Genomic DNA, 72089 nt, shown 5'->3' on the forward strand with positions numbered 1-72089 from the left:
CAAAGGAAAGGTAAGGAGCAGTAGACATAGGTGGCGAATAGGCTTGGAGTGAAGTGTAATACTGCAGTTAATTAAAGTTAACCGTAGCTACGGGGCATTTGTTGTATGGAGGTTTTTTGTAACCATGTGACCTTTTATTTTACTCTGGCTCATTAAGCAGCCAGTCTGGGCATATTAGCCAGCATTTCTTTGAACCCACTCCTTAGGTTTTTTTCTTTCTGAAGATGTCCACAGCTGACAAGCTGTAACCTTTTTTTGAGGAGGAGGAAAAGGGAGCTGCTGAGCAAGTCTCACATAGAGAGATTCAGCTGATTTCTGTATTTTACAGTAATGCTTCCCTCCCCCATATTTGCCAGTTATTTAAGGTAAAGCCCAACGTTTGCTTGAATAAATCATGTAAGTGAATTTATTTGTCCAGGTGGTCATTTGTTGTGCTCTCATTCTTCTTGTTATGAGGAAGTATTTAAATGGTTTATTTTCCCAAGGAGGGTTGTTTTGTTTTTCCAGTTAGATTATTCTCAACATTTCTTTTAATAGCCTTGTAGCCTATTTTCTAAGAAATGGCTTAGAACATGTGTGTCACTGGATGTTTTTTAAGCACTGGCAGCTCTATGTGAGTTGGAGATGGAAGTGTTTGTGCAGTGAAGGGATGCTATGTCCATTCGAGGGAAATACTACAGTTGCATCAGGAGCTCGAGTTCACCCATGCTAACTGCTGTCATTTAGTAGAAACCTTGTTATATTTTTTAGTCGCTTAGCAATGTTGCGTATATAGCATGCTCCCCCCTCCATCACCCCCCTTCCGCCTTTAATATTTGAGTTCCAAACTAGTCAGGACTAACATTGTTTTGAAACTGCAATCTCTTTGAATGCCAGCATAGCTTTGCAGAGCTGCTGCAGTCACTGGAAAAAGGGGTTGTCTGCTTCTTTATGTGTCTTGTGAGCTGAGTTTTTCTTCCCCTCAAGGGAAAGAGCTTTGTCTCCTCAGAACTCTCAGGTTCCCAGTTTACTATGCAGTAGTCGCTTTGCAGCTTCCCTCTTCCCTAGGTCTTGCCATTTTCTTTTTTTGTGGTATGCAACCATTCTCCATTCATAGCAGGATGGTTTGTGTTGTACATTAGCAGCCTCTTTCTCTGCCAAAGTGACACATCTTGTAGATTCGCAGCAGAATACTGAACTGTCACGGTAATGCTGACTCTTGTAAGGCTATTCTTGAAGCAGAACAGCTTCCCCCTTGGCATTCAGCCATCAGAATCCATTACAGCATGCATTTTCTACCCAAAACATAGCTCTGTACCTACATACTTGTCTTTACAACCACCCCCTGGAACATGCAGAGGGCACAGTTATACTGCGCTGTACAGAAATACGCACTGCTGGGTTTATTTTCAGAGTATCTGAAAACCATGTACTGGGCTTTTGTGGTTTCAGCCCCTGCCTTAAAAACTGTAATGCAGACTGGGAAGGGGAATGCCTTTGCTGATAGGGTGACGTGAAAAGAACTGTAGACAAGGTCTTTTCCCTGGTGTATGTCTTAAAAGAAGGATTAGGTGTGTGTGCAGGGAGTGAGGCTACTACTGGTCTCCTCTGACAAGCCAGCTGAACATCTCCCACTCCACGTGTTCGCCACAGGGCAGCCCAGCCCCATGCTGACGGCCCTGACCGGGAGGCTCTGTGGGAACTCAGCTCTTCTCCCTGGGAACCGGCTCGCCTACCTCCGTGAGAAGAAACACAGGACATTACGTATAATTTCAAGTTTCTGACAGCAAACCCACTCTCTTTCAGCCATTCAGGGAACTGTAGGGTGAAAAGCAGAAGAGAGCAGTTAGACATGTGAATAGGAGGGGGATGATGCTCATCACCAGTCTGTCCGGCCAGTACAGTCTCTGACTGGTTGGACTGGCTGAGCTACTTGGTGCTAGGTAGGTTCAAGATTGCACAGGCTGGCTGCTGTGTTTGGCTCGATGAAATGAACCTTGCTAGTATCAGTGTGTGTTGCTGACAGTGGCTGCGGCTACCCTGAAGTGTCCTTCTCTCTCCCCCCCTCACTGACACAGAGCAACACGTCCCTGCCTGCTGTTGGGCTGCATTCCCCTCGCTGCTGCGTGCCTGGCCTTCCCGATGCGCCCTTGTAAGGTTATTTGGAGGCGGTGGGAGCAGGGGTGGAGGTGAGGAAGGTCAAGCTTCTTAGGTTTCAGCTGATTTGGCATCCATTCACAGCCCTCCCCCATAGCCCTGCATGGCCATATGCACTCGCTGCTGCTTTTACGACTCTTCACAGAGAAACCTCAAAAAAACGATTGCAGTTGAATAGCAACTTATTTTCAGGAAACATCCCCTTCCCACATCGATCAGCTCTAACAGGGAGAAGACACTGTTTTTTCCTTGGCCCCAAAGAGAGACATAAGGGGCACTTACCACCTTCTCTCTGGCTGGCACTGCTCTCCCAGCAGTACTGGGTGTGCCAGGGCAACCAGCTCCCCTGAGCCTGCTTCTCTGGGGTCTTTTCCTCTATTTTTTTGGCTAGTGTGAAGGCCCTTTGCTTTGTTCAGTGCTCTGTGAGTGGAGGCTGAGCCTGGAAACCTCAGTGCAACACGAGCGGCTTGGCACGGCTGCGGCACAGCAGCTCAGGCAGGGACTGGGAGGCAGTGAACTGAACCGAGCTGAACTGAACCGGGCTGAGCCGAACCGGACTGGGTTGGGCTGGGGATGGCGCACCGGACCACCACGGCACGTAGTCGCTGCTGGCCTGGGCCCAGCCTATGCGGCCATGTGATCCCCGCCTGCCTCTGCGCAGGGAACGGGAATGGGGACACGAAACATGTCTGTGCAGTTTCAAGGAGCCGGGCAGAATTCCCCACTGTCATCATCCTCCTCCCCTCCCTCCCTGCAGGCTGCCAGAGGGGAGGGCTGATTACAGCTCCGCTATTGTTCAAGTAACCTACAAATGGATTTGCATGGAGGCAGGTTGGGAGGGGCAGAGGGGTGGGATTTATTAGCAGCAGCTAAATTCGTCGGGATTACTATTAGGCTGAGAGCTTCTCAATGGGAATGATCCCTGGGTGAGCGGTGGGGTGGAGGGGAGGGACTGGAAAGCTCCTTTTCTGCAAATAGGTGAAGGGGTGGCTGGCTCCAGCCGAGGAGGGAAGGCAGGCAGGGTGCAGCTGGCTGGGGATGGCGTTTCACCTCGGTTTAAACTGTAACCCTCTATTCTGAGCACGCAGCTCCTGGCAGCACCGCTCATACCAAAGCCTTGACTCAGGGTTATCTGCATGCTGGGTAATAAGCAGCGTCACCAGAGGAATGTGCAGAGAAAGCAGCCATGCTGCTGCAAGCCTTTGCTCGCTCCTCAGGCAAACCACTGATTTAGTAGCCTACTTCTGCCTCTGGGCTGCCAAACACTGGCTAGGGGTCAGGGGATTCTCCTTGGGGGGGACAGCCCCAAGTCTATTTTGAAGCCAAAATAGCATTTTGCCCTTCGGTAATTAAGTGCTCTTTATGCAAAGCTGGCTGGGATGTTGCTAACCATAATTGAGGGCTGTGTCCAGGAAAGGGTGAAGTTACTCCTCAAGTTGCTACATTAGTTTTTCTGTTTTCCAGAAGGGTAATCTGAAGTATTTTAGCCAAGGTCACACGGCAAACGCCTATCAGAATGAGGGAGACTGTGGCCTTCGGTTACTGCCCCAACTGCTAGTCTCCCTTCTGCTGGGATTAAAAGTATGTTACGACAACTGTGTACAGCTGAACTCCAAAGCACTTGTGCAACACAGGTGTTTGGGAACAACAACATTCAGTGCCAGGCCATTTGCCTGTAGCCTGCGTCCTTCACAGAGATAGCTCCAAGGCTGGAGGCTGTTGCTGCTCCTGCTGATGCAACGTACTGAGGGCTGGGGTGAAGGAGAGTGCAGATCTGTGTGTCAGAGGTAGGAGCTCCCCTTTGGCTATGATGGAAAGCACAGCACATTCAAATCAAAGACAGGAGGGGGGTGCTTTGCATTGCTGTATTCTGGACCTATCTGAGGCAATCTTACTCTTCACTGCATACATCATAGTAACAGGAGACAAGATCACAGCATAGCCCAGGTTTTCATTTGAACATGTACAGGCTGGTACACGGTTGGGGTAAGGACAACGTGCTTTTGTAGGTTTGATTTGTGTCAGAGCTAGGGGCAGAACTAGGGAGGGAGTGGGAAGCCTGAATATCTGGTCTGCTACTGGAAAATATAGGCCACTGACTTGAGGATGTTGCAGGCTTATTTGATCTAGCTTGATATGCTAGACACTTTCTCTAAAAACTCTCTTCCTCAGTGTCTGTAGCTTATTTCTGTAAAATAGAAGGAGGAGGTACAAACATCTAGGATTAAAACAACTGGAAGAGCGCATGTCTTCCTGCAGCAGTAAATTTTGGAGTATTTCTTATTGCTTGCTCCGTGTTGATGTGCTTGACTCCCTGTTACATGTAAAGATAATTCCTCCCTGAAGAACTCAGACTGCATTGATAAGAAAGGCCAGTTGGCACATCTATTTTATCCCACCTCCTTCAGTGAAAGACTATGCCATGTATCTTATCAAAAGGATGCAGCCTTTCAAGAGCTGTACCTTGGTAAGAATACATACTAATTTTTGGCAGACGTTTGCTGTGGTTTTGAGTGGTTGTGTCCCTCTGCTTCCCCCCTCCCTTCCCTGCAGTCAACTCCCCTGTTCATCCAACTGTATACTCATTTAGCTGTGCTCATTGCATCATTTCTGCTGGAGGGGAGGCAGCAAGAAGTGCAGCCATCAGGGATAGTATCAGTTGTGTGATCTGTGGACATGTACTCATGTTGTGCTAACAAGGACCTGCAGCCTACAATAGATTCATTAGTCAGCATCCTTGATAGATGTCTAGTGGCTTGTGTGACAGTTAAATACCAGGGAATGATGCAGAAATTCTCATGCTTTTCTGTACCTGTCTTTCCTCATGCTAGAAGAGATGACAGCATTTCTTGAAAACTGCACTGCACATGGTTAATACAAAAAGCAGCTCCTTTCAGCATTTTGCATGATTAGTTGCAGCTCTCTGCCTAGATCTTCCTTGTTCTGATGGCTGGATTTTTACCGTAGTGTGTTGTACATATTTTGCAAGTTACAGCTTGAAACTTCCTTTTCACAGAAGGTTCTGTCATTTGAAGGAACCCCACCCTGCTCTCCCTTGAAGATGTGCAATGCCAGGCTATGTTTGAGCATGTCTGGGGAGGCAGGTGCAGCCTGGCTGGATCCTCAACATTACCTACAAATAAACACTGTTTAAACAAATTGGACTATTAAGAACATTCAAGATTCAAGTAATAATCAGACCAGGTTTTGCTCTGTAGTCTTCATACTGTGCTTTTCCCATCCCCTCTCCCTCTGAGTTATAAACCATAATATATGGCATGATCAGGTTGCTATGGAAATTAATTACAACATAACTCTATAGAACTGTATAACAATAACAATTGTTAATAGCACCTTTGTTGAAAACAACAACATCAGGTTAAACTCACTTAAACCCCCACATTTCCTTCCTGCTGTTGCAATAAGGAGTTACATAAAAGTAAAGATTTCTTTTATAATATTTTAAGGAAAAAAAATTCTTCCAGCAAAGAGCCTGTAAATACAGTTGTGACTTTCCTCATTTGCCCAGCACTTGTATAGCCATCAGGTCTGTCCTCCAGCCCAGAAAAGATGACAGATGCTTAAGGTCAGTACAAGTTCTTCAAACCTTAGAACCAAGGAACCAGACCAGAGGAAGGTTATTTCTCTGCTCAGAGCAGGCCCTTTGTGCTCCTATTTCTAGTCCAAGTCCCAAGTCCAGTTCCCAAGTGGGAACTGTGGGCTGTCACCTGCTCCACACAGTTTTCCTTCTCAGATGAGCTGTTTGTAGAGTCATCTGATTCTTTCCCAGTGCTCTGAGAGTCACCATATTACTTGCTGCAAGCATTTAAGGGATCAGTCCTTAGCAGCACACACACAATTACCCTCAGGGTCTTGTCCAAGCTAGTTCTATGGTTTGATTGGGACCTGTCTCATTACCACACAGACTTCTCAATTATGTTCCATTTCAGGGTTGTCAAGTCTGCATACTGATACATCAGCTTTCCTTGATGCTTAAAGATTTATGGGCCTGCATTGCTCTTTTTACTAAGCTTCTTAAGCCTTTTTGGCTGCTGTTTCCTAAGGAAGCCTGGCAACGTAGTCATCAGACTTCTCTTGATTTTTCATTTGGGCAACAGTGGAGTTCCCACACAATCTGAGACCGTTTGGTCTCAATTCGACATTTTACCCTTCACTCGCTACTCAGGACTTTCTCTGGCTGCCTGATGCAGGAAGCTGCTGTGCTGAACAGAGCCCTCCACCCATGGCTCAAATGGCATGTGACACATACCTATATATGCTGGACACATAACTATATATGCTCCGGTGAACAATCCCTTCAGGTGCATAAGTTTGTGTGCCAGATACATATTACTGGAGTTGTCCTGCTCTCAGGAGGACCTCCTATAAGCTGATGTAGGACTAATAATTCCTCTAATGCTTTTTGGCAAGCTGCAAGTCTTCCTTGTCTTTTGTAGCAGAATGCTATAGCCTGTCACATGAATTCATTCCCTCCACCTCTATTTCCTCCCTCATGTTACTTGCTGCGAAGTGCCCTGAGTGGCAATCCATTTAAACTCTAGCAGCAGACCCCGTGGATGCCATTCCAAAGTTATAGTTCTCATCTCTGAACATACAGGTAGTGATGTTCCCTGGCTGTTTGATTGCTACAAATGAGCACATTCCCCATGAATGCAGTGCAGCCCAGATGCAAAGACAATATTGCCTCTGGAGCCTGTCTCAGCCTGGCCAGAACAAGAGCCAAATAGCTCAACACTCTGTGCTGTGTGGCCTGCTCTTACTGGGGAGATGCTCTGTAGCTCCTCATTGTTAACCCTCCACACCAGAAGCATTAGGCATTCAGAGATGCAGATACGCATTTGTGGGTAATGTTTCAGCTCCATCAGCACAGAGCTAAGCCAGCCCAAACTACCTTCTGCCTGTCCAGCAGTGCTCCCCAGACCCCATGTCAATTTACATTGCGGCAATCTCTCCTCCTGAGGTGCAAGCTGTAGTTCCTGTTGCATTTGTTGATTCTGCAGGAGGAGTGCCTGGTCTGCTGCTGGCTTTTTCCACAGCAGTTGAACAACATTTCTGTCTTTCCCCCTCACGATAGAAGAATCTGTTGAGATAGATGTACCTATTGGCTTTGCCATTGTCTTTTCTGTAGCTGCTCTGTTTTCCTCTGAGTGATAGAAACCATTTGCCTGTCAGTATGCTTTATGGTGCACGAGCTTCTGGTTTGCTTTTCACAAGGATCATTCTGTCTCAGAGTCTCAAGTCCACTCAGTCAGCAGTTTGTCCCCCTTTGAGCACATAGCTAGAGGGGCTTGTTTGCTACAGCAAGGGAAACCACACAAACTCACCCATTTAATTTGCTCGCACTAGTAAGTCCTTTTTGTGATTCCTCTGGCTCCTTCCCTGCTGGGTCCAATAACCGTATGTAGCTGGTTTGCTTCAGGTCCATGGGTCCTTAGAGAGACAGGTTACACTTAGCAACTTGTTTGCAAGTGCATCAAGGAAGCTCAGTATGTGGTATAAGTACAGCATCTCCTACAAAACGCTTTTTTCCTCTTCGGGAATTTGTGAGGTTGAACAAGATATGTGCAACGAACATGAACGGTGAAAGGCCCTGAGTCCTTTTTAAGTATCCATGTTTTTGGAAGTCTGATAGATATCAGGATTAGAATGAAGTACACCTTGTTTGGGACAGAAGAAATACTGTTGTTTTTTACCTCCATAGCTTGAAATATCTATCACTTACAGATAGGCTTAGGTCCTTGGCCTGCATAGCTTTCCAGTGCCTCATACGAATTCCTGAGCTTACAAAAGCAGCACTAACTTGCTACTGTATTTATTTCCTTATAGAAATGAAATTGCTGAGTGTGGGAAGGGATGGTTGCTGTCATGAAAGATCAAGAAATGGAAATGTACCTCTTTTGGGACATGTGTCAAGGAGATCTGGAGCCCCTTAGCCTGAGATAGAGAGTTAAGTAAGAAAAAGTGCCAGAGGCAAAGGCAAGAAAGGAAAACTAGACAAGCTCTATCCTTCAGCAGCCATGGGTGGAAAAGAAAGGGAGAAACACACAGTTTTCTGGTTTCAGATGCTTGGGAGATGCTCTGAAGCTGTTGTGATGGACATACAAGAGCCAAATGGTTGCATAATAAAGAGCAGCAAAACTTTGTGGAGCAGCAAAGGAAGTGGAAATCAAATAAATAAAATAGTTGACCAATATGTCACAATGTTGAGAGTCCCTCATTACCAGCTTGTCTCTAAATAAGAAACAGTGAGAAGTTCCTGAAATGAGAGGCAACAGATAATCCATGGCAAGGTTGTCACAAGATAAGGCTCTCGAATGTGGATCTTGTCAAATATCTTTGTGGTCTTCATTGTTATGTTCTTGTATCAGCTGAAGATGTACAACATAGTTTTTAGAAGACAAAGACACGCTGTTTTCAGAAATGCTTGCAGTTTCAATACTAAAGGAGAAAGAGCAAGGAGGGGTGTTGAAAGTGCTGCTTGAGCATAAAAAAATCAAGCCAGTAGGACTTGGCACACTTGCGACAGGTGAATGAGCCAGATAGTAGCAGGTGAAATTTGTGGCATATGCAGTTATATACACTTAGAGGAAACCATTTTTCTCAACATTTTGCCTAGTTTTAAAGATACCAGAATACTTGGGGGAAGACCTGATTGCCGCTGGGTAACTGGAAGCCCATCTCTGTAAAATAAGCATATTTGACTGGAAAGCAAATGCCAGGATGCATGAGAAAATAAATGCTGAATGCAATGCAGAGCTTGGTACTGCCGTTACAGGAAGCAAAGATCTGCCCTTATCTGAGTATTGGTGACCCCATCTTAAAAATGCTAATGAACCGCCTAAAGGGCCTTGGAAATAAGCCCATGAGAACAGTTAGAGACATGCAAAAATGTCTCCACACCACAGTGGAAGTGCAGTTATTGTTTGTTTATTCTACAGCTAAAGCCCCTTAGTATGCATAAGACTTTGTAGGCAAATAAGACAGGTCCGTGCCTGAGGAGTTTGCCTTCCGAGCAAGACAGAGCACAGCAAAGGGAAGCAAACCAGGAGAAGGGTGTTGGTACATGTGCAGCAAGGCAGTGGGAGGCAGAGAGAGCCACCGGAGAGGAGAGGTCAGGGTCAAGGGTGTCACCAGAGCCCTCCCAGGGTATGCACTTACCTTCCAGTAAGGCAGGCCCCCCTGGCACTGCTGTGCCGAGTGAAAGCTTCTTGTTTCATTATCTATGAGGTGTGACATGTCTGCTTACAACTGCAGTCCTGAAGGAAATATCCTCCAGAATCCACAGACTCTGTTTTCACTGGCTTATTTTCCTACATATGCAGTTGCTTGTATAGCAGCTCCATATTTGTATGAACAGAGAAGCAGCTGGATTGCACAAACAGAAAAACCAAAACAAAACTAATATTTGAATTCAAAAGCAAATTTGGGGGGCATCTGCATTGCAATGCTATAATATTCATGCACTCAAGATTTATTTGTGCAAATGAATTTTAAGTCAAATTCTAAATGTGAAAAATTCTAAATGTGAAATTTTATTGTAAAATTCATGGTAAGTTACCAAATATGGTACATAATGGGTATCAGCACATCAGTAGACCTAGAAATGCTCATCAAATAGACTAATCATTTTGAGTAACGAAAATCTTGAGTATTTCCTAACCCAGTTGCAGCTAATTTCAGAACAGAAGAAAATAATATTAATAGAATATGGTTTTGTTGCATATTACTTGCTTGGTTCTAGCATTATGTATGCAAATCAGGTAATTTTGTACCTAATTGCCTGATTTGCATGCATAAATGTAGGTTGCACATGTGCAAATGATTTCATTCAAATTTAGTATATGCCTAATATGTAGAGTGGCTAAAAACTTGAATCTCTGTATCTGAATCACTCAGAATTTTCACTTAAGGAAAAAGCAAAATTGGTCACAGGTTTTGGAGGTCAGATGAAGTAGGTGGGCTTTTTTGGGCAATTCTACAGAGGCAGCAACCCTGGAGCTGTGCATTTCTCTTGAAAAATGAGCAATGATGTGAATGCCCAGAGAGATAAGCAAATAAAAGGGACCCTGTTGCTTTAAATGCCATAAGAAAATCTCAGAAAAATGTGACACTTGCCAAGTGGAAAAAGACAGAATCACTCAGAAAAGAATGTGACTTTTGAATTCTAAGATCGTTTAACAGACAATGAAACCTAAGATGAAAAGTGTAAAAGTACAATACTAAAATCTAAGTGCATTAAAAATTATTTCAGGTAATTTCATGGCTGTGAAAGGAATTGGACTGACAGTTCTTGTGAATGAAGCTGTGTGACCTTAGGAGAAGGAGACTATGGGCAAGAGATAGAAAAGCGTCATTTGTTCTGCCATGTCATGCATTTCATCTCTCATCTGGAAGAGGAGGAAGCTCTAGACCTGGAAGATTACTAGAAAAAGAAAAAACCAGATTCAAGAGCCTGTTTCATTATGAGTCTCTGTGAGGAGCTCCCAGTACGGGGATCAGATGTGTTGTCACCAGCAGTTTTCATAATGATGTGTAAGGGCAGGATGTGTCCCTGAGGAAGGGAACTAAAATAACCAACAGCATTTTTTACTGTGGCATCAGCTGTAGTCTAATAAACAGTGGTAGGTTGTTCACTCCCTATTACTCAGAACTCCTCTGCAAGCCTTATTTGCATACACATGGGTGACAAATACTGCTAAAATAAGCATGTAGAAAAATTAGTTGCAATTTGGAGGCACATATGGACTCACAGTTCCAAATTCTCATTCACACTAGCATGAAGTGCAAGCAGGGTCAAAACAGGTATGGTATATGCTACCTCCAAGGTTCCTTCATGCTGGCAAGAACTGAAAGGGTTATGGGTGTAAATTAGAATTTGGCACCCCTTTCTGTCCATCTAAGGGCAGGTTTGTCATAGCCCTGCTGACATGAGTATGAGATTTCTGACCAGCATAGCTTTGCTAGTAAGAATTTCTAGTGTCGATGTGTTTATAATGGCAAACTTATGTTTTTCTTGGAATAGGTTATTTTACTTGAGAAGGGGAGACAAGCTGGAGTAACTTTTACTTTCTGTAAGAAGACAGAGTGGCAGGCAGGGAGGGGAAGGTAAGGAGGGTTGCAAAGCACTTTTGCATGATGTGACTGGAAGCCTGTGGTCTGTGTGGGGATCACTGGGAGAGTGGGGGCCGCAGCTCTCTCAGTCTCTTCACGTAGCAAGCCTACACCTGATACTGCAGGAGCATGGCTTGCCTGTATAAGCTCTGACCACAGTTGTAGTCCTTTCCCAGGTTACCTACCCAGGAGGAGTACTCCTTAATGCAGACTTGACTTTGAGCTTCTTTTTCTTTGCTCCCAGGCGTACAAAACTGTTTTGATGTAAATGAGAATCAAACTCACCTTCTTCCTCCTGTTCTATCAGTGGGGGAGAGGGCACTGCTTGACTAACAGGGTGTCTTGCCTCTTTGTGTGCTAACCTCATCAGAGCATCACATGCAGGGCTCTGTACAAAATAAATAAACCCAAACCTGGGCTGTATTCCCAGCTCACTCTCTTGAGTGTTCAGCTAAAGCACAACTTGTGTTAGATTGGAGAGATGCTCTGTTATTTGACTAAATACTGTTATTTCTACTTATTTTCATTCCATCACAGAGTAAAAAGACACTTTCTATTTTCCAGTTTTTCAGTAGGCATGAAAAGCACTGCCTTGGAGATTGAAGGTTTCGTATTTTCCACAGAATGTGTATAGCTTGGGTAATAGTAACTTCCTCCTCTTGCCAGCTTCCTGTTCCTCCGAAATGTAGTGTTCAGGGTTGATTCCATTCTTTATTTCTTCTCTGAGCCTTTTACTTTGGGTGTTTTCTGCGATTGAGGCAACTGCCGCCTGTTGCAATGCCGAGTTTTGTGGTGGGCAGCAGTTCTGTGAAACTTGAACTGAAACTGCAAGTCTATCTCAGCAGCGCAGAGCATACAGAACAGACACCCTCTTTCAGTGGCCACCAGCCCAGATAGAATTAAGATCTGGAGAAGGCAAAGAGAGTCAGCACATCCCATACCCAGTTACCTGAAGCATCGCTTTCCACAAAGCAAGTCCCCCGTGAAGGGGAGGCAATCACTGCGCTAGGACAGGATGAACTTGTACCAGAATCCCAGAAAGGGAAAAGCATTTGCGTTCTTCATCGTTTTGATGTCGCCTTGGAGATTAATTTAGTTTCTTGACTCAGATCTTACATTGGTTCTTAATGCACTTTTGCAGAAAGATGCAGCTTTCTCCTGGTTGCCTTTATTTTCCCCTTTTTGTAAGCCCTGGTTGGCAGCTAAAGTGGTCTAACATTTCTACATAACTGATAAGATAAATAATTGTCAAGGAGAGAATTGTTTCTTGAGCACATCCCTCCCCTTGGGTTAAATATAGGCTGCAGCATCCCAGTAGAATGAAAAGATTGGAAAGCATTTACGTGCTGGTGTAGTTTATGCTTTGTAGTAAAGCAGTAAAACATTCATATTTGTGAAAATCATACCTGCAAAGACAAGTTTAGTCAGCCTCCACTTTACTGTATTCAGTTCACACACGAAAATATTTCCCGTTTAAACCAAATCCTCTAGCCTTTGTGTTTTATAGCCTTGTGATGTGCTGCTGGCTGCGGTGTACTAGTTTATTATCTTACCATGCGCACTGCAGTACTCACATTGGTTTTGTACTGCAGGATTGCACAGGGTGCTGCACCAGGAATGCCTAGTCCTTTTGATTATAAAATATGAAAGCAAATCTGGAGAGGTTTTACTGCTATGTAAAATTAGATCTGTATTGTATTGTTGTCACCAAAGACATTTGATTTAGAACACATTTGCAGTTGCCATAAACTCTTTGCTTTGTAACCTGAAATCATCTGTGTCGCTAGGGTGAAAATCTTCAGACTCAGAAAGTGCTTAGAATTCAAACTCTAAAATAAAGTCTGAGAAACATTTAGCCTTTCTAATTCAAACACAATCTCCATCTTTCCTGCATATGCACATGTATGCACATTCATTCCCAATCTTGCATATAGATTCACAAGCTCACACATTCGCAAGCTCACACGCACATTCACAGGCACTCTCACACAGAGAATGTGTTCTGCAGTATAGCTGGTACACAGGGTATTTTTGAAGACAGAACAAGACTGTAAATTGACACTTCCACCCACTAATGAAAAAAAGCCAAGAAAACCTCAGTAGAGAATGAGTTTTATAATTAATGCTGAACAATTTTCATTGACAAAGCAAAAAGAAGCAAGTGGATGGCTGATTTAAATGTTGAATGATTAATGCACAGAGAGGTGGCTGAGGAAAAAGGCAAATTCGGGAGCAACTATGGAAATTTATGTATGAGAGAGTCAGCACCATATTCTGATCTCAGTTACACAGTTGTAAATCTGTTATCTTAATGGAAGTATTCAGCTTTTGTATTTGCATAGCATAAGTGAAAATAGAATTTAACCCAGAATGCGTTTGCAATTGTGTATTTGCGTGACTGAAAGGGAAGAGACGTGTATGTTTGCATGTGATAAACTGCAAATGCATGAGACTTTTTGTATCTCTCAGTGAGAAATGTAGAGAATGAATGTGTGTGTGATCGCATACGTGCGTGCCAGTTGTGGGGCTGTCTGACAGCAAGTGGGAGGGTGAGAATGTGTTTGTTCCTAGACTCCCTGGTTGAGTGAAAATGGCTCCTGGAAATGCCATTTCAGATTAGAGAGCAACGGCTGGAGAGGTGGAGATTTCATTACCTTCCTCTTTGTGGCATGTTTTGGAGCTGGTAATGTGAAAGCAGAGCTATAAATAATCCAGTCACAGCTGCGGTGTCCTCGAGATTTATAGTTCCTGGTAATGCCAGAATCTTTGGGGTGTTTCACTATGCAAAGCAAAATGAGGAATAATCTCTCCTCAAACATCAAGGCAGTGCAGACCCCACCTGTCTTTTCTCATATGGCAGGGAAGGAGAAATTCTCCTTCCTACCAGACACCCAGGTTTATTCCTAAATTTGTGTGTAATGCCCATCACCACATATAGTGCTCACTCCCGTCCCTGACTGTAGGGCTGGGGCTGTTCAGCACCTGCCTTGGGTGTGTGTGTTGGGACGGGAGGGTGTGGAGGTCACAGGCAGCAGTTTGCTGTGCGCAGGCTTTTGAGATGCAGGGGCTGTATTTTTAGCTGCTCCAGATTCTCTCCTGGCTGGGATACGATGCTGAGGAGTTTATTGCCGTAAGGATGTGCCTAGAATACCAGGCAGCCTCAGAAATTTACTGTGCCGCAGAGCCCTGACTCAGTGCTGCTCTGTGACTTTCCTGTGTTGTTTCCGTGCTGGAAAGAGAGAAAAAATGGTTCCTTGTGTTCCCGGCTGCTGCTGGCGCTGGAGGGACAGCTGCTGTGATTTAGTGAGAAGCCCTGTTGTAGGGAAGGACAGCAGCTCGAGATGTGCCTAAACTGTTGGTCAGTGAAGCTTCCCTCAGATTTCTCTTTGATATTACAGTAGGAATAAACACATGCTGCCTTTAATTTGTGCATTTCCCAAGCATGTCTATAATGCCCCTGCAAGTAGGTTTTTTTTTTTGCAGCTGTACGCACTAAATACTTCCCAAATGCCAGTGGCATTTCAGAGGTAGTTTCTCTGTGCAGCATTTCAGGGGAGGATGTGGAGACACAACCATGGGCAGATTTCTGTACACCCGGCTGCGAGGGAGGTGGACACAGCCAGCACCCCTGCAGCCAGAGGACTGAGAATTTGCTAGGGACACTCCCTATGGTGAATCCTATAGAAAATGAAATTACATTAATGTTTCTTCTGTCCCACTGGTGCAGGTGCATCTGCAGGTTTTAAATGGTGGTTTCTGCCCCAACACTCACTTGAATTGTGAGAACCAGTACATTTTAGAAGTAAATTTTTGGATATGAAAGATCAGCAACTGACCTCTTGACAATCTAAATCCTGAGGAGCCTAGCTTGTCACTTAGGAGTCTGGTGGAACAGCATAAACTCTAGATGAAGAAAGATTATTTGTACCATCAGATTTTTTTTAGAAACAAGTATGAGAAATAGTGACGGGACCTAGCAGGACATTCCCAGTCCATCTTCTTGGGAAACACAGGAAGACCCTGTGTATTCTCCTGGGGTTTGGCTGTATCCTGCCCCTCAAGGAGTGGGCTTTCCTCCATCACCGCCCGAAGGAAGCTGGAAATAAGGAGCTGAAGCCAGTCTGCTCTTGCTTGATTCTGAGCTCTGCTCGAGGCTCCCTGCTGCCCCCTTGTCGCTGGAAATAACACTGGAAATATGGCAAACTACTATTTTCACATTGTGATGTGAGCTTGACTAATATCCTCACATTTGGGGGAAAATCATAGACTTCACATAAGAATGTCTGTCTCATTGCTGTGGTATCCAGAATAATAAATACAGCAATTGCAGCTGTAATGCCTAGCACTTGTCTGAACTGCTGCATTCTCGGGAGCACAAACATGAATGAGGGATAAGCTACAGAGCGGTGAGCTTTGTAGGCAGAGGCAATATATTTTTTCAACTTTTTAGTCTTGCGGAATACAGACAAGCTTTCAGCTGCACAGGCTCACCCATTACAGGCTTACTTTTCTTGTGTGCTTAGGTCACCACAGCTACAAAAATCTGCTGCTCTAGTAAATGCTAGAGATTGAGGCTGCAGTGACAAGAGGGTTTCCTTTCCAAAGTGGCCCCACCAAATGGCACACACACAAAGTTTAGAGCAGCTCCATGCGGGTACAGGATAGCTTGCATTTTAATTTTGTGTTATTCATTCTTTACTTTTCTTGGGTCACTAGTGCTCAAAAGTTGTTGCCATCTACATTATATGCAGGAAATCTATTCAATATTATTTTAGTGGCTCAAAGCTCAGTTCCTGCTTGGTTTGCTGGTTGGTTTCTCTTCTGAAAAAAATAATAAAATTGGATTCTAAATTGCTTCTTGTTTGCAAAGGCCAGTGGCTATGAATGGGATACGGAGAATGAACTCCACTCTGTCCAGTCATGAATGGTAGGCAGGTCAGGGCTGAGCCGCATTGGCAGGAGGCGGTGATGTGGGAAGCTTGCCCTGCCATTATCTGTTCTATAGACAAGCGGCGGATTTAATTCTCAGAAGATCTAAAGCCTATAATAAAATCTCAACGGGAATAAAAAACCCTGACCCAGAAGGCAGTGGCATGTTCTACTTGTCCTCCACAGTTGTGAGTCTAAGTGTGGCTGTGCATCAAGGGAGCTGTGTGACAATTTTGTGGAGTCTGCGTAGCAGAAGAAACCCATCCCCCAGTGTTCTGCTGGAGTCTCTGCGAGGTACGTATTTATACTGCCAGTGAAAAACAGAAGGAAAAGTCGGAGTGTCTCTAAAACGCAATCTGCACACATCTGCTTGTCTGTTTTAAGCAAGGAATCTTTGCTGCTATGGGAATAGTAGTGTGCATACTTTTTCCCTCTTGCATGCTGTTTGCTGGGCCCACATCCATGAACAAAGCATCGAAAAGTTGGCATTTTTATTAAGCTGGCATTGCTGTGTGACCTCATACACCTACTTGTCATCTCAGCAGTTTCTGCTTCAGTGTTCCTCTGTAGATTCATGAAGAAAACATTTAGCACCCGAAGAAAGGAAGGCACCCTGCGCTCCCCACACTCAGGCCACTAAAAACAGAGCCCCAGGGTATTTTCGGAGGGTTCAAGGGTGATCCTGTCCCCTTGGAAACAGAGAAGTGGCTTACATGGACAGAAAGTGACCAAACCCAAATCATAGTGACCTTCTGCTTTGAGGATGGTTAGGAGGATCTTTGCAAGGTGATTTACTTTTACAAATGCATCGATTTTTAATAAATCACCACTATTAGAGGACTCTGGGCTGCTGACGTAAAAATCTGCTTTCCCTTTAGTTTTGAGATTTGTAGGCTTTTCACCTACAAGTCTTTTTTTAATCACACGTGCACAAGCTTGTTATCAGAAAAGCTGATGAGGACTCCTGAGCCTTTTAGCACTAATGGTTTATGTGCCTGTTTTTTTATAAAGGAAAATGAAATGGAAGCTATTATCTGAAGGGAGCTTTCATGATAGCAGTGAGGCAGAGAGCTGCTTAAATATATTAACACAAAATGCGAGACAAATGTTGCCTCCTCCAAGCCAGCTTCTGACCTCAATAGTGAGAGCTTTCCGCTAAGCTGGCTGCTCACAGCCCCCGCTCCGGCCGCTCCGGTGTCCATCTTGGGGTTTGTGGGATGCGGTTTCCATTCCCGTCCCTCTGTCCGATGGGGCACAAGCAGCATGTGTTCGTCTGCCTTCAACCCCCTCCCCGAGGTATGATGACATCTTGCTTTCCCCACCCCACTTCTTCCAGCCCAGCAAGGAAACTGGAGAATGATTTCCAGAGCAGGAGTCACCCTGCTGCTGTGTGGGGAGAGCTAAATTTGGGAAGTGAGATCTGTGTTGCCAGGCCGGAGTGGGCAGCACCTTCTCTCCATGACTCTGCAAAGCAAATTACGTCAGTAGTGTGAGCTCGCCTGCTCTTCCTCCCCTCTCCCTTCCCTCCCAGGGAAAAAAGCCACCAAGTGCAGCAGCAGGAGCTGATTCAGGCCACAGCGTTCAGCCCTTTCAGAAAATGGGGCTGGGAGGGATGATGGAGGAGGGGCTGCAGAGCGTGCTGCTGACCTGCTGAATTATGACTTTAATGCAGTCACTTTAATAACTTGCTGTAGCTCCAACCACCAGATGCAATTTATGGCAAAGCAGGCGCCCAGGCATTTTTCTTTCTATGAAGACTAAGCAGATCTCTGATTACCACCCCCTCCCCCCAACACATTACCTTCCCCCTCTTGCTCTGCTAATGGAAAAATGTTATGTGTCTGTGTGCTTTTTCCCCAAGCTCCGCTTTCAGGAAATGGTGGAGAATGAGAAACTAACACACACACACACACGCACGCGTGCGCATTTGCAGGAAAGATCGCTTTTATTCTCGTTCTTCAACCACACAAAATTCCTCCTGCTAGAAGAATCGCTGTTTCTTTTTCTAAAACCTTCCAACCTCAGCCTGAAGTATGGCAAATTCCAGGGCTGATTTGTAAGGAAAAAGAAAGATCCTTCCCTCCATCTGACCAAAACAATCTCAGTTTAAGTGATTTCACTGCATAATGCAAACCCCATTGCCTCTCAGATCTCCCTACTGTAAGGAGGGTTTGAATACAAACCCCAAACAAATTGGCTGAACCTTGGAATGATGAACAGGCAAACCAAATTCAAGTTTTAATTTTGTATTTGATGGTTGTATACAATAGATGGGTGCGTTAAAAAGGCAATACACAGATAGGCAGGCAGATGCCCTGCCAGTTCTATGTTAAAGACCTATTCATTTTCCACCTAAGGGATGAATTCTTCCTCCCACACTCCTGCTCTCTCTCCTTTTTTGTGATTTGCATGATCATTAGCTACATATACTATGAGTAACTGTTTATCTTAGTCCACAGCTTCAAAGCAATTTCCCAAATAAATTTCACTGGATCAATAAACTCGGATTCTGTTTTCTTTTCTAAATTGAGGGAAAGAAAAATAGTAAAAATAAGTAAATGTTTTCTTTTTAATCAAATGGAACAAAAATCTGAGTTAAACAGTTGTGCCCATTTCTGAATTCTGAGGGCTCACACAGAAGCGCAGTGATTCAACTGTTTCATATCTTATTTTTGCTTTCCCTTTCTGAAAAAAAAAAAAAGTGTATTTGGAACTGCAAGCCTGAAAAATGGCATGTACTGCTTTGAACCCATTGAAAGGGTGCCCATACAAGGCTTTGCAGATCAGTCCTTCGTGACTGTTAAATATTTATCAGCAAGGCAAATTCCTCCTAGGTTACAGCAAGTACAGTTTGCAATGACCTGTCTCTGTGCCTTCAAAAATGAGTAGCAGACTCCCGCAAAACACCCAGTTTCTCATTCAGCTAGGAAAGTGTTTTCCTCCCAGACTTTGAGATAGCTAGATTAATATGTAGTGTACACTGCACATTTTTTAGTAAAAAAGTAGCAACATATGGGAGCATTCAAGTTCCAGAGAGAAGAGCATAAATTTGATGCTTCCACGTGAATTCGGTCTGATGTGTCTGTCTAGCTGTGTTTACAGTGACCTGCCCTCAGCCTGTACTGGGATCACATTACTGTCTCCAGTACCAGGAGATGCACCTGCATGCACTCGCTCAGCCATGCAGGTATTTCTTTTAGGTGTGATGAGTTGTCTTTGAACAATTGAATTTATTTCTGCTGACTACAGAGGGAGCAGAGACCAGGTTCCTGACTCTTTGAGGGTTAGAGAGGTGAAATGAATCTTTGCTCAAGCATTCAACCACAGCTCCTTGCCCTGTGCCGTTAGCTTCCTGAATTCCCAGATGATCTCCACACCGCAGTTTAGCCAGGCCTGGAGCTGCTTATTTTCTCAGAAGGGATGAGATGAGATGCAGTTAGTTCAGTAAAGCCATTGGCATTTCAAAATTATATGTAAAAGCATACATTTGTACTCTTGTTTTTCAAATGATGTCATAAATGTGCATGATACTTAACAGGCTTAATTAAAGCACTCTCTCCAGTTGTGATAATTTTAAAAAATCCCAATCCAATTTTTTCTAAAGCCATAATGAAAAGCCTCCATACAGTGATCTGTAAGTCGGTGGTACACACACACATCACAAAGCAGATGTTTTGACGCTTGCTGCCCACAAGGCAGTATCCTGTCTGGTATTGCTCTGGAGGGAGCAAGGTGCCTTGAGGCCCCGGAGGGCTGGCTGTGGCAGAGGAGACCTTGCTGTGGCGGTGCAGGCTTTCCAGCCACCTCAGTCTTGCTGATTTAACACCCAGGGTGGCCGTGCAAGAGCTGAATCTGAGGCTAGAAATTCAGGCAGTTATTATGTAGCTGCGAAATTGTGCAGAGGTTATTAATGGTGGCAGGCGTGTGAGTACAGGTATGCTTCGTGACAGTAGAGCTCATTCTGGGAGCTCCTCTGATTCTATGTTTTTCCTTTTTGAACCTGGCCTTTGATTAAAAATGCCTCGCTTCCAGCTCACATTGCCTTTTAAATGGCTCTGCAAAGCCCTCTCGCGGTTCCCAGCTCACATCAGAAGCGGGGCTGGAAGTGTTTCACTGCAGAATAAACATATGGGCTGTAAATCCTGTGATTCAGAAGATTCGCCTGCAATATTCCTCTCCGCTGTTGCCATAGGTAACCAGGCTCTGCAAAACACCATTTACCCTGGAATGCAAGGAGACACAGAGCTCAGCAAGGGCACTCCGGTTAACCCTTTCCTAGCAAAAAAAATCCCTCTGGTGATCCCAGCAGCAACTGCTCCTCGATCTTACGTGTGTGGATTCGCACACAAACCCACACCACAGAAATGAAGGCAAACTACTGAAATGTTCGCACAAGCCCCAGGAATATGCACATCCACTCTGCGGGAATGGCAGGTTTCTTCTCATACGCCCAGAGTAGAGCAGACATTGAACATGTCGGGGTGCCGTGTTTTTGTGACTGCTGACTCGCCAGGGCTGTGTGGCTCACTGTGCTCTGCCCTGCGCCCCAGGGGATGGGTTAAACTCCTCTAGTGGCAGCACATAAAGGAAGGCAACTGAATCAGACTGGCGTGGTCTGCAGTCCAAATCCAAGGTTTGTGGACTGGTATTTGTGGAATTACTTAAGACAGGACCTTAGATAGGAAGACTTTTGAGTTCATAGTCTCTGCAGGGCTTTGTTTTGTAGTTAATGTGGATCCATAAGGTTTACAAGGTTTTGCCAATGCCACCTAATGGAGAATTATGAAATCGGGCACCCAGTGCAAGAATAACACCCTTGTTTCCTGCCTCACATGATTTTGCAGCCAAGACACCCGTAGCATCTCCTAATGCCCTGTATTTTACTCCATCACCTGAGGCACTGAATGTGGACAATCAATAGTTATCCTCATGGGCTGTGCCTTGTACAGTATGTGGAGAGAGGCCATGATGCTGTGCTTCAGCCAGAGGATGTGCAGGCACAAAATCCCTTGTGCTCGAATAGCTGTTGCTAAGAGGGAGACAGTGGGTCCTAGTATAGTGCTGAAGTACCTCCTGCCTTTTGGACCCAGTCACCATCGGAGGCCTTGGAGCTGTCTCATGCACTTGGGGGGTCTGGATGTATCTGTGTTACATATTCAGACTGAAACCATGCTAAATGCACATACATTGTCTATGTGTAAATATCCATTACAAGCATCTGACGTACATCAAACTGTGTTACATAGAACATGTTGGAGTCATTAACTGGAGTCATATAAATGTCGCTCTACAACAAATTAAATAGATGGGAACAGGTTCAAGATGAGCTGTATTTGCATTTGCTGCATCTTAGGAGAACAGGGGCAGAAAGTAGCCCCCAAATTACTTTTTTACTCCTCTAATTCTGACCTGCCTGTGGGGTAATGTGGATCCCAACAGAGTGGAAGGAGCCAAAGTGGACGTCTGAACAGTGCTTGTTGCCACAGTCTCAGCAGCAATACTGCCCAGAGGGCAGGTAGCAGCATATCCTCTGCTTTTGCCCATCTTCCTACCTGGAGCTGAGGAGGATGTGTGTGTGAAGAGTAAATGCACAGCCCTGAGTTCAGGCAGTGGTCAGTTAATACTGCAGAGGAGCTGCAGGTGAGACTGCACACCTGTCTCACTTCCCATTTTCACAAATCCTGTTACAAAACCCCTAAATATGCTGTATTTCAAACCACTGTTATCTTCTTCTTTATACTCCCTTATGCAGTTCAATGCACACACACATACACACCACCAAATTATTACTTCTTTTATAACACAGGGCCATCTACAGATAGGTTAAAATGCAAAATTCCTGCTCTGAACATTTAATCATGTTGGTTACTTTTACATCAAAAGTCTGATGGAAATACAGAGAAGTCAGGAAATGTGGATAAGACTGAAATTACACTCATAAAAGATCTTGCAGGGTTTGGGAATCACAGCCCATGCATGGACAAGCCTGTGTTGAGACTGCTGTAATCCCTGGGCAGAACAGGGGGGAGTGAAGGAGAGGTCAGTGTGCTATGTGGGATTCTCTGGCATTACTGGGGCAAGAAGCTAGTCTCTCTCTGTTATTTGAACAGAGAGCAAGTATTTTTTTAAGGATTTTTTTAATGTTGCTAGAATAAAAAGGAATAGGCAAGAGAAAACGACCCCAAATCATTAGAGGATTGCTGCCTGTAGAAAAGTACAAATACAGAATCAAATGGTTTTCCTGCAAAATCCTTTTTTTTCATGGCTTGTTTCCACACCAATACAGAACAGAATGGTGAAGAAAAGGGTGAGGTACAAGGAAAAGGTGTTCTAAAGATTCACAAGAGCTACCGAATGGGTTCAAATTCTTCAAATTGCTGTTACATCAGTCTGGATGGTGGAGATAAACTGTCAGAGAGCCTAAAAGCCATGGAGCAATGCATGGAAGCACAGTGATATTTATGTGTGCTCTGACTTTTTGGATTTACAGGACCTATTTTGCATACTCCTTTGGCATTGCCAGAGCCTCTCTGCAGATGTAACACTTGATCCCCTGTTGTGCTGAGTCCTCCGGGAGCCGTTGCTTTCTAACTCCTGTGACATTGTGGGTACCTGCTGAGGTGTCAGGGACAGGCTGTGTGGCTGGGGAACGGGAAGTATGAGGAGGTCAGAAACAGGGGTGCCTGTGGGGCAGAGCAGGGTGATAAGTGGGCTGGTTGTACCTAAAGGTCCAAAAACCACTAGAAGTGCTGAAGATGCAGAGGCTGGAGCCTGGGCTTATACAGTTGCCTTGAGTCAAGTTTTTATGCAGTTCCTAAATTTACTTAGGTTTCAGTGTTTACAGCAGAAGGTTTATGTCCTTGTGCACTCCTATTTGTGTATTTGAAGGATAAATGCCAAGGTTTTCTTTTGGGGCTTGTGTTTTTCCACAGCTGAGGTGACACACTCCCATTATGTTTAAGCTACTGCCTCAAGAGCTGATAAAATTTATTTCTTTTGGAAGGGAAATATCAGAGCCTAAGCCGACCTGAAGAGATTTTCTTTGAACGCTGCGTTGTTGGGGGCTGCAGAAGCTGACAAAGAGGAGATTGTGGCGGAGCTGCTGGCTGGGCGCTCAGGCAGGAAAGGGTTACTGCCTGCACAGCTTTCTCTGTCTGCAGCTCCAGGCAAAACCCAGAGAGAGACAATGATGTCAGCACTACCTCCAGGCCCAGGGCCCCTTGCCTGACAATGTGGGCAATCCAACACATTCCCATCTGCCACAACAGGAGCATTCATGCTCCTATTTCCTGACCTCTTTGGATTAAAACATGTGGAGTTAAATATACATCCAGCCCCGTGCTCATGCACTTGCATTGCACCAGAAATAGACTTACGGGAAACTGGCTGCAGCTTTTGCCACCCGACACTTGGGATCTGTGTCAACGTTGTCATCGAGAAAAGCACACGTTGCTCTGTTTGGGAGATTGTACAGTCATGTACACATAGCTAAAATACAGCTTGCTTTTGTGCCTTGCAATGCTGCATGTAATCAGCGTGCAATCAGAAAGGCTGGGGGGAGGGGAGCTTAAAAAGAAAATGAAGATTAGTCAGAGGCAGTGATTCCAGCCTTTTAACCATATGAAACGCTGAGTTTTTTAGTACTGCATAAAAAGTTCTGACAGACCTTGACTGAGCTGTGTGTCTGCGCTCAGGGCTGGTGGAAGAGGGAGAGCGTGCCGCAGCCTTTGCGCGCTGCCATGCTGGGCTGGCAGGCACAGGGACTGCAGCTCTGACAAGGAGAAGCTTTCTGTTTGTTTTACAGTGAAGCTGGTCTGGTAGTGCAAAATGCTAGTAATAGAAGGGTTTCATTGCTGCCTTTATTTACGATGCCTGGGGTGGGTCCGTTGCCTGCACATGGGTATTGTGTTGTTTCTTTTTTATGCCTGTGTGCACTGTGTGTCTCTGGCTGTATGCCCATATGTATCTGTGTGTCTCCATATTTATCTGTCATTCTGTATCTGCATTGCTCAGTCTTTTTCCTTCTAAGTGTAGGAGTTGCATTTCTTTCGGTGTACAGATGTATTTTCCATTACCATACACTAAGGGGAAAGGAAATGTAGGGATAGCTCATATTTCATTTATGTTTTGCTCAACAAAGGGCGTCACAATTCAGAAATACAAATGAGGAAGAAAATGGGACTTTTCCTTCCTCGCTCTTTTGTCTACAGTCTTGTCTTCCCAGTAATTTCTTTCATTTTCTCTACTTTTCCCCCCATCAGAATGCAAACTCTTGCTCCCATAACAAATGTTTTAAATGTAATCTATCCTGCCTGCACAAACAGTCAGGCCCCCTTTCATATCATGTTTCTCATACAGAATTCTCCCTTTTTTTTTTTTTTTTTTTTACTCATAATGGGCCTCAACATAGCAAATTCCTGTGGGCAGTTTGGTTTAACATCTCTCCCCTTCGTTTGTCCCGTGCCTATAGTACTCACAATCTCAGAGAACACAACACAGGGAAGCAGAACAAAAATAAGCTCCCCAAAATCTGTAGTTCCCCAATGGCTCACAGGGGTCTTGGAAGAAGGTTTATCTGATAAAATCCTAATTGGGTGCTTGGAGGGGCGAGGCCAAATGGTTAATGTAGGATAAAAACTGCAAACCTCTTAATTCTCTTAGTGTTTGGCTTAACCTTGCCTTGACTCTGAAGAGATGGCAGTAAGTAAGGATGAGCTTGTATTAGAAATAGGATTCTCTCTTTCTGCCCAGCCCCTGCCATGCCAGTTCCAGTATTACAGAGCATCAGTGGCACAAACTTCTCTATCGGTTTCTGTTGATGGACATTTGGAACCGCCTTACTCCTCAATTAGTGTAATCAAGGCCAAGACCCTGGCATCTTTCCCAAGAGCTTCCTCCCCCTGTGAAACAGAGAATACTGAAAACCAGTCAGAAAAAGTGGAGCCAGACTCAAGCAAGCATTGGATTTCACCAGTGGCACAATAAAGAAGCTGCCTCTAATGTCAGCTACTCTAAATGATGCATACAGACAAATTAAAGTGGTAATATGCATAATGTCTGTCATCCAGATATTTCTGAGCATATAATAAGCTGTGATTAAATCATTAAACTAAATAACTTCAAAGGGATCTGTCTGTGCAGACTGAGGATATACATGCAAGCAATCTCCAGCCCTTTTTCCACCTTCGTACCTGATTTGCTACTGGTTTGTATGCTTTAAACTAGTCATTTCACACTAATCTCTAATTTTCCCATCAGTAACACCAGGGGTTAATAACACTTAAGCAAAGCAGTGCTTCTTACGGAGTTGTTTTGAAGGAAATGGAGACTCTTATTGAAGGAGTCTCTGTGTGAAGACTCATTTGATAGGAACTTGTGTGCCAGTTTGATGTTCTTTGGGAGCAAAGTGGAGGAAGCATGTTCAGCATGAGATCAGCACTGAGCTCCTCAGCGCCACAAGGCATGAGCGTCTGCAAGCACCAGCGAAAGTAAAATGTTAAGGAAAAGAGTCCTGCATAGTTTTCAGGGACCCTAAATTAGGCTGCGAAACCTAAGAAGAGTTACATTTGCAGTTCTGGACTGAGACACATGCAATGCGTACAATCCATTCGTGGTGGCTGGTGGATCTCTGCTTTTGTTAATTGTCCCAACTTCACACACAAAGTCAATAGGTGAGAGAAGAATCTCTATGTCCTGACACCCCATCTCTTGCCATGAGTACCAGATCAGGCACCAAAAATGTGGAGAATATGTCTCCAAGTTGCCCTGCTTTGATTATGATGGTTATTTTGATGGGGGGCTTTAATTTTTCCACAGAAATTAAGCTGTTTTGCTGTGTTTCTGGCTACGCATGCGTCTAACATGGCTCTCTTAGTCCAGATATGAGCAACCTTGTGAGAAGTGCTCAGCAGCTGATTTGAAGCAGGGCAGAGGAAGAGAGGAAACCTGCAAGTCGCATCCTCCTGACCGCCTTCCCCTTCAGTCACAAGGCCCAAAGGAGCCATTCGGGGAGATCTGAGAGTGCATGGAGCAAGTGTTCCTTTTCATTTGTGATCAAGATAAACAAGGGTGTCAGCTGAAGCAAAGCTGCTGAGGTGTTCTGTGTACTTCAGTGCCAGGCAGTAGTGACTGCTGCTTAGGAGATGGATTTATTAAGATTATTAGTAAGTGTTATTTGGAGGTGACCGAAATCGCTGGGTGAACTCCAAAGGATTAGCTTTCCAAAGATAGCAAATGCAAAAAAAAAAAAAAAGCAACCCCAAACAAACAAGCCACCAGTACCAGTTGTGTTTATTTAATAAAGTCTCTGCACAGGATTAGCTCACAAGCCTTTGCTTGTTTTTGTGGCTGGAGATGTGGGGGATGGGAAGGAGAAACCATTCTGAGCATGTAATTCCCCAAGTAAAAGCAAAGCTGCAGCACAGCGTCTGGCCCAGTTCATGGAGTAGGTGACAACCTGCTGTGAGCAGGGCAGGCAGAGGAGGAATCACCTCCTCCAGGATTGCACCGGATTTAGGGAGCCTAGCATGCAGCAGCTCTGGGACAGAAATAACCTGGGGAAGAAGAGTCTGCTCAGGAACCATCATGTCCCCATATAAAGGGCACAAGAGCCTTAGGCAGGGTGTCACGCTGACCCGAGCCTGAGAAGTGGCCTGTGGAAGAGAGAGCAGGAATCAGAACAGTCATCTCCTCTTCTCTAGCAAGGCCGTAAGAGGACCTCAAAGTGCTTGTAGACATGAATTCACCAAATATCACCCCCACAAGCCCATCTTTGTGAGATGGAGGTTGGTCTTAGTAACCCCAAGTGGCAAACTGGAGGCAGTGAGAGGGTGTCCAGGGTCACACAGAGAGGGCTGCAAGAAGGGGAGACAAAATCAGGAGGAAAAAGCCATCCATCAGAGAAAACTGAGGGGGAAGGGGGCTTTAAGGACCAATGTACCCTGTGTTTTAATGTTGTTTTGGTGCCTAGATACTGCTCCTAGATGAGTTCCTCCAAAATGCTGCTTGTTGGTGGTGTAGAACGAACAAGTCAGTTCTGCAGTACAGCTTGGCTGTCCCCTCTTCAGTGCTGCTGCCCGCAAGTGGGGCCATATGTGAGCTTCCCACTGACCCTTCCGCCTTCCTCAGCATTGCACTTCCAGAAGCACAGTCACTGAAAGGAGAAGTATCTTGTGTTGCTCTTTAGTGATGCATTGGGGCTCTTGGAGAAATGGCAGCAGAGACTGAGGGATTCTCTGTTAAGTCAAGGTACTGAAAAAGGGACTGTGAAGGTTGGTGCCCTTGCAGTTTCCAGTGAAAGTGCTTGTTTTCTTTCATGAGAAGCTGCTTGCTTGTTTCCTAAACCTGCAGGAGTTGCATTGGCTCCTTTTCCCTGCATCAGACAAGTCCCTAATGCAGAGCTGCACCTGGTTTGCTGTTGCCTGTGCTTCCAAAGATTTTCCTAGGCATTGTGGCAGCAGCAGCAGAACTCTCAGATTTTGTAAACCTATTCAGACAGCAAAGGCCTTCAATTTTACACAGTTGCAGAGTAGAAGGGGACCTATGAATACAATTTGGCAGCCGGGGGAAGGGGACAATGCACTACTTACGTTTTTTGGGATAAGTTGTCACAAGTGGAAAAAGCAGAAGGGAAAGGCTGCAACTCGCTCGAGTGGAAGAAGAGGGATGGGAACCCAGTGACACAGCTTTGTACTGAATGGGCAGAATTGTCTGGTAACCTGTGTGCTTAATCCGTGTCGGGATTGAAGGATATGTCACCAGTAACTAAAATAGAAGCTAAGTGGGAGGAATAGAGCCCTGGAGCAATAGAGCCCTGGATACAAACTCCCCAGCTTTTACAGGAGATGTCTTTGGTACTAAAATTTGTGCTAACTGAAATCCTTGATTAGAGAATATTGGACTAAGAGGCAGAGAAAAAGGGAAGAAAAAAAAAGAGAGGGCAAAGGAGAAACAGACTAGCGTTTCAGGGTTGTGTTCTCATCTCTTTCTGTTGGGTTCCAAAGTTTTGATAGCAATCGTAATTTCCATGTGAGAAGCTGATGGTTGAAGAAGCTGTTTTCTTTTATAGATAAAATGAAAGTACTCTCATTAAAACAGAAGAGGCAGGGATTTTCTTTTCCATGAGTTCTTCATGCATTAAAGAAACATCTTCTGTTTTCAGGAAAGGAAACTAAAGCTAACATTTATCTGGAAAACTGGAACATGTGTTGCAGTAGGAAGAAAAGATAGTCCAGGTCTGGTCTGCTGTAACCCTTGATTTACAGAGGAGGCCAAGGAAGTTATTGCTGTCACCTTCTGAAGCTGCTCAAGCAGGTGCAGGTTGCAATGCTGTGGTGATGAACACGAGTCCCTAGCCTAGACCAACTTACTGCCAGGCTATGCGAACCATCCAATGAGAAGGGATTTGACTCTATGCCTGTGTGTGTATGATGCACGATATCTCTGGAAAAAGTCAAGCTCCTTTAGTGAGATTCATTGGCATGCTCTAATTTACATCAGAGAACCCAGCACCCCACGAATGGTGACCAGAGGTGGTTTAAGACCACCTCTGTCCTTGGGCTTAATCCATACGTAGAGTATAGCCAAGACTAAGAGCCTGTCTCTCTCTGTGATAAATACTTACTTTTATGGGACTGTGGCTATGAGTCTAATTTAACATTATAAATGACAATCCAGATCCAAACTTCATCACTCTCATCTTTCTATCCGATATATTTTAGTGTTTGGTATTATGCCTAATATGGAGAGATTGCAATGAACTGGATGAGACATTTAATAAAGGAGATGTCTGGAAGGTGAGAAGGTTTTTATCTCTGAAAAAGTCTTCCAGTGATTTGTTGGAACATCTTATTTCAAAATGAGTTTGGCTCAGAAGGGCCATACTTGTGTGATTTGTCCTCAATAGAAATTAGAGCCGCTCAGTATTTTTATGCAGTGGAATTATTATTTTTTCGCGTTATTCATTATAGATTTCTGAACCTCGCAGGAGCCCATGAGCTCTTCGTGAGCCATATAAAAGAATGCAGACTCACTACCAGAACAGAAATTCCCAGGTCAAAAGAGATTTGTAACTAAACTGAGATGGACAGAAAGAGGTGGAGAAGGTAAGCTTCAGAAAGCCTGGAATAATAGCAAATTCTTTAACAGCCTAACAATGATCTAGGCTCCTGCAAGTCAGGAACAGAGCAGGCTGTACTGAGGATGTTTAGAAGAAAGCACAGGACTGTCCTGCAAAGTTTTGTTTCAGAGCTGGTTTGGCAACAGGTGGAAGAAGACAGTTTGTTTTCTAGGGCTTTCTCAAAACAATAACCCTGAAAGAAACATGCCTGCTGTCTTCAAAGGAACCACTCATGTTACTGACATGCAGAATACTCTCCAAAAGAAGAGTAATTTGTCCAAAATAGCCTGTTTACAACCAGCACACGACATGCAGGTCTAAGTGAAAAAGACCAAGATAGCTATTTCTGAGAAGCTACAAACCAAAGAATTTAAAGAAAATGCACAGATGGAAGTTGTACATACTGCAAATGCCTAGCTCTCTTAATAAACACCTTTATAATGCCCAGACTGGTTAGAAAAGCATTGCATAGCAAAGCTCTTTCTTACAAAGAGGTTATTAGATAAATGCCACCTGCTGATTGCGAAACTGGAATCCACATGTCTTACAGGATTCAGCTCATTTTCCTACCTGGGAGCAAAGTTGGATAGAGTTGCATATTAAATGGAATGGGACAGAGCCAAAGCTGGCTAAATAATGGAAACATATTTGTGAATATTTATTCAGTTAAAATATTGCCAGAATTCACAATATTATTGATAATTAATTATTCAGTTGCCTCTAGACGCAACTCCAACAGTATCCCTGGCTGTACCATTCTTCCAACAAGTATTATGCACACACAGCACTCCCTCCGCAGTGACTGCAGAAACGTACTCTGCTTGCCAGTCTCTGAGAAGGGATTTGGATCTGCTGCTATCAGCTGACTCAAAGTTTCACAGTACTGATAGAACTACTCAGTCAGGGCTGGACTGAGTCAGGCCCGGGGGCAGAGCTGGCCACACTAATAGGTGTGCTCATGACAGAGTTACACCACACCAGTATGCCCATACAGAAGCGCCATGTACAAATAAATGGGTGTATATGGGATATCTGTTAGTGTGTGGCAGCATTTCTCCCTCTATGCATATGTGTGCTCTGTAGAACTGTGCATGCACTCATGCAGCTGTGGTGCAGTGAGGGGACATACATGTTTTTGGCAGGTCTGTGTTGGGATAGACATGTGTATGCTATATGGGCTGTCCCACCTGTGTCCTTTGGGGCATGGTTTTCCATGAACCGTCTGGGGAAAAGGGAATTCCACAGGGGCCTGTCTTTCGTCTCTTCCTCTGCTTTCTCTAATTTTCAGGTAACCCTTTCCACAAACGTTTCCTTACACTGCCCAGGTGTGGGATGTCTGTTACACCACTGTACAAAACTGCACCTTGCTGTGTGGAGCAGCTCCAGGTCTCTGTCCTCCTGCCTGCGGCATTGGCCAGGGAATGCCTGCACCTCTTCCCCTGTCATCTGCAGTTCACCAAAAGCAGCTTTGTCCTTTGGCCAGAGGACATTTGCCTGGGCTCATGCCCAGATCTGCTGTTTAAGCAAAGGGCAGAGTCACGACTGGGTGAGGAAGTCCTGCACATTTCAGGCAGGTTTAGGGATGTTTGTTCCAGACAGCACCTAGCTTGTTGATCTCACTTGTCTTTATCCCACACAAGACACATAATTCGGGTCAGCCTTCTCCTCTCTGCCCTAGCCTGCTCGTGCACATGCTATTTCCAGATCAGGTCACACGTTCCCCCGTCTCTCTCCTGCCACAACTGAGCCTGTTCTTTCCATTAGGGTTTAATGAGAGGCCCACCAGCCATGGCAATCCCAGCCCTCCAGTCACTGCTGCAGCCAAGGTCAAGCCCAGGGCAGGAATTGTCCACAAATACAGACACCGGAGTGAAGGGAAGGAAAGAACAATAAGAGCCATTTACTTCCCAATGCACTTGAGGTCCCTCCAGATTGCTGAGTCAGCAGCGGCTGACAAATTAGTCAACAGGATGGTTGGGCCTCAGCTCCTGGCAATTAGCATCGACAAAGCTTTGTGTGTGCCTGTGTGTTTTCCCATTAGCTGTGGCTTGCACGCCTGCAGAGGGAGGAGGGACTGGGGAAGGAAATGGCTTGCTTTGACTTCGCAAACACATGGAATTTGCATTCCCAAGGTCGCACAGCAGTCATTTGGCTTCCTGTTTCAGCATCTTTGCAGGCTGTAACCGTTATGAATAAAGTATGTTGAGGGCCTCTTAGGAGGGAGGTGCATCAACACAGCTGGAGGAAGGACGAGCCCTGAATTGCAGTAGCAGAGGCACTTTAGATGGGAGGGGTCTAGTCTGACTGATCAGTGTGGCTAACAAAACCAGGCATTGTCAGGCTTGAGGAGTGTTGAAATGGTCAGACAGAGGAGTTTACTAGTGAGAACGGTATTGCTAATACTTAGTATTGGAATAAGAAGGGTGTCACAGATCCAGAGTGAGCAGCTTTGGTAGAGATCAGAGTGATGAAATGATAGATAGAGACAGAAGGGGATAAGGACTGGAATAAAAGGGGATTCTGTGGGTCAGGAGTTCAGTGTCTTGTCAAAGCGATTTGGGAAGCCGGGGGCTAAAAGGTGAAGCTGCAGGTCAGGATTAAGCTGAACCTAAGAGCTGAGTTCTGTCACCGTTTGGCAGAGGTCACTGCCTCCAAAGCAGGCTGCAGGGGTCATGGCCCATACTGTGAACAATGACATTTCCCGGATTCAGCTCTAGTGGAACTGCAAACACACTTTGTTGTTAAAATCCTGTGCATCTCCTCTTGCCTTCCGATCTTTGAGGCCAGGTCACCAGTGCTCTCAGACGGGGTGTGAGCTGAATGTACTCAGAGGACCCTGGAAGAGAGGTCAAGTATATTTTTAGCCTCACCTCCATCCACTGCATATCCATCTCCTTGGTAAGTCAGACACTACCATATTACCATCCTCATTCCCCATCAGCTGGTCAGTTCGATTTAGCCAAAGTTCAGTGGTGCCCCCAGCTCTGAAAGGCATAGCTGTGACCCATGAAGGTTTAGCGGGCTTTGTTCTGGCTGCTTATGGGCTTTCACAAAGGTTGAGCTCAACTGAGAGCAGCAGAAGCATTCAAGCTATGAGTCTTCCTGTTTGCGAGGGCGGGGGTGAGAGACATGGTCTTTGTATCCAGGCACCACAACACACTCCTTTGCTAAGCATAACTGGAATCCCTGGACTTCAAATCCTGCTGCTGAGAGCCTAGCAACAAGTGAATGTATCTACTTAGCTTTTAAGGAAGGAGTAGGTTAATGGAGGTGAAAGTAGGTCAGAATGTTTTATTTTCTGAGTTTGTTGAGTTTCTTTCTAGGAACTGTAATGCTCCGCTTGTAAGTTGTCTTTGTATCCAGAGACTAACAGCGCCATATCCATTTACACTCCTTTATGCCACACTAAACCTGAGACAGTTCATTTGCCTTTCATTGATGGACAAGCTGCCTCACACTACCTCATGTTTCCCAAAGGACAGGAGCACACATAGAGGTGCTTCCTATGGAGCAGCTGACACCCAGCAGTTTGCTGTTCCTGTGGTGACCTCTCCTCATCTTCAACCCCTGCGGTTTTCTGCTTGGTTGTAGGCTGATTTAGGGCAGATTTTTACCAATCTCCTAGCTGCCGAACAGTGTTTTCTGAAAATAGCAGCTGGCATCTGTCTGCATCATTAGATGTCTAAATAGCTTTTGAATCTGTGTCTCTCTTCCTCCATGCTTCAATTCATCTAATAAAATAGTTTGGGCTTGGGTCAGGGTTGTACTCCTGCACGTGAATGTGGCTGTGGAGGAGCTGTGGCTATCCAGGTGCCCCAGTGCTCCTGTTGAGGAGTGTGGCTGGGCCCTTCCTTCTGCCTCTTCTGACACGGTGGTGGTTGGACAGCACTTTGGTTATGTCTGACTATTGCTGCTGTGCCTGAGCTTGAAAACATTATCTTGTGAATTTTGCCATCCTGTCAGCCTACAAGGAGTAAATCCATTTCATCCAGGACTCAAACAATTACAGATGCAAGAAAATAGTAAGTCCTGAATTGCTTGGGTTTGAACTTCTGCAGTGTCAAGAAACTTCAGAGAGGCCTTGCTGCTGTGGTCTTAGACCTCGCAGAAAAAAGCAGGGTTGTCTACCCACAAAACACACATCATTTATCAGACACGGGTCCCATAAAGAGCCCTGGACAAAGATCGGCAGAGTTTTCTCTCTGTTCACTCATTTAACCTCTCTAGGGAATGTCAGAAACTGGGTTATAACTTCATTACAAGTGATAAAGTTCAAGGCAGCTTCACTGCAAATTCAGGCCCCCAGTTTTATTTCCATCATTTTGCAACACTTACCTTTGTTCTCTTTCAGTAACAGATCTCAGTGATCCCCTTGTCTGGTGGTAGGTTGTAACAGGAGGAGAAAGAGGCCAGACCGTGTGCTTGTAGGACATGCCACTACTCAAATTCTTGGTTCATGGGAAGTCTACTCACCTTCTCTCAGCATTATGCTTTGATGTAGCTGCCGGGGCCAATTCCACCTTTGGAAGAGAAGTATCCCAATCTCTGAGTGATACCAGCAGTAGTGCTTTTTTGCATTGTTCTGAGCCAGTCCTGCATTCCCATCAGAAACAGAAGACGTGGTGACATACCCTATGGTAACTGTTGTTATTTGATATATTATACTTCACATGGGCCTTGTGACTGTATTGGCACAACTGCAAGCTAACACAGCCACCGAACTATGAGGGAACAGAAAGTTTCAGCTGCTCTGTCTTTTCTCCCCAGTTTCAGAGTACCAGAACCACATGGTTCATGCACAGCCCTGCCAAACATGCTTAAAAAATCCAGGCTTGTTAACACAGTGGTACATGTGCAACTGCAGCAAGACCCACGCTGACTGCAGCATTTGAAAGGACATCCCAAGAAATACCTCATCAGAGTGTCATGAGGAAAAATATGCCAATGACAAGGTAGTTGCCCAGGTGTCATGGGGAGGACACAAGGGTGTCTAAGATACTGTATATTTGAGAATCAGCTTCCTCTGTCTAGCCATGTTTTATTCCAAATGAGCTATCCTTCATGCAGCAAACAAACTAGGGATGGACACAGTGCTGGGGTGCAGAAGTATTTAAGTAACACTGAGTTATGACAGATTGTTACTGGAGGTAACACTGAGGCATAGTCCTAAAAGCAGCGCCTTTCAGGAAACTGCCCGCAAATAACTCTCCCTGCCTGGCTGATACCCACTGTCTCTCCTCTGCTCTTTAAAGTGGGTATTTTTCTGATGGAAAACAGTCAGTTGATTTTGGAGTCTAAGAGTTACATGCAGGACTGGGCAAGTTTCTTTTACATGGCCCTGACATTATTCCTCCTGCCCGCCTGGAAGTAATGTGTCCAAGAAATGCAATGGCCTCTTTTCTGACCTGGCAAGCAGTGCCATTTGTAGTGTTGATACTTGTCCCAGTGGGACTCAGGCTGAGATTTTTCCATCCTTCCCTTGCCCAGTTCATTTTGTTCAGAGTGCCAAAAACCTGTCAAATGGCATTTTTGCAACTATCAATCTAGACTGGGCTGGACCTGGTGACATGGAGGTGAAAGGATTTGGACTCTGTTTTCCTGTGCTGCTAAGCTAGCCAATATCTCCTTGTGCTTATTCAGAGGGTTACCTCTGATAATGTCAGTATGAATATTTTGCTGTCATTTAGCTAATAGCTACATTTTTCTTTGCAAAAACATGTAAATAAGGAAAAAAGAACTGCTGAGGCAGGAGACAAAGTCACAATTCAGTGGCTGGTTTAAGGTGTGCTCGTGCCATAGCCTGATTTCTATATAATGGCAGGTCTGACATAATCTTGTTCAACTGCATTGAGCAAATATCCCTGAAAATATGTTTTTACAAACCAAATTGCTGAGATTATAATTGCACTATTTCTTTCTGGCTGTTCTTCAGTCTCAGATACCATATACAGAGTAGATTGAACTCAAAAAGAACAAAAGGACTATAGTATCACAATACAATATCACAATACAAAGCAGTTACATCCCCTCCCCACCAATATCAGTAAAAATAATTAAGTCTTTCTACTTCTCTAGTGTCTTCCATCTGAGGGTCTCAAAGCATTTTACAAGCATTAATTAATTAAACTTCTCATCTCCTCCCTGAGGCTTTTTCTGTGCTGGAGGTTCTTCAGTCCAGTTTGGTAGATGTGGCTGTGGAAATCACAGCTGATTCTCAATCCAGCAGTTAAAAACTGCCTCCAGAAATCTTCAGTTCTTACAACTGCCGCTCTTTCATCCCACAACTGTGCTTCTCAGTCTTAGCTTGGTGGATGATTTCTCTTCCTCTGGCCCATGCAGGCTCAGATCTGTAGGTCCCATCTCCAGGCTCTCCCTTGTCCCGGGTGAGTGACACCACTGGCACAATGCCCAGGAGCTAAACTGATCTCCACTAACTCCAGATACACTGAAGTGTTCAAGTAGCTTAAAGCCACTTTTGGGTTCCATAAGCCTCCCTCCCAGTTAGACCAGGGGATCTGGACTAGAAAGAAAAGAGAATGGATAAAGATCACTAAGTGCAAATACTCAAAAAGTAACTCTTTAGGTAAACATTTTAATTTGAAATATGCCAAGTGTTTATGAGTAAAATACATAAGTTGCTTATCCTGTTGCTGAATTCAGACATTCTTAGGGCTGAATGTGAGAATTATTTAATAGTATATAGCAGCACTTGCATTGTCTTTTAAGGTAGGGAGGAATCAGATTATATCCAGCTGAAACTGGAGAGGAAGTGCAAGAAGGTAGAAATTAACTACCCAAACTGGGAGGTAGTCATTTGGATTTCATTCCCATTTTAAAGGAAATATATCAGAGAATCTGTAATAATAATTAATATGTTGTAGTGACTTTTTAAAAACAGTGATAATGAAAATAGGAGAAGTAATAAGCAACTGTGTTAAGTATGCAGCAAGCCTTGGGGCTTTTGTTGGTGAGACAAACTGTTGAAATACTTCTGCATTGGTATTTATGTAACATCTTTTGTCTAGGGGATCCCAAACAATATCACCAACTGCAGCACTGAAAAGCCTGTGAACAAGGCAAACCATATGTTGTTTTGTTAACAATATCATTTTGGAAATCATCTGTAGCGTTTCTAATTAGAAGTACGTAGTGTAAAGTATTTGATTTCATAAATTTCAATACAGTTGAATACTGTGCATTCCTCACCTAGAAACCAAAGCAACTGACACACTATAAATACGCTGGCATATAGAATAGTAGAATGAATTAATAGTTTAATAATGTATACTGCTGTGTGTCATATGTTTCTTTCCAGGCAACTGAAGTGCTTTACATAGGCTGATGGTAATAAAGAATGATCCTTTCAGTTAATTAGAAATGTATACTTTGTTCCTGAGATACACAATTCTCAATTCATTGAATTCTGCAGTTTCCTTGTGTTTAGTGCATTTTACTGCTTGCATTTTACAGGTGAAGTAATAGAAAGGATACATGAAACCCTACACAGCCAGTGGCAAGGCAGGGCCAAATTCAAATCTCTTGATCCTCTCAACATTGAAAACACTGCTCCTGGCTCGGTTTCACTGGGTAAAGAACACAGGACTGGAAGAAAGACTCTTCCAGGATGACCTTCTGGGTCATCCTCTGCTGTCTCCTGCCATCAGAGGCAACATGCCCTATCGTGCCTTTTATGACTGTGACAAAGAAAGAATGAGTCACACTTCCCTGCTGGACACCAGACTGCTCATTGATACAGTTCAGGTTGCCCTTCGGACAAAAGGCAAGAGCGGTATCTTAATGGAGTTTAGAGTGGGAAAAGGCTGCGCTCTGGCATTAGAGGAGAATGGCAGCCTTCCAGTTTCAGGTGCTAGGAATTGAAAATAAAGTTGCTGCTGAGCAGGGTTTTTCTCACAGGCTTGGCTTCTGCTCTGCACTTCCCTAGCCATGTCAAACAGTACTTTCTTAAGGCTAAAAGACTCTTTAAAACACAAGAGAAAATAAATTCAGAAAACATCTTGTAAGAGTGTCCTGCAGACTGCCTTTTAAACTGGTGCCTGAGTTTAGTTAGGTTGGTCAAAGGACTGGAAGGTAGAATTAGAAGATCATTCAATTCATTCCCTTGTTCCCAGCAGGATAGCATTCCTGACAAATGTTAGCTGACCAGTTCCTCAGACTTTCTGATGAAAGACTCCACATCCTTGTCTTAGGTCTTCTCTAGGCCTCTTCACCCTAGCAGCCTATCATCTCCCTCACCATGGTTATTGGGCCGTTTTTCCCTTCTCCATGCTCTGTACAGCCTAGCCCTGCCTGAAAAGGTGTACTAGGTGGGTTATCTGTCCACAGGTCCCTACATGTATTTGGCCCAGTTTCCCTCACCTTTACATCATATCAGGGGATGTGCACAGGCGTCAGCAGGGTCCTTAGGGAAGAGTTCAGGGAAAACAGTGGGAATGTCCTCGCTGGCAGAGCTGGGAAGTCTCAGTTTGTCTTAACTTCCTGCGCAGAGACTGTTTTCCTCTGTGACTGTTCAGTGTTTGGCAGGCTGACGACACACGGGAAGTAGCCAATTCTGTAGCCAATTTTATTCTCTCTTGTTTTACTGTTAAAGGGAGGGGAATTCACAAAAATTGTGAGGATCTCACCCACTTCCCCTCCCCACTGCAGAGCTGCTAATCTGTTTTTGTTTCATAATATGAATAGTTAAAGAAACAAAGCTCCTCTAACCTTGAAGTGAATCCCAGCATGTATCACCATAGATTGCAAATACATGTGATCATGCTTCTCATCACTGTTGCCTCCATCCTCCCCACCTGGCTAATATCCTTCAGCTCCTGTCTTAAGCTCTTTTTGTAAGGTTTCAGAGCATGAGAGGAGCACCAGATGGATGGCAGGGACAGGCAAGAAGACAGTGTAGAAGATAGCAGGAGGGATGGCGAAGTAGGTGAGTGACAGCAGGAAGGATGGGGAAGTAGAAGAGTGACAGCAGAAGGGTCACAGGAACACTGATGAAGCTGGGAAAAGCATATGTAATCACAGAAGCACTCTTCCATGGAATCTGGATCAGAATTCATTAATCTGCATGATGACACTTCTCATCTGTCAGCTTACAGCTGTGAAATCCACTGGCAAGGTGTGTATCACTGTCTTTAGTAGCACATGTATTTGAAAAAAGCCTTCTAATGGTACTAAATCTCTTGTGCATAAACTCAGGCTGTAGAAAGACTGGAGAGAGAAACTACACGTTGAAATCTGAGTTTGGTTCAATTTCCTGGACTGGAGGGAAGGTTGATGATGTCCTCGTTCACAGAACACTTCAGGACAGCTGGTGTACTGAATAGGCAGGGGTCTGAGGGGAGGGAAATGAGGAAAAGAGTAGATTTCTATACATGCATTTTTCACCTCTGTTTTTGAGTGCTGGCCTCTGCAATCTTTACACTTACATGTAGTTTTTTAAAATACTATTTGTAGCATGTTTAAATTAGTAGTACTACTGTCATTTCCTCAGTCGCTTTAGAAACACCTACCTCTGCTTTGTGTTTCTTACTCTTTCTTAATGCTTATGCAAGCTGGTGAAACTGTCACTCTTGCAAGTCATAAGTTAGGACAATCAAAATATATTGAGTCTTTATCTTTCTTTTTATTTCCTTAGTTGGATCCTACCAAACACCAGATGTATGTCATGATGCTTTGTTATCTTCATCACTTCATCCCTATATGCCATTCCAAATCAGACCTGGATGGATCCCTGAAGGAGAGACAGACCTCACTGCTACTGTGTTCCAAGTAGAGGCTGTTGAGAGCTGTGTCTCTGTCTATTTGGTCAAAGGAGAATTTCCTATCCAATATGCTTGACTGAAAAAGGCTGGAGGTGATCATCTGGCACTAACCTCTTCTTCTCCAACCCCCCTGGTTGGAGAGTCGATGGGAACTAATAGGTCTTTTCCTGCCTCACATCTCCCGATTCACAAAACTTTCTGCGGCTGACGTGGTGCCAGGAGGCAGAGGGGTTATTTTGGGGCAGATTCCTTTTCATTTGTTTTGTTTTGCTCTTTCTATAGCAGTGTGGCAATCCCCATCCTGGCAGCAGGAATGCCCTGAGGGAAGGGAGAGGAGCTGCTGCTGAAGACAGAGCAAATTCTTCATGGCTGCTTGTCCTCTCTTTGACTGCAGCATCAGCTGGGGGCTGGGGGAGGAGAAGTGCCTCAGGCTCATTCAGAGTTGACCATGATTATTTTTAGCTCATTAATGCTCTTTCCAAGCCCCCCCACCCCCACCCCAGAGCTTGTTTCTCTCCCCTTAGCAAATGGCACTTTGTGAGCTACTCAGTCACAGGTTAGAAAGCACTGGAAAAAGTCAAAGGGCAGGCAACTGAGGTACTCCTCTGAGAGGGGCACTTGAAAGATCAGGAAATGCCTGGGCCATGGGTAGGAGCCCCTCTTAGCCTAGCTCTGTGTATTAAGCAGGCGTGCCAGCCCATACAGACAGAGTGATGGGGCTCAGATCCGAAAGAGCATTTGAAGGAGGCAGAGGAAGAAATAGGAGAGGGTAGAGGAAGAGTAGGAAAAGAGATGGGGAGATACGATAAGGAAAGTTGTGGCGTACAAAGGGGACTAAGCAAGGTGAAGGAGGATATGCACTGTTGGAGCATGACTGAGAAAAAGAGGAAACAGGAACGTAGAGCAATTCTGCTTCCTTCAAATTGCAAGCCCGGAGGATCTCTCACCAAAGGACCCTGGGCTTCCTCTTCCCCTGGGTAGTCCATACACATCAAAGTCAGGCCCATGTCCTACAGGGTCTGGGAGAAGGTATGTAGGCAGTTTGCATTAGAGGACACACCTCTTACCTTCCTATAGGATGGGAGTTGCCAGTGAAGGGTGAACAGCTGACCAATGGGAGGGTGCTGTGTCCTGGTGGAAGACAGGTCTTAGTCTTTAGGGCGAGAATCAAAACAGCCACTGTGGAGAGGCTTTTCCTGTGCTTTGCAGAGCTGCCGGCAGCCTGCCCTGGCTCCTGGCTGGTAAAGCATCAGGTGAGGTCTGAAGCTGGGCCTAAATTCTAGGACCTTGATCAAAGCGGGAGTGGAGAATCTAAAACTCACCTGCACCTGGTGCTGGTAGAAAGTGATGCAGCTGTCACCCGGGCAACAAATAAAGTACTAACTCCTGAGGTGTTCTACTAGGGAAGACCTGAGCATGGGTTGCTCCAAGGGCTCATGGCATCTCTGCCTGCTTGTGCTGGTGTGTCTGTCCATACATTTATGGGTTTGGCCCTTATTATGTGCAGGATTTAAGCTTTCCAGACAATACAGGATTTCTCCTCACTGTGCCCTGGGAGGCAGGATTCCAGTACACTCTTCTCCTCCTGCAGGAGCTGGTGAACATCTCCCGCAAGTGGCAGGCCAAGCCTTTCCCCATCCCAGCCCCGTGGGAAGATAAACAAGCCGCCTCCCTTCCATTCTCTCAATGGGGACCCAGAACGGAGCAGCTGGGTGGCTCCATTGGCTACTGTAGTGGGCCCAGCGTCACATTGATGCCAGGGCAGAAATAACCTGCCGAAAATAACATGGCTCCCCGCCTGCTCCATATCACCTGCTCCTCCTCCCTGTAGCCTGCTCTTTACAGTAGCTTCTTCTTAGTTTTCCAAAGTCCCAGCTGTGTGTGTTTGTCTCAAGCAGGGGAAGTGGGTTGCCTGGATACAGTCCCTTTGATGAGCAGTGCAGTCCCCCTGGAAATCGTGCTGCAGTCCCTCCTCCCCCCTTCCCAGCATAGCTGCTCAGTGTGAAAGATGGATTTGGATCCCCAGAGAGCTTCTGAATGCAAAAAAGGGACGGAGCGGGGAAGGTAAAGCATCACAAATGTCAGCAGCCCCCTCATCCCAATGGAACAGCCAGGTGTAGGGATCACAGAGACACGCAGGGCCAGGAAACCATTCCACCCATTGCTGGTTCTAACCTGGTAAAAGAAGATCCCACACCTGTGCTGAGCCAAGGAGCCACTTGGAAATGTGCATCATAAGCAATGGAGATTAGGACTAATTGATATAGTCCAGCAAGGGCAAGCCCAAGTGAGCTTACCCAGCCATCAGGATAATCATCACTTTGAAAATGAAGTTGCACAGAATGGGGCAGCACTGGGAGGGGATAAAACAATTCCCATTGCTCTTGGTGTGTCTTGCTTCACAGGTTTGCAATTACACAGCTTCCTTCGCACCCAACAGCTTCCTTTGACTGATGCTGCTAGAAAAATTGGCTAATGCACCATGATGTGTTTACAGGTGTCTAAGCTCTAAAGACCACAAGGAAATGTTCAGATTGTTTCAAAAGGCTTTGACCAGGAAGAATATGAGAAAGATGGAAGAGCATTTACTATCAATATCAGAATTTTAGATATTCACATATATTTGAATCAGTCTTTTTTGTTTGCTTTATTCCCTAATTTTCTCAATGCAAAAGGCCACACCTGCTCCATTTCTAGATAACAAGGACATATACTGAAAATCCTTGCAAAGGATAATTTCTCAGCAATGTTACAAAGTCTCCATAAAACAAAATTCTGTAATTGAAAACTACTATTTATATTACCAAAAGCATTCTTGTACTTAAACCATCTATCTTCAGTGGTACAATGGTATGTCTCCACCTTCCCCGTAAGCCTCTGACATGAGCCAATTTCAGACAAAAGGTAACAGAATAATCGGACTAAACTGGCTGGTGCCAGCAGGACAGCTCCTGCTCTAGAAATGTAGTAAAGTAAGTGGCTTGTGAGGCAGAGCCTACAAAACAAGAGATTAAATGTGAACTACAAATATATTCCAGGACCAGAAGGAGAAAAAAATCCCTAAATTAAGACTCTTTTCTGGGGGTTGCCCTGCCAGGAGCACTCTGCCCCCTGTACTGGCAGAGCATCAGCAGAAGTTCCTCTGCTGACTATGGCACTGCAGGATCTGGGTGGGAGGTAGGTATCTCTCAGTTACACAGGTCTCACTCAGGGCTCTATCAAACCAAACAAACATTTCACATTCCCCAAGAAAAGCAATGGCCACCCACTGCAGTTTGGCAAGCACTGGTAGTTCCCAGTAAAAAAGTCTATTTAGCTGGCAGTCATCTGCATTCTGAAGTAGTTTCAGTTTCTTAGTGCATTTAGAGTACATCCCCTGATGCCGTGCTTTAGAGCGTGTTCAGCATGACATAATTCATAGATAGCAGTAGGGATTTCTGCTCTGAGAGGAATGGTTGCAACCTTTTAGCCACATTAAGATAGAAAAATGCAGTCTTGGACACGGGCATGTATGGTAATCTAAAATCATCCTGGGCTCTGATAGCTTCCCTGTGGGGCAAACAGATGTGCCAGTGAAGACAGGCTGAAGCAATCAAAGAGACTCACGCCAGCTCCGCCATTTACCTCAATTGCTTCCTTCAGCCTGTCATCAGCGCCTCAGTCCTCTCTTAATGTAATGTTGGAGAGTTATAGTCAGGCAAGTGTGGGTTAAGGCATTCCACTGCATCATATGCAAGTTGAGAAAGACGAACCACAAAGCTGGGATTCATCCCTGTATACAGAATGCCACAAGTCATGCCTTCTTGCTGGCCCTTCTGTTAATCCCCTATGAATATCAAATAATAAAAGTAGCAAGACAGAACTGCACAGCACCCAGCAAGTGAAAAGCCCTGGAGCAATTGCCACTGATATCCTTGGGATGCTCCCAAGATAGGTGTGGAAGCTTCTCAGGACAAATGTCCCGAGGGCAGGGTGGGGCAGGGACAGGAGAAAGAGAAGATAGTACAGATCTCTGGAGGGGGAAAGATGAAACACAGAGGGGGCACTTTATTTAATCTCAGAAATTAGGATTAGTAAGTGCATATACTGATGAGACTTTTTAACAATGATGGCTGCTCTACGCCATTCTCTTCTGCATCAGACACACTGAAATCAAGAGACCAGATATAGATGTCATTGGGAACTGGGGTCTGACTGAGGAGGGAAGAAGGAAAAAGGCAGAGAGAAGTCTAATCACAAGTTCTTTTTTTACATTTTTTTCTCTCATTCCCATTTCAAAGACAGAGAAAAAGACATATATAGAGAAAGAGAGCGTGAATCATTTAGCATGAATTTTGCCAGAATGAGGACTGACATAAGTGTGTGAAACAGGAAGGAAATGTATGAATAATGCAGAGCAAGGGTCTGTGCAGAGAGAAGACTGTTATTGTGTCCCTGTTTACAGCTTCTGAAAGCAAAATCAAATAGATATGGAAAGAGTGCAAAAAGCCTGCATGGTCATCTCATGTTGTAAAGGTGTTAAAATACATTGTGGATCACAAAATAACACCTCTCAATCAGTGCACCTAACTTGCTCATCTGCTCACAACAAGACGAAGAGGAATTGGCGTTGCTTTATGTTAGTGAGTGGGATTACTTTTGTGCAGGTTAGGCTTGCTCTAAGCTGTGCCCAAGCCGTGGTGGTTGCTACGGTAGATGAAGGCAAGAACACAGGGGCAGAATATACCCTGAGCAGCTCTGCCATGCAGCCTTCACCACACACACCTGGGAGAAGGGTTGGTAGAACTACGGAAAGCAGATTTTTTTATGAAGGTGATTCTTGAAGGAATTCACACCTGCCCTTCTGCATATTTACAGTTGGTGCATGCAAGAAGCTGAACTAATTTCTTATTCCTTTTATGGGAGAAAGTATGGCTAGAAACTAGCACACTCTCCCAGGACGCTTGGGACAGCTGGTTTCCATTTGTGGTCCTGCCACTGGCTGGTTTTGGCCAAGCATCGTCATTTTTGTGCCACTGGTGAAGCACTTTGAAATCTTCTAACAAAAAGCAGCATGTAAGAGCTGGATATTAATTCTGATTATTCTAAGCAGCCCATCATCATGCCGTGTGGTCTCTTGCATTCTGTAATTAAGGCACACTTCTGCCCTAAGGAGGGTATTCTTATTCCCTCCCTTGCTTTATACCACTTCTGGATGGAATTTGCAATAATTTCCGAGGTAGCCTGTTGGATCCCCTCCACATGTTTGGTGCTTTTCCAAATCACAGTCCGTGAGTTCATCTAAACTGTGATGGGTGACTCTGGCTCTATTGTGTGCCTCGAGAATTCAGTAGCTGCAGAACTCACACAGTCATCCATGGCTGCTGAAGATTTCTCAGAAAGCCTTAAGAAAAAAGGCTGACCTACTGAAGGACTTTTTCTCTAATTTATTGATATATGAGACAAGCAAGAGATATAATACAGTGTTACATAGGTTTATGGAGGTGACTGGAGGATATTCATATTTTTTGACTATATAATACACAGAAGCTTACCTGGAGGTCTAAGGAAGGGCATCTTAAAGAAAGGCTCCAGGGAAAAACAGATGGAAGGTAGGGGACAAAGCCAGGACACTAGGGCATAAAGCAAGGGAGATTCAGAAACACTGATGTCAAATTTTGGATCAAAAAGAAACAAAAAGAGGGAGTACACAGGGTCTTTGAGGACAACACTGTAGGAGACATGAGAGCCTTGAAAGAAAAGGAAACTCTTTGTGGAATTATCCTCCTTGTAATAGAAATAGTCTTTGAGTGCAAATAGGCATTCTCATATCCAGTCTGTCTACGTAGCTAACCCAGTATCATGTAACAGGGCAGACTGTGAAAAGCCCTATTGCACATAGAGACATGCATCGTTTTAAGTACAGCACTACGAGCAGCCAGCATGGAGAAGCAGTGATGCTGATGTAATGCAGCGATGAAAATAAACATGCCTGCTACTTCAGGGATGGAAAAGGCACATTGCACCTTCTGCTCCCTAGAAAAATCTGCTGCAGCCTTTCATCAGCCAAAAGAAGCAGCGGGCCTGAGTCAAATCCAGTCTGCTTTTAGTTCCTCACCTCACACTTGCCCATTTCCCCTTGGTGCCTGAGAAAAAGGAGAGGCCAGCAGGGATTGTTATGTTTCCAATACGCTGTATTTCTATAGTGATATTAAAGTGCCCTCTATTCACTTTTTATCTTTTCTCCTTGAAATGGGAGCTGCAGGTGCTTGTATGCCATGTAGCTATAGCACGTTATGAGAAGTGACAGTGCAGTTCAGTCTCTGGGGTCCTTTCAGTCCATGGGCTCCCTGCTGGGAAACCCAGCAAGGTGGGCTCTTGGGTTGCTATTTTTTCCTAAGTTGTTCTGACATATCTCGCCCAGGAATGGTACTGATGCCCCCTAACTTATATCATGCAACCCCCCTGGCTGCATCAACTAGCATTTAGTTCTGGTCACTGATAATCTGAGCTCCCATCAAATCAGTAGCCTAAATATGAAAGGCTCCCTGCTGTGGTGTCCACAGCACTGCAAATAGTTCTGGGGAGCTAATGTTTAATAGGTGATTAGAGGACAGGTTGCACTCTTTTCAGCTGGGCTTTGAGCTCTTTTGAGGGAGGATGATATGAAGGATGGTGACTAGTCTCTTTTGGACACAAAGACAACAAGCTTTAGGCTTGAATTAGCAGCTCTAAAATGCAGTGAGATCAGCTATTTCTGTGGACTGTGCAATGCTGCAAAGAAAAATCATGCCAGTAGCAGATCTGGGGTAGAAGTTGCTTGGGATCTCATGCCTTCTTTCCCTTTCTTCACAGCAATATACCCACTGCCCCAGCTTCACCGTGCTCTGAGGAGCTATAAAGAAGCACTTCCTTCTCAGACATTCAGATAGGCTGCCACAATGTTGTGCTCCTGGAATACATTATACCCTTTACTCCTACAATTAATTTACAGTTTATATTAGCTTCCTGTAAAGCATGATGAGGAACAGTGAATCCAGCTTTTGTAAATGAGGGAGAACACCAGCAAATCTGCCTCTGCATAAATGAATAACTGCCTTGAGACTGTCTCCTGTAAAAGAAGGTGTATTACACTGAATCCAGGGGCTTCCACACACTTAACGGCAAATTGAATCTGTGCCTCTCGTAAATGGGAAAGCACAGACAGCCTTCTGAGTGCGGAAGGTCTACCCTGCCCAGTCCACAATCCCTACATATTCAACCTGCCCCTGTCTTTCCAGACCTAATGTTGAGCTGAACTGCATGCATCCCTATGTGAGCTGGTGAACCATATGGTGCCCAAGCCTTATTTATATGAAGGCCATGCTGAATCATCTCCACATACAATGAGAGCCATATTCTGTCAATTTGCTCTAAAAACAGATGAACCTTATTCAGACCAACATACCACCCACTGTAATGAAGGTTGAGATATTGATCTCCCCAGTAAATCTAGGTGAGATCTATAGATACCTCCCAATAAATGATGGTGGCTATATTGATTCTCTCCTTCCCACCCCCCATAAGTGAAAGCAAGACATATTAGTTCCTCCCCATTAAATGGAAGCAAGCTGTATTGAGGCCACCCCCATAAATAAAGGGTGGGCCATGCTGAGTTAGACCTTAACCACATAAATGGAGGTGAAATGTATTGATTCCATCTTCTGTAATTGAAGGAGCACTGTATTATGGTCCTCCTTCCAACATAAATGATGGCAAAGAACACTGATTCCATCATTCTTGAAATGAAAGGTGAGTTTTGTTGAATATCCCTAAAACAAGGAAGGAAAGCCTCACAGAATTTAGCATCTTGTCCAGAAATTTATTTTGATCTGTTATTTACACATTGAGGCTTTTATTTCATTTGGATTGCAGAGGTGTGCTATTGCTTAAAAGCTCTGAGCACAAAATGAAGTGATAAGGCAGCGGAGTTTCAGCAAAGGGCTGTGATGGCTAAGGAGAAGGCCTCCTGAGTTCTAGTCCTGGTGTTCATGTAGACCACTTGTATTTAGGTAAGTTTCCTGGCTTTCATGTCTCATCTACCTAGTAAAGATAGTGATCTTCCTCTGACATTAGGTGGTAGAGTAAATTTGTTTATGACTGTCTACAATGTTTCGTTGGCTAATGGGACCAAGTAAGTTCTGGAGACAACAGTGGAAGTGGATGGAATGTTCTAGGGCAAAATGGTTAAAAAGTAAGGTATACCATATATGCCCTGTCCCTTAAGAAAGGCTCGGTCTGTACACTGCAGATAAATAATTAGCAGCAGCTGCCTGGAGTCTGTGGTAATTTTTGCTTGTTAATTATTCCCACTCCTTCCTATTAGTTTCTACTAACAGCACTGGTTTTAAACACCCTTTACTGGTGGGAAAGGTACCAAAGGTACCTCACCTCAAAGTCATGCATGAGTTCAGGAATTGCGTCTGACTGTGACTGTTGCAAGCAAGGCAGCCAGGACAGAGCCCATCTGCAAGGCAAGACATTCAGATTCAACTGCCCCGCTCCAGGAGAACACATTGAGCCCAGCAGCACACCAAAACCCAGGACAGTGCAGGGACAGCTGCTGGTGCTGTAAAAGAGAAGTGCCAATTCCTTGCTTCCCCAAGGAAATATACTCAGTGCGCCGTTTCACAGTTGTTGTCTTACGTTACCTGTTACGAACATCATAATCCTTAGGGAAGCAATGGAAGACTAGTGAAGAGGACAGCACCAGTGGAGCCTTGTGGGGAAGCTTCTTCCCAATTTGTCTCAGCAGGAGCAACAACATAGAAAAAAAGGAAAAAACAAGCAAAAAGACAAAGAACAAAGCGAAGTCAGGCACATGCAGATGACACAAAGTTAAAGACCAGAATAAAGCCCTTAAACATCCTGCACAATAAATCACGCCATTATCACTTTTTGTGCAAAATGTCACAGAAAAGAAACATACCTCTGGTACCATGTCTTGTGATAGGCAGGCAGAGTTATGGTGTCTTGTGGTTTGTTGCCATGCATCTGCATGGCACCCCCTCCATGATCTATGGGGGATACGCATGCAGAGTGGAGGGTATGCGATGGACAATAAAAAGAAAGTGTGATTCTTCTGTGAATCTGTAGCAGTGTACAGCTAAGAGGGACACAGGCACCTTTCATTGGCCATATCCTAGGATACAGTCATGAGTAATGAAATCTTTAATGTTTTCTTTAGGATGAAAGACCGAGGCATATTTTACCATAAGTTTCTTAACACACACTAATTTATCTTACAATCTTACAGAAAACAAGATGTGATAACTGTTACGTGAATTAGCTGTTCCTGGTAAATCTTGTGTTCTTCCCATGGGGGTATTTCCAAGCATATTGTTTTGCCCAGAACAGACTTTAAAAATGCCAGTCAAGTGCCAGTCCCCCCCTAAACACATGAATGGAAAAGCCCAATTTCTTTGCAATTCTCTCATATCACCAGCTGTCTAAAACCCTCTCCGAGAGGATTTAAATTGGATTTTGTGCTGATTTTATACAGTTGTCTTATGTTTTCCCCAAGAGTGGTGAAAGAGATTTGTTCCATACAGCATTGGGGATGCAAATATCATTCCTGTCTCACTGCATGGTTTGAAAGGAGGACCACACGGTTGCCATGCCAACAGCACATCTGAGCCAGCTGTAGTTGCCATGGAAACAGAAACGATGAGAGCCAGGAAAAATAGTCCCAGAGGACAAGCCATTTTAAAACACACACAAAAATTCCCTTAAACTAAAATAAAATCTTGCTTTGAAATTCTAGGGCCCCAGAAACCAGGGGCAAACCAGAGGAGAATGCAAACACAATCTCATGATTTTGGTGCTCTCTTTTTTTACATTTTTGAGAGACAAGGGAGAAGTCGTTGGAAGTGATCCAGTGACTGCTAGAAAGGAGGTGAACGTAAACTCCACCACACCTTTGGCTGAGTCTGCTGACCCTGTGGGAATGTGAATGTTCTGCTCTGACAACTCGGCACCACGGAGGCACACATCAGTACTCTGGTCAGGCATCCCTCTCGTTCACAGCAGGCTCTCCTTCTATAAAGCTAACCATTCTCCATACAAGTGCTTACAAATAATGAGATTATATCTTTTAGACTCTTTACTGCCTGCAAGAGGCAGTTTTATCATTAAATAGGAGGCAATGTCCACAGTTTGAGATGTCCAAGGCTTTAGTCTTGAGCACTGCCTGGCAGCACTGGGACCTGTGCTCTGGCCTTCAGGGATGGGCCAGTCTGATAGGTACTAAAGACAGGAATCATCCACAAAATCCTACATCTCATCAGGGTGTTCTGTTACTGTTTATCTGCACCTCTTTTTTTTTAGCTTTAGTGTTACAGTTAATCAGAGAGAATGACTGAAATCAGAAATTAATTATGCTGTAGAAGAGAGGAAGGCAAATAGCTTCAGCATCCACACAGAGATGTGTGGATCTGGGGTCTCCTGAGAACGTAAACACAAGGGCTGAGACCGGGAGGGTGGGAATAGAGGAGAGCGGATGGAGGGAGAAGCTGATGGGAACAGATGGAGTAATAGTGGAAGGTGAGGCAGGAGAGCCTCAAATTGGGAAATGATAGGGAAGAGGGCGGATGCTGGAGCTGAGTGTGTGTGTTAGAATGAAAAGCAGCGAGAAGGTGGACAGGAGAGCAGGTAAAGCCTGAGTCAGAGGACAAGGATGGAAGGAGGCACAGATGAGAGGGGAGCAGGGTGGCAGACTACATGATATGAAGGTGGACAAAGCTGGGGGCAACACAGCTGGCAGCACAGTATGGGACAGGAGGTGATGAAGCCTGGCTCAGTAAGTACGGGGGCAAGGAAAGGCAAAGGAGAAGCAGGAGGTGTGGAGGCCAGATAGGGGACAAGGTGGTTTGTAGGGTAACCCACATTCTGTTGTTTGTAATATTGCCATAGTTCAGCAGATTTCCCTGGCTTTTCTAGAATCACTGCATGTGTAAATACTTTTGTTAGCTCTTTTCACTCATCACACTGCGGTGAGGGCTGATTAATGCAATGTAGCAATGTACTTAAATTTCCAAGTATTTCTTTCCAAGTATTTCTTTCCTTGCTCTGTATCAACAGTTAATGTTATCAAACCTTTCCATGCTTTCAAGGTGCAGACTTTCATTATTTTCTTACTGCAAGCAGATTTAGAAAAGAGTTCAGCATCTCAGATGCCTTTGACTTGTCACTGTATTTTCCGCCTTCTCATTTTTTGATCACAGTTCCTGCCCTTTTGTTTCAGTCTCACTCCTCTCTGTCTGTAAAAAAGGGAGAAGGATGCTGCAATCTGCACACACCTGTAATTTCTGTTAAAGCCAAGGGAATGGGTACGCATGTAACTAACGGGACTGGAGGACTTGGCTAAGGATTCCTGTTTAAAGGAATAATAAACTGCTCACGTTTACTGAGAAGGAGAAAGAAAAAAGTCTTTATTCAAAATGTAAATCTCTTCCTGCTGAGGAGCAAACCCAAAAGTCAGCCTTCAGGATATAAATATTTATGCCTTTTGCATAAACAGCAGATGTAACATTTCCAATTAACTGTCGATCTTTCAATTTCTCTGGCTGCTGCTGCTTTCTCTCACAATATTGGAATGAGCAGTCCGCTTGATTTGCCTGAGCTCAGATCTGTCACACATTTCTACAGTCAGTAAGATGAAATTGCTCCTGAAAATGTTTATTTATCAGAGCCTAACAATTTATCTGTATTTTCTATTCCTTATATTCAATGTGAGATGAATTCTATTCTGCTGAAAGATGTAAGATTCACAGCCCAGATAAGAGGACAACAGAGAAGGAGCAGAAGCAGGCATCGGGGAGAGCGTGCACTCAGCCATTGCAGCATGCTTCAGCCCAGCCCTAGAGGAAGCCCGCATGACATGAGAGATGCCAGACTCTGACCCATTTGGCCCCTGGCCTTTCTACCAAGGCTGCCAGCCTGGGGCTGGGTAGCATCGAGTGTAAGAGGTTTTATGATGTAGCCACCTGTTCATGAGGAACTACCTCCATCACCTCTTTAGTGTCAGCTTTCTCAGGTGTCTGATATTCCATCCTGTTCATGGCAGGCTCCCACTTCCACAACTTCTTTCTCTCCAGGAGAAAGTGTGAACTGTGCAAGCAAAAAAACAAACCCTACTAGAGCTGGTAAACATCAGTTTTCATTGGCATAATGCCTACAAAGCAGCAGATTTTGCTGGAGCACTGAAAGGATGGTAAGAACAAAAAACAAAAGCAGAAAAGCAGTAGTAGGTAAAGAAACAAACAAGCCAGAAGGCAGGTTCAGGGGGAAGGAAAAACACTGGTCTGGTGACATGTCAGAAAGTGAGGATCCCTCTGTTCCCTTCTGATGAGGATGCTTTTGTGTGTTGTCCTGTCCTCTGACCTGCTCCACAAGACCGTGAGATTGAGCTCAGTATCCCTTTATTTCCTGGGAATCCAAAAATAAGCTATGGCATTGCTTCACACCAGGAGCTGCTGTTCAGCTGGTCCAGCTTTCACTGTGGGCGCAGGTGAAGAGCTCTTGGCCTTCCCATCTGTAGGGAAAGCACTGGCCTGGGAGCTGCACAGCTAGTCGGGGACGGGGCTTTGTGCTGCTGCCTGCGTTAGCGTGGGCGGTCAGCCTTGCTCTTTACCTTCCCAGGAGCTGCATCCTGAGGGCTGGCAGCTCTGGCAGGTGCTGTTGCTATGGGAACTGTCTCTGCTTTAAAACCATCCATGTGGCAGTGCAGGGATGGAAGCACCTGCAGTCCTGACTGCTCAGGGATGCACTCTCCTCACACACTCTTGCTACCTGCCATTTGCTTTCCTCCAGGTTCCCGGCACTTTGAGCTGCATTTTAGCCCTCTCCCCAGGCTCTTCTGTCTGCCACATCCTCCCTGGCTCTGGATTCTCACTGGTGTGAACAACCGGCCTTTTGCATAGCATGAGAAGTCATAAAACACTAACCCAGAAAAAAGGGTCAAAATTCACAAGTAACTGGAAGTTCAACTGCTTAATAAGCACAGTTTTCATCTAGTTCTGTGCTGCACCCAAAAGGCATATATAGTAGGTTCTTGTCTGTATTCAAGCATAGTCTTGACTCAATCATCTGTGACCAGTTATTAGGTTATCTGCATTGTAAAGCCCCAAATAATCACCAACATTTGCTTCAGGTGAGCTAACTGACTTTGATTACAAGTAGAATGTGACTTTGCTTGGCTCACCCACTGCAAATCATCACGTGTAGGATTCCATCAGTAGTGGAGTGAGTGTACTAACATAACTGAAGTTGTTACTGGTTGTATGCTGTCTTTCCCTTCTTTGTAACAACCTCTCTGTTTGATCAGTTACACCTAAAAGAACCTGAGGTAGTGTTGGCAGAATGTCCAGGCTTTGCTTCCCCACCAGGAACAGGACTCCGGGTAGCACAAGTGTTGACTGGCTCCTCTGTTATGCCCTGTCCTTGCTGGGACTCACACTGTTCCTGCTGCCCGGGGAGCTGCACCGGCACGATGCAGCCCTACCAACTTTCTCAAAGTGGACTGATGTGGATTAACAATTCAGAATGGAACGATCTCAAAAGGAGACTGAAAGTCAGTTTTCTTAAAACACAAGCATTTGTTTCTTTGTTTCTTTTCTTTTCTTTTGGTTCAGCCCCCTTGACTGTGCCTGACTGTCTGGTATTTCTCTTGAGTTTTCACTGCTGGCTGAAGAGGCTCTCTGGTTTAATGGTACTCATTAATCATACAACAATGCATCTCTGCAGCACCAGAGCTTAGAATTCAAGTTACATTACCAATGGGCGTTGGCTCAGCTTCTCAGGTTGATGGTGCTCTAAGGTCAAGTCAGAAACTTCAGGCTTTGTGCGCCTTTTGGGTGTAATGTGGGACACCCAGAATTTAGGCAGCTGCTTGTTCTGGCACAGGAAGAGCCTTTCAGCTGAGTGTGCCAAGTGCTCCAGGTCACAAGTCACTCTTAGGGCTGAGGCAAAACGTATTAAGCTGCTGTCACACTTCCCGGATTTGAAGGGGATCTGAGAGCTGCAATGACCCTCCCAAGAACTGTCCTGATCTATATCAGTTATAGCGGGTCCTTACAAAGCCCAGGATCTCAGTCTCTCATGCCCACTGGCTGTTCTTCTAAAAGCAGATGATTCTCCTATGCACGCTTTGTTTTCTATGTTTTCCCTAGAACAGTTGGTCAGGTTGTTGCCAAGGTATCCAGTTTTTCCAGTGCTGAAGGACCCAATGTCGGTATTGTTTTTTCTCACATGCCTTGTGGATGCTATGATGACCTGCAGGCACAGTCAGAAGCAACCTCCCAGTCTATCCTCCCCCTCCTAGCTGGACACAAAAGCAATTGCAGAGCCTGTGGCTAGAGTCTGCAAAAATGCACTAACAAATGGCCTTCAAGGGCTTCCTTAATCACCTTTCCCTCGTTCTGTTGCCAAGATGGTATTCAAAGGAAAATGTCAAGGCCTGATCCCAGACCACAGACTGCCAGACAGACAACTAACTCAGTGCTAGACACTCCCAGATTTGCTTTATGATCCTTGTTTCAAGGCCTCGGGTAAGCACCACAGAACAGCAGCCCTGATACCTTTCATGTAGTGTGGGACTACAGTCCTTTTTCTGACTTTTTAGGACACAGAATCCTTTGTGTTATCATAATCCTCTGCTTTACCATTGACAGAGCTTGACTTAGCCCCAACTGCTCTTGCTGTGGGGAGAAGTCAGTTCCCTGTCAAAAAGGCTCCTGTGCAAATTCCTAGAAAGTGGCATTTTATTAAGTGACCAGAATTTTGACCGGACACTGTCGTTAAGGCCCCTGATACAACTATGAAACTGCACTAGTGCAGAAGCAGGTGAGATATGCCCTTTTACAGCTCCAGTGTAGCTTCAGACGTCTTTAAGGAAGGTCCCTTTTAAGAAAGACATAGGCTGTTTGTGCATTACATCACTCCCCTTGCACATATGCTCACAGAGAATTTGGATTACCTCATTCTTCCCAGAATTTAGACTGTTTCAGTAGCCAGGCCCTTGAATTTGCACATTAAACAGCAAGACTCACTGAACTGATTCTCTGGAGCCCTACTGATGTGTAAGAGATCTGTGCTGCCTTTCTCATCTCTTCCACGTACCCTGTTACTTTCCCCATCTGTGTCAGGTGTAATGATTTGGCAAATAGATATGCTTCTTGTTGGTAGGTAGTCCAGGCATTTAGCTTGGTAGCAATGTTGAATATTGTATGTCTTTTTATTTATTTTGCCTGAGTGCAAATTTGACTACAGGCTGCTCTATTGTCTATTTAATATTTTGTCCAACCTTCTGACTTCTTCCTAGAGAGGAAGCAGCCTGCAGCTGCTGCAAACACTTTGTTCCTTATGACTAGAAGAAACTACTCTATTCCTCTAAGGCTTTGAGTCTGACTTGATTCTGGCTCGCCCACCTGCCTGCTTTCTCTGGAGAACTAGCAGGTGAATATTTTCAATAATTTACTTTAGAGCTGTTCTATCATCCTGCTATTTATTTCTGCCATAAATTATGCCCAGAGGTTAGAAAGCTCTTATCTTCCCACTCACAAAGGAACCAAAGGAAAATATTCAGCAGGGCACCGAGGCATCTTTGGGTGGTTTGTAAATATTTCCGGAGGCAGATATACTGGGGATTGAAAAGAGCCATAGTCCCTACCCTGCTAGTATCACCTAATAAAACCTGCATCTTCTAGGTTATGCAACAGGGAGCAGTTGTGTTCACACAGCCCCTCTTCCTACTGTGATTTACATACAGCGTCTGTGAGATACACCTGCTAGTGCTTCAAAGCATGAAAAGGAAATAATAAAAAAAGGCCTTGAGAGATGATAGCTTACTCCTCACACAGTGGTTTGACTCATTAAAATCAGCGGAGCGATTTTCAGTGACTTTACTGGGATTTGGATCAGACCCTAAAAGCACAAGCCCCGAGAGCTGGACTGCAGCCAAATAACTTAAGAGAAACAGAATTCCAAGCAAATGAGTTTTCATTTTTAATTCAGAAGCTAAATAAAATTGAACTGCAGCACATTTGGATGGGATAGCTCCAAGAAAAATCCAGAGAACTGAAGGAAGTGATACTTCTGGTGTTTGCCTCTTCTTAGCCGTACCCTAAGGGGCTAGTTGCTCCACAAAGCAACATCAATTATCCAGCACTGGACGCCACTGCTCTTATTATCACTATATGCCTAAGTACTCATTGTAGACCAGGACCCCAGCAAGCTGGACAATAGACAAGTATAGAGCAAACAGATGGTTCTTGCCTCCCAGAGCATCTCAGAGTCCAGATTTACCATTTTATGCTCAGAGTTTGCTGACGGTTGTTGCACCACACTGAGTGGGATTGTTTTTTCCCTGTTGAAGTCAATTAGGTTCTTAGTCCCCCAGGGAGGTGATAGGGAGGTTGGTGCTGCTTGTTTTGATGGAAGATAGAAAATGTAAGTTCTGGTTTTGCCACCCAAATTCCGCTATGTTTTGTTGGATAATGCCCGCAGAAGCTTATTCAGTATGAGGGTGAATTTGATTGTATTGTACAAGCTTGTTTACAAAATGTAGCATTGCCAGCCTGAAGGTCAAGCGGGTACCTTGTGCCAGGGCTTCCTGCCCAGGTCCAGGGAGAAATGGAGAATTAGCCTACGCAATTTCAGTGCTTCATGAGTACGTGCTTTACTCAGAAAGATCTCTTTTTTTCTGCATCTTCCTCTTTTTTTTTCTTTTTCCTCAGCATGCCCTGGTTTTCTGCCCTTTCGTCTGCTCTTATTTTTTTTTGTCGTTCCTGATAGCATCACCTGGTCACCCTTTGCAGATAACTCCTCTGGAGAACAGCAGACTTATAAAAATAACAGTTGTAAATCTCTCCCTGTAATTCACTTGGTTTGTGAGGTGCAAAAATAGACTTAACTATTTAATGGGCGGGGGGGCTACTCTGCTCCTTGCATTCAGATGAGCTGTACTTACGTTCTTACAGACCCAGCCAGAAAAGGAAGCTCTAGAAATCCCATACAAAAAGGCTGTCCTTGTTTCCAGCTTCCCCTGTCAAAACCTCTGCCAGTGTGAGATAAAAAAACCCAATTATGGCCAAAGAAAGGAGAGGAGAGGAGAGGAGAGGAGAGGAGAGGAGAGGAGAGGAGAGGAGAGGAGAGGAGAGGAGAGGAGAGGAGAGGAGAGGAGAGGAGAGGAGAGGAGAGGAGAGGAGAGGAGAGGGAAAGCAACTCAGAAAGTTGAGGGCAGTCTTGGCTCTGCTCCAGCAGCTGCTGCTCGTCTTTGACAGGTACAGGGAGAAATCGGACTGAAGAGGGGATCTCAAGCAAGCAAACAATCAACTAAATGAACAAACTGTGTGATAAAGTAGAGCTGAGAATCAGTAGCTAACGAACACATCTCTGTCGCTGCATCGCTTTCTCCTGGGTAGAAGGGGAGTCAATTATGCACCTTCCAACAAGCTATTGATCGAGTTGCTGCCATGTATCGAATCGGAGCCCCGGCCACCCTGCGTGTGGCTCTTTGATTTTCTCTCCCTCTGTAGCAGCACGTGGATGGAAGCCAGATGAACCAGCACAGGACCATCGATCAATCCACCTCCCTCCTCCTCCTCCTCTTCTTCACCCCAGTCACCATGACAACCACGGCTGCTGCAGCAGCAGCAGCAGAACTGTTTACCTGGCCCATTTATTTTCCTTTTCACTATCTTCCCCTTCCCCCCGCTGCTCTCACCTTGGCATGATATTGGCAAAGCACTCAGAAGTTGTAAAAGGGATGAGTTTTTATAACTCCGAGGAGGACAATGCAGTTCTCAGCTATACTTCATCATCCAGTTTGTTCATTTAGTTGATTTGTTTGTGAAGAATCATTGCCTACAAACAACAGATATCTCAGTCACCAACTAGGTCGTGCTCCAGTCATGGAGATGGATCTGTCATTACAAAATACAGGTCTCTTTTATATGGTTTAAATGTGCCTGTAGTAAGACCCCCATTTTCTTCTTATATATTGCAACAGAAAACCTATTCCAGGCATGACATCATTTACCAGATATTAGTGTCATATGACCCCAGGACAGTATAATACAACCATCGAGTGCACTAGACTTTCTTCCAGGTCTTCAGCTACTCTCATAACTTGTGTTGAGGGCACTGCATCCAAAGGGGCCAGCTCCTGTGAAAGGAGCAGCAGACCAGGCAAGGGGCACCTCCCAGTTGAAGGCCTTTGCAGTATGTTCACCATGGCTTCCAGCTGCACATGCTAAGTGGTCCAGTTCCTGGCTTGGCCCAGCTCTCCATCATCCCTGCAATCTTCCCAAGTGCCAGCACAGCCTCGTCCCATCTTTTCCTCATACTGCTCCCACTGCCTGAAATTGCTTTGCCGTCCCTCGGCAGGATAACAGTCATGCTACAAAGATCAAACTGTACATAAATGAACAATGTTTAAGGACTAGCCTGTTTCCCCCCTCCTGAATATTTTATTGCTTGTGCTGAATCATCCATCTGCAGCTTCTCAGTGTAGGATTCTCCACTGAAATGTAAGACAAAGAGGCTTTGTGCTGCAGTATGGAATGTAAGATATATAAATAAAAAATCTCTCTTAAAATATAATACAGGTGTCCACCTTGCCTCAAAGGTCTTCCTGGCTTCCTTTTAATTTAAATTCTTCACCCAAGTCTCACATTCCTGATTCTTTCCACAGTAAAGCCATCAAACCTTTCCAAGAGACCCTGAGTTTTCCTTATAATTCAATATAATTGATACAGGATGTAACAGATCACTTGATGCTATGAAGTACAGGTTATCCCTCCTTGAAGAAGAAAGCTACAGGATAAACGGTGGAATTTGCTACTGTGGAATATTAGAGAAGCAAATACTATATTCTGAAGAGGAAACAGACCTCTCAGAAAGGCACTGGCAATTGGGTGCAGGAATGTTTCTACCCCCAATGCTGGGAGGCACAGGAGGACTGGGGTCAGTGAGGAATCCTGCTTCACCCTTCTATTTTGCCTATCTAGAACAGGGCCAGGCTGGGAGTATTGCAGAGCCATGATCCCTTCCTCTGAGCAGTTGGGCAAGTCTCACTCCATCAGATACATCACCAAGCTCAATTAGCCAGTACTGTCTCTTTATACAGCAGGAGCTTGGATCCAAGATTGGCTGGGTGACGGATTCATTCAGAACAAGCAAACCTTGGACAGACTCTGCAAAATGAGACAGGAGCTGGGGACCCAACCACCACCAGACTTGACTTCCTGGCCTCGCTGGAAGACAATTAATTCAGGGCATCACGAGAAACATGGATGTGTTTGACTGGCTGGAGCAGTGGTCTGATGTGACATGGAAAGAAGCATGATACTAATGCAAATTGTTGGTACTTATTAACTAATTAAATTTTTGTTATGCCCATAAGGCACTTAACACTTTCCAGGCACAGAAGAGAGCCCAGTCCCTGCCCTCAGGAGTAGAACGTCTAAAAAGGCAAACACAGAGGAAGGGTGAAATAAAAACAATTAACGTAGAGCAGAAGGGGTATAATGAGAAGCAGCACATGGTTTTGCCGTTACAATTTATGTCTGGTTTTGCAAAGAAAGAAGGTTTATGTGATCACAAGATCTTTGGTGGGGGAGCATGTATGACATCATTTGTCTGTCAAACGCAAGTATAATTTTTGATGCATTGGTCAACTAAAAGCAGCTTGGATGGATGAGAAGCTGACTCAGATATACTTAATTTCATTAAAATAAAAAGCCGAGAGAAGACCCTTTTCTTCAGCTCAGAAGGTTGCAATAGGAGTTGATATTTTCTCAGACTTCAGAAAATTTCCCTGGGCTGCAGCTCTTAGAAACACACAGAAGAAAAGGTTTAAATTGGTGCTTATAGTCAATGAAACACAAACCTGCAGGAAATCAGACTACCTCAGTTGCAGAGAGATGACCTGGGTAGAAATGCTGCTGCAAAAGGTGGAGCAAAAAGAGGTATGTGTTTGGGAGAGGGCAGGAGAGAGTGTGAGGAGACTGGCAGCGCTGACAAGAGTTCACATTATTAGTGGAGGAGACAGGGAGAAACAGGCTGGAAAAGATGGACAAGCCACCTTGCACAGGTGACTTTCACTAGAACAAGTTCCTTAAACTCATTGTTTAACAGGAAGTAGCAGATAAATGCAAGGCAGGAACGAGATGTTACGGTGCTGCAGAGATGACCTTTGTAGCTCCATTTGCTGTGTACTGCAGGGAGGAGAGGTGCACATCAGGCCTGGGATCTGAATGTTATAGCAGTAAAGCTGAAAGATGCAGAGCCCTTGATGTGATGGCTATAGGAGAAGATCTTGTGAATACTGAGTGTGAATAAAAATTAAAGTCTGTCCACAGATGGGATGGGTGGAATAGACTCAGGAATTGTAATGTCTGAGCCACACAGAAGCTGGCTGTGAAGTCTACTCTGAGTAGAAGATGAGTGGAGAAAAGCAAGTGTAAAAGAAGATTAGGATTTCATTTTCATCCAGAATTTTAATTAATGGCAAGATGTGCAAGAGGGAGCATGCATTCAGGATAACCAAATGACAGTCTGACCCAGCCAAGCCTGTCTATTCCTCAAAGCATTACAGTTTCAATAAAAACACATTGCTCTGTTGTTTCATCAGACACGCCGCTCTGGTGTGTATCATATGATATGGCAGCCGTTCAGCCAGGCGGGGAGCAGCTCAGGCTATAATTTCCTGGTCATATGTAACCGGGTGGGGAAGCGCCTGATCCTTGGGGTGAGTAATGCTGGAATCGCACCATGTGGCACCCTGCTTTCCACTGTTCAAGGCATTGGAGGTGTTGCTCTTGCTATTCAGGCAGACATTCCCCAGGGCATCTGTATGCTCTTACACTCTCCTACGCTCAAAACACCCCGCTGTAACCTGTTTTGCTGCACACCCGGATCACCTTCTCATGTTCCCAGCGTTTTGCCGGGGTTCGCCCCTCCAAAGACGGCGGATGTGAGCGAGGCACATTCGCTTCCCTCTGGCAGGAGGCCACGGCCCCGCATGGCGCTGAGCTTGCGGCCCGGGCGGGCAGCAGCCCCCCGCCGCCGCTGGCCATGACGGGTCCCTGCCCCCCTCGCCCCCGGCCTCAAGCGACGCACGGGCCTTGCCGCATGTTTTTGGGAAACGCTCCGGGCTAGTTCCCGAGGAGGGCAGGCTCGCCCGGGCAGCGCTGCCTGTCTGCGCGGGGGCACCGCCGCGCTGCTCCCCGCCCGCTCCCTCCCCCGGCCGGGCCCCGGCGGCCGCCAGCCCCGCCTGCCCGAGCCGCGGAGCAGAGGCGGCCGCCAGGCTCCCCACCGGGCCGGCCCGCACCGGCCGGCTCCGGCCCTCCCGCAAACCACGCCGAGCCAGGGTTGTGGTGTTTTTTCTCTTTCCTGCCCCGAGACATTTTCCTACGTGTATTTTTCTCCTCCCGAGCTGATTTACGAGCTGGGTTTGGCGAGGGATGGGGCTGCCGGCCCCAGCTCGGGGGCGGGGGCGCGGGCTGAGGGGCTCCCGCTGGGCTCTCCAGCCGGGGAAACGCGCGTCCCCCCGCCCGACATGAGCTGTAATTTCCGGCAGACATTTGAGGTCCCCGACATCTGCATAAGGCGCGGCAGGCTCCCAGCAGTCCCCGCCGCTGCACGGCGAGGCGGCCATGGCCGGCGAGCGGGGCGGCCCCTCCTGCGTCGTCCCAACTCATTTATGTTTTACTCATTTCCTGCTCCCATTAATGAGGCCAGCGATGCCGGGGTGGCGGCGCTGCTGCTGAGAAGGCAGATTGTTACACACACATGTATGTTTTTGTTTCAGGGTGAATTTTTAGTGCTCGCGAAAGGGAGGGACTAAGTGGAGCTCGCCGGAGCCTGGCACAGGACCAGCAAGCTTTCCTGCAGCCCTTTGCCAAAAAAATCCAGACATACAGCCCCCCCGGCCCTCGCTGGTTCCTGCGGCCCCTCCTTGGCCGCGCTCTCCCCGCTGAGTTGTTCAGGGGCCTCGCTCCTGGCTGCAGCGCTGCCCTTGTACCCTGCAGCCCCCCTGCCCATCCATGCTGGAGCCCCTTTGCCACCCCTTCACTGTCCCCTTGCCGCCCCAGTGTGAGGTTCCTCCTGCCGTGCACAGACATGCCGCAGTGCTGACCCATGACTCCTTAATACCAATTTCTCACTCATCTGTGGAATTACTGCAGGAGGGTGGGGAGACTCTGTGATATAAACATATTCTCCTCCAAGGCAAAACCAGCTCGAGACCAAACAGATTCATTGCACTAGTGACTTAAACTAGGTGAAATGTCGATGGTTACTCAACATCACATTCCCAAACTCTTGTTACATATAATAAACAAACCTTCTAGTGATGTTTTGTATAGTCTCCAGCCCAGCCCCAAACTCACTGAACTGCTTCATTCCCCAAGGGATCACAGGTACGTGGGTCTCGGGGGTTGCGAACATCTTCACCTACACATCCGCCACAGATGAACTCTGTTATTTGTTTCCTCTTTTACAGTGTACTAACAGGATTCTGTAGGTTTTGTTCTTTTTTTTTTGTTGTTGTTGAGTTGTTTTGTTTTGTTTTGTTTTTCTAATATGTTGTTAAAGAAATGAGAACAAAAACTTTTTTGGCTGCAGCTATCAGTTCATTTTTGGTTGCTTTCTAATGCCAAGGCCAGCAGGATCCAGGAATTCATCTATTGGTGCCAGCAAGAAAGCACTGACCCAAACAAGGGAGCCAGAACTTGGACTACAGTCCTTGCCAGGGATCAGCAAGAGGCCAGAGAGCCCATGCTGCTGAGTCATCACCGCTCCAGCTGCTACAAGCCTTTTCTGGGGACGCGGCTGTTGCTAAGATTCCTGGGAGCTGACTGATTGCTCCTTCTATAGTCATGTAACACACACATACACGTCAAAGCAGCGAGGAACAGCAGCTGGGGCCAGCTCAGAGCGAGCACACAGCCTGCTGGCCAGGAGCAGCCAGGCTGCCTGGCTGTGCCCACAGAAGCTCCTGAACAGATCTCTGGGCTCCTTCTACAGGGCTAGAGCTACCTCGCTCCCAGGGAGCTTCTCCTGCCACCCACTCATGGAGGCGTTTCAAAAGGCAAGCAGTTCATGCAGTGTTTCTGTACAAAGTTTTCTGTTTGTACTTGCGTGTTTCATCACGTTTGCTTTAGATCAGAGCGCCAGAGACATTAAGAGATAGGAACATGCTTAAAGTCTATGCATTGCATTCCTTGCAGGGCCTGTGTTGGGTCATTTCCTTCATACGATAAATAAATATGTTCAGTCAGCAGGCAAGTAAAGTGAGCACTTCCCAGTTGTGGGGCCCAGAACTGAAATAAATGACATTTCTCATTAAGCCCTGTCAAGTTTGAGAGTATTCTGGAGCCTCACACATCGAACAGGGAGGGAGCGCTTCTTCATGTGCATCCTACATTTTCCTTCACACAATTTAATCTTTTAAATCTCTTTATTCTCCTGCCTTTTATCTGCCTCAGGTACTCACCTCCCTCAGATGCTGCAGTTACCCTTGTTTCCTGCTCCACATTTGACACTCAACAAGCTAAATGTACTCAGGCTTTTAGATCTCTCCACTCACATCTAGATTGTTAGAGCCTTAGGGTATGGGGCCTGTCTTCTCTTTCTGATGTTAGACTCATTACTGATACCAAAGGACTAATTAAACATACTGACATTTAATAATAAAACTAATAATTCTAGAGCCCAGTCTCCCTGCTCCTCTTTATCAAGTGTCTATTGAGGTGACAAGTTCAGAATTACAAATTGCGAAATGACGTTGTGAAGCACTTGAGTTTCACGGTCGTTTTTTTCCAATAGAACCTCAGAGTCCTAGCCATAGACCAAGACCACTGTATACCATAATACTGAAAAAGGGTCTCTGCCCCCAAATATTCACAGTTTAAGTATGAGAGAAGAGATAAGCAATGGGCAGAGATAGACAGGGGAGGCCCAGCAGGCAGTGAATTGGTTTTGGCCAGCATGGCAGGAGGTAGTCTTCACAGACAAGCAAACCAACTGAAATTTAAGGCAGATTCAGGTCAGGAAGGAGTGATTCTCTGAGATCCTCAAAAAGACAGTTTTCAACTCAATAACTCCTCTTTGCCGGAGGGAATCGGCACCTGTGGCCATTTCCCAAAAGGAGCTTAAATATTGTATAAGGTCAGTAACACATTTAAATCTGCTTCTGGCCAAATCAACACAGAGATGGTCTCTTGGCACATCAGCTGTGTTTATGTAGACAAATGTAGGTACAGAAAAATGTAGACATGGGTAAACTTCTCTGTTCAGTGTTGTGAGCAAGCCAATAAGAAATCCTATGCATACCAATATAGGAATAAGTAAATTCTAAATTGCTCAAAATGGATGTGGGTAGACTCTATCACACCACGTGTGGAAAAAAAGCCCGAGGGACACAGCAAAAGTGCTTGCGAAAAAGTGCTTTGGGACTTCACTGCAAAAAGCCACTCTGTGCTGACTGTAAAGCGACAGATTAGATGGGATCAGATAAGATTTTTCTAACTTTAAGTTCAACAGTGGTTTAGGTATTGTAGAAAATGGGGGAAAAGCACTACACACAATTGAGTTTATAACTCCTTGCATATGCAGAATTGGGAGCTGCATTTGGCTTGTAGTAGGACATGATAGTGCCCTGACAGTGTGCCTGAATGGATGGTAAAAGCCACGTGTGGTGAGGCTCATCCCTGCCACTCCATGCAGCTACAGGCATGCTGTCCTTAAAAAGTTCTTCAGTTACAACTTCTGAATCATGCTTTTTTGTTAACCAGGAGTGGTTTTATGCCCCTAGAGTGACTTGATCTTCATAGCATAGTACGGGGAAATGTTGGGTATTGCTTGCAGAAGCTCACCATCAATAGAACTGTGAAAAAAGTACGCCATGAACTAAAGATGTTATACAGCATCTCCCATTCTCCAATTTAGGGTATTTTGGTATGGGGAGACCCGTTAAGTGTGTTGTAAAGCATCACTCACCACTTGTATTCAGACCCAAGCCTGCTATGGCTGGGACAGCTGGTAAAGGATGCCTGGAAGCAGCTTAGGCTGCAGCTGACAGGAAATGTTAACACTGCCTTTGAAGAAGAGGTCTCTCTCTCTGCTTTGGGCCACTCTGTTGTTCAGCCAGTCCTCCAAATACCACCTCTGGAGCAATCACATCTTCCAAACTACTGCTTGGTGTCAAACCTCCTGTATTCGAACAAGTTAGTAGATGAAGAGTTGCTGCCTGTGCGCCCATGCGTCACTGAAATCTTGGTCAGTGCTCAGCAGAGGTTCAGGCTTGGTCGTGGCATGTAGGGTGCTGGCAGCATGGACAGATGATCTCCTTCAAACAAACAAATAGGAGAGGACTTCTATTCATTCTTCTGTGTCTGCCTGCCTGCCAGCTAGCCTCAGCAAGGCTTTCGTAGCCCAGACACTACTGGTATTTAGAGAGGCTGTGAAATGGATCCTTTCTGTTTGTAAGAATGTTTGTTTGCATGAGATGGTCACGGATAGCTGCTTCCTCTGCCTTCAAAGAAGTCATGTGAAGAGCCCCAGAAGGCTTCAGTCTTCCCCCCAATACTTTCTACATCAATTCTAGGTCTTGACATTTATTTTCAAGGCCTTCTGTGAAACTATCCATGAAATCTTAGAAAAGCCTCTTTCTTTTCTCGTTGATAGCACTGTTCCTCTGAACCCTGGGATAATGAAAGACAAGGCGTTCTCTACAGCAGGGTCATAGCTTTACAGATCACTCTGCTTGAAGATATAAATCTCCTTTTTTTGGCTTTACTGAAGACAGATCTGAAAACAGCAAAGAAAAAACAAGAAGGTGAAAGAAAAAAGAGATAAAAAGAAAGCATGAGTGAAAAGAGCTAAAGCAATGAGAGAGAGGGAGTGAGGAAAGAAACAGCTTGAAAATTACAATTTAATCAGTTATAATGAAGAAAGAGATTTTACCTTTCCTGAGATGTGGGAAAGAAAATCGGCCCAGTGGGATGCCATGCATTGCTCTGCTCTCAGGTACTCTAAACAGAGAGCTTATGAGCACATGGAGAAACGAATTCCATGCAGTACAAAAATGCTTATATAGGTGATGTCCTTGCTTATACAGCTTAGGCCAGTCTAGCTCTGTGCGGACTTTCAGTCCAATACATAAACAAAATAAAGCTCTGTGCCACAGGGTTCCCAGCTGTGTTCTAATGTCATTCACAAGAGCATTTGACTTGATGGCAGCAGGGACCCACGTGGCATTGCACCCCAAATCACTGGACTTATATGTCATGCAATTTGTAGCCTTTCTCATGTTTCCATCCTGCAGCTTTAAAATTCTCTTTTCTCCAGTGCACTCTTTCCAAGGTCATGCCACAGCTCTCAACGTACCGATGCTTAACAACTCCAGTATCTACAGATACTGGGCAGACCTCAGGTACACTGTGAGATTATATTAATGGCAGCGCAAGGAGTCTGGCAGCCAAGAGGCCACCCGTGTCCTGGGTGCATCCAGCACAGCATTGCCAGCCAGGCAGTGAGGTGATTGTCCTGCTCTGCTCTGCACTGGTGCGGCCTCACCTGGAGCGCTGTGTGCAGATCTGGGAGCCACAGGATAACAAAAGATATTAAGCTACTAGAGAGTGTCCAGGAGAGGGCTACAACGTTGCTGGAGGGTTTGGAGAAGTTGTTGTATGAGGAGTAGCTAAAATCACCTGGTTTGTTCAGCCTGGAGGAGACTGAGAGGAGGCCTCATCATGGTCTACAGCTTACTCACAAGGGGAGAATGGGCAGGCGCTGAACTCTTCTCTTTAGTGACCAATAACAGAACCCAAGGGAATGGCAGGAAGATGTGTTGGGAAAGTCTAGACTGGACATTAGGAAAAGGTTCTTCACCCAGAGGGTGGTGGAGCGCTGGAACAGGCTCCCCAGGGAGGTGTCACAGCCCCAAGCCTGACAGTGTTCAAGAACAGGCTGGACAATGCCCTCAGACACATGGGGTGAACTGTGGGGTTGTGATATACAGGGACAGGATTTGGACTTGATCCTAGTGGGTCCCTTCCAACTCAGGATACTCTATGATTCTATGTGGAGAGACATCTCCACTCCCATGCACATCCTTTTGAAGGCCCACAAACCTTTAGTCCAAGAGACCTAATAGGATTGTAATTCTTGGAAGTGTCATGGCACTGCTTTAATGTCAGTGTCATAAAGGTTTTAAAAAGAGTGGTTAATTGGTTCATGATACTAGAAGACACTATTGATTAATATTAAAACATGAAAATCTAAATAAAACACACATATCCACCAGCATTTTACAGTACCAATCATTAAACGAATCATAGCTCAGTGGCTGCTGCAGTCTCTTGTCCCATCTTCTGATACAGTGCAAGCCTGAGAGTGGTGTTCGTAGCACTTTAGCCTTACCAACAGAAAAAATACTTTTCCAGATTTTTTTTGCATAAACTATTAGCAGTTTTAACTTCCCCTATGGTAGGACCATCTCTTTTTATTTTTTCTATACTATATTATAATCCACCTAAAACTTTCCCTCTTCCACATATAAAGTAGTCCCCTTGCAAAATCATGGTGTATCCCCATTCCTCAGCAAGGATTCAATTGCAAAGTTCTTAGGTGAATTTTAATGATAACAAGATCTAGTTTTACAGACCATATTGCACTACACTTGGCGAGAAATTTGAACCTTAACTGTTGTTCTGAAATAAATGAGCAAAAGATGTTTCTGAAGGCATAGCAACTCACAAGGTTCAGTAATACACAACAAGGCTCTAAGTCAGGAATGTATTAACAAGTAATGCCTCACAGTGGAGCGTGAGATAGTTTGATCACAGCGTCGCTGCTCAGCAGAGTACTTAACCACTTGCTCAACATTAAAATATGTATGAAGAGGTTGAAGAGAATTAACAGAGGCCAGGGAAGCACCCAGCTTAAAAAGGGGCAAAACCAGACTTTGACATTGTAAGCACGTCAGCTAGCTTCCATATCTGAAAGAACACCAGAATAAATTATCAAATAATCAATTCATAAGCACCTAGAGGATATCAAGGTAATCTAGGACAACCTGGGTTCATTTGTAAAGAACAAATAATGTCAAAGCAATCGAAATCCCTTTTTGACAGTGTAACTACCTAACAGTGAATGGCGAAATAATAGGTATTTATGCCTGGATTTCGGTAAGGATTTCAACAATGTCTCATTTGACCTTTGTCTAAGCATATGGCAGAAATGTGATATAAATTAAATCATCATTAAATTGGAACACAATTCACGGAGATACATTTTTAAGGAAGAGTTCTCAGTAAGTAGTTTGCTTTCAAATGGGTGCCTGGCATTTAAAAAGGAGCCTCCGTACAGGTCTGTGCTGGTGCTAGTCAAAGATCAGGATTTGTAAGATTCTGGCTAATGGAGAAGTGGCCAAAACCTGATTCAGTAGAGGCAAGTGGCATCCCTTTCTTTCTGTCAGCATGGATTAGACAGAGCTCTGTGAGCACTTCTGAAGATATCCTGACTTAGAACATGAGTGATCTCTGAGAGCCCTCCAGTCCTACAGTCTTTACTTTCTATTTACTTAAGTATTTGACTGAAACAAGACTTTTCTGCTTGATGTTTTTATTAAATGGCAATTTTGTAAGGCTGTTTTCTTTTCAATAGCCCTATATAACTTCTCTTATAACCTCAGAGTAGAAACACATGAAGAGGTTAAGCTGAGGTTGTTGATTTGGCTCTCAAAATGGTATAGCCCCTCTACTGGTTTGACCAGAGGGCACCTCATGCTGTTGCACACGTGGGGGCCAGGACAGAGCCTGCGCAGGCATCTAAATGGCAGCACTGCCTGCTTCTGCACAGCTACTCTGGCAAGGTTTATGCCTCGAGCTTTGCCTTTCCAACTCTGTGTCTCTAGCCCAAGAAAATGTTTAATAAATTGTATATGTGAATTGATTTTGGTATACAAACACTATATCTATGGAAGAGAGAAAATATTTTTGTCTATGGCACTAGATTTTTAATCTTATCTTTGTGTATAGCACAACCATAAGGCAGGAGTTTTGGCAGCTGAAGGGAAGATGGGTCAAGAAAATTTTCAGGGGTAAAGGGATTAAGTACATGTGAATGAGCAGCTATCAAGTTTTCTGCCACAGTCAGTCTAGGGATGGAATACTGATTCTTGCCTTGATGTGTGTCCCATATTCTTGTTGGCAAAACCTGTAGCCACACACTTATAATTTTGAATGTCATATGTCACACAGAGAGTGGAGACTAAACTGAAGTATGTGCACTCGAGCTTGACGGCAGTAGCAATGACAACTAAAAAAAACCCAGCCCACATTAAATCCCAGAATCAGAAGGATACAAAGATTAATTCATTTCAAAGGGCCATGCGGTGTCTGACTCAGGGTCATTTCAAATCAGCAATCACAGCTGTCATAGTCAGGTTCTATAAAACATAAGAGGAGCAGAAGAAATCCCTGCAAGTATGCACATGTACACACACTTCATGTCACGCTCACATTAGGTATTCGGAGAGCTACATGAGTATATGCAAATGTTCTCCCCTGGACACAAGTAAAGAACTGCTAACACCCTTAGCCACTCTCCCTGCTCCCCCATACAGAGTTATTTTCAAGTGTTTAAATAATTTCCATATAGAAATTTCATTATTTCCCACCTCTCCATAGCTCCTCTGTGACTCTACAGTTGCAGCTCTCACTGTGTTATCCTCCCAGTGAATAAGGGCACAAGTCCTAGCTGTGGAAAAGCTACAAGTCAAAGGCTTTGCAGTTCAGTCACCTTCTTCCCCAGCCAAATTGTGCAGCCTCATGGGCACGCAAGCACAGGTGCTTCAAGTAGATGGGAACTATGGGTTTTTTTATTGGTGGTGGTTTATTAAAGTATGAAAAAATCCATATCTCAGATAACTATGGTCAATATAAGTGATCTAACACGAGGTTGTAGATTAATGGGAAAACAAAATCCAGGAGTCCAGCACAGGCTGGGTTCTGCTCAGCTGAGGAGCAGCTCTGTGGAAAGGGACCTGAGGGTCTTAGTGGACAAGCAGCTTAATATGAGTGATCAGCATGCTGCTGCAGCAAAGAAAACCAACAGGATGCTGGGCTGCATCAACAAGGGCATCTCCAGCCGAGACAAAGAAGGACAAAGAAGTCATCCCATTCTACTCAGCGCTTGCCAGGCCACACCTGGAATACTGTGTTTAGTTTTGGTCCCTGCTACACAAAAAAATATGTGGACAGGCTGGAGAGGATCCAAAGAAAGGCCACAAAGATGATCAAAGGACTGGGAAGTCACCATATGAGGAAAGGCTGAGAGAACTGGGCTTGTTCAGCCTTGAGAAAAGAAGGCTAAGGGGAGACCTTGTCACCATGTTCCAGCATTTAAAGGGTGTCTGCAAAGAAGATGGAGACTCGCTTTTTACAAGGAGTCACATGGAAAAGAAGAGGGGTAATGGGTACAAGTTACTCCTGGGGAGATTCCAATTGGACACAAGAGGGAAATTTTTTGTGATGAGAACAGTCATTGGAATAATCACTCCAGGGAAGTGGTGGATTCCCCAACATTGGACACTTTTAAGATTCAGCTGGACAGGGTGCTGGGTCACCTTGTATAGACTGTACTTTTGCCAAGAAAGGTTGGACCAGGTAATCCTTGTGGTCCCTTCTAACCTGGTATTCTATGATTTATGTTTATACCTCTTGACAAAGATGTTAAGTTGTCATTGGCATGGGACAAGGCTACAAGAGGTTAGTGTACTGCCCTAAGATAAGGGTCATTATTTACTTACTCCAGAGGCTTCTATTAAAAGATTCAGAAAAATTACTTTGCAAAATTCCCTCTTGTTACTGAACACAAAGTTGTTCTGAGTGACTTTACTGAGGGATGTAATTGCCTACTCTGATAAGCCAGTATAGGTGAGGGAGTAGATTGGGTGTTGCTCTGCTTTGCATCTGACAGTGGTGCAGGCAGGATAGACGGGGCTTAATCAGGCTAGAGAGGGGTTGTGCAGTGAAGCTCAAGGAGCGAGAGGGGATCAGTCTGTTTTCTGACCATATTGTGTTCCCCTGAATTCAGGACTCCTCTATTCTGAATCCTTGTTCAAGTTAGTGAACCAGTGGTGTGAGAATACCCAGCTCCCACCCTACTCTCCATGTCCTCTAACAGTAACTGTGCCACAAATGACCAGCTGAAGGACATAAAAATCGTAGAGATCCTTACCAGGTGTTTCTGGATCAATCATGTTAAGAGATGATCCAGGGCTGAGTGGGAGCCTATTTTTAAGCTCTCTTTTGAGTTAAAGAACTCAAGCAGCAGAAATTCTCCTGCATCCTAGACAAGATAATTGACCTCACTGTTAAACTTTTTTTCTGTGGGCCACCTTGGGGAGGAAACTGCTGATGCAGTTGCCCTCCTATTTGCTGTTGGGATTTCTCCTTGTGGACATTCTGGAAGGCACAAGACAGTCTCTTTTTGTGCAGTTGTTCTTCAAGCTGTTTTTCCTGTGCTTTTAGGATTCCTTACATGGACACATCCTCATCACAGCAGATAAAAGACGGAAGAATTGACCTCTTAAGAAGCTCAGAAATCAGGCTTAGAAAATGAACAGCAACATTAGTATTTGAAAATGTCTTGTTATTTTAGTTCTTGACTTTTGGTGCATGAATTCTTAGCACCAGCTAGTGGCTGTGGTTAATCCCTCCGTGCCTCTGCTTCCTAACTTCTAAATACAGAGAGTAATATCTGCCTCCTTCACGGGATATTGTGATTATAAATATTTTAAAGATCATGATATGTGCAGATACTGAGGAATAGGTTATATCCAACAGTGTGACCTAGAGATACATAAAGCAGATTTCCAAGAAGTGGCTGGAATGTCTTCTTCAAGGGGAAAAAAAATTACCATCTGAGGAGGTTGTTAGAGCACTGAGAAAATGAGCAAAATATGAGCGTGACCATTACAAAATAAGAATGTGGAGGCATCAGAAGAAAGATTAAAAAGAAGCTTTAAGCAGGAAGTTTTCACAGATGTGGTTATAAGGGAATCACATGGGAGTGGGAGAATTCTGCCCAGAGCTGGAAGACGCAGTGTGGGCAGTCATGTCTTTTCTGCTTTCAAATTCCAACGTCACCATTGACTGGCCATGTGGCTCTAAGTAAGTCACACTGTGTATGTGGCAGCATCCTTTCTGTTGGTGACACAGGTAACACGGGCCATGACAGGGAGATGTGAGATTAGACACAGGGAGATCACATTAATTGATATCTGAAACATTGTAAACTCTTCATGATATACTAGAGGAAGATCAAAAATACCACCATCATAACATTGACTAGAAAAATTTGGAAGAACATGGACTCCCTGTTGTTATTTTAAAAATAGAATGGATGTTGTCATTGATGGAAGACAGAGAAGTGACACAGGGACAGTTGTTCTGGTGCAGGGGCGTATCACCTGTCTGATCCCTGCAGAGTTTGGTGTCAGAGAGAGGTATCTGGTATCCTTTTCCATAAAGCAGGGACAGAAACAGTTGTCATCTCCAGCTGTGCCTCAGACCCATCCTGGAGGCACCTGAGGATGAAGAGCTTATTCAGCCTTGAACCGCTCCTTTGAGAGGAAGAAATGCCAGGTGTGATGTAGTTTTTGGAAGGTGGGAACCATGGGAACCACACTGAGAACAAACAGTGCATTTCCTGGGTCAGCAGGTAGACATTGCCTGTGGTCTGTGCCCTCCCAGGCGGTGTTAGAACAGGCAATATGTGCTGCAAAGGGTGGTGAGCATGTTACAGAACACCTGCACTGTTCAGAGCTCAACCAGCCTTTTTTCAAGGTGGAGAGCCATTCTCTCCTTTCTAATTTGAATAACCTAAACATGCCTTCAGCTGCTGTATTTCAAGAGACAAAACATGGATATCTGGCATCTGTGTGAACCACTCACTGAGTTAAAAGAACC

The 72089-nt window shown here is 44.9% G+C and overlaps 1 long non-coding RNA gene across 2 annotated transcripts; it reads right to left on the reverse strand.

Moving 5' to 3' along the window:
- Positions 1-28305: 28305 nt before the first annotated feature.
- On the reverse strand, positions 28306-48593 carry LOC110358726 (uncharacterized). 2 transcript variants are annotated; one of them, XR_010472858.1, is made up of 4 exons: positions 48038-48593; positions 44625-44702; positions 33788-35834; positions 28306-32150 (listed from the first exon to the last, which is right to left on the reverse strand). It is a non-coding gene; the product is annotated as an uncharacterized LOC110358726 (long non-coding RNA). The 2 variants fall into 2 exon arrangements; XR_010472860.1 differs by lacking the exons at positions 44625-44702; positions 48038-48593 and adding exons at positions 37691-37913; positions 40158-40338.
- Positions 48594-72089: the final 23496 nt, after the last annotated feature.

This window comes from Columba livia, chromosome 5 (genome assembly GCF_036013475.1).
Source record: "Columba livia isolate bColLiv1 breed racing homer chromosome 5, bColLiv1.pat.W.v2, whole genome shotgun sequence".
Classification (NCBI taxonomy): domain Eukaryota; kingdom Metazoa; phylum Chordata; class Aves; order Columbiformes; family Columbidae; genus Columba; species Columba livia.